Here is a 72,089-nt window from a genome sequence, read left to right as displayed (position 1 = left end):
AAATAGCATGCAGTGAGATTTTCATGAATTTTAGAAATTATATACTACCAATTTCGGATTTTACAATTTCCAGACCAGATTATAAATTAACACTACATCCCATATTAAAACAGATCCAAATCACACGAAAATTTTACAGTAACAAGTAATATGGAAGATAAGACTACTGTAAAAATTTTATGAATTTTAATGATGATCTGATGTTAGTAAAAAGTCTCCTAAAATCTGATAAGTTTCAAAGAAAATATTAAATAATATACCAAATAAACTCCAAAAATCTTTACAAATTCATGGTAAAATGAATCAGTAACATATTATTTTCCCACGAAATTTCATTAATTTTAGAATCTGTTTGGTATATAATTTAATTTTTCTTCGTCAAAAGATGTTTTTTGAAGAGTTTTCCATTTTTAAAACACAATTTGCGGAAAAAATCAGAAAAATTCGGAAAAATACAGAAATATTTTGAGAACAATGCACCTACCTGTGGTGAAGATCTCCGCCCAATCCAAAAAAATATAAAAAATCCTGCCGCCGCCGATCCGCTCCGCCGTCTTTCGCTTTCTCTGGAGTGTTTAGAGGGAGTGATTGAGGGAGTGAAGAGATAATGGAAGAAGAATATTAGGGAGAGGGATGGAAGAATATATTGAGGAAATGGATTAGAAGAGATAATGGAAGAGAAAGAGATAATGGAAGATCAATTTCTTTTTTTTTTTCCTCCTCTTATGGATGGGAAGGGAGATATATATAGGGAGAGAAAGAGAGAGAGAGAGATATGTTGGTGGAGAGCTCATCATGTTGTCCCTCTTAGTGGAGAATCCATCATTATTGTTCTTAGTGGAGGGCCCATCATGTTTCTTAGTGGAGAGTCCATCATTATTGCTCTTAGTGGAGGGCCCATCATGTTTCTTAGTGGAGAGTCCATCATTATTGCTCTTAGTGGAGGGCCCATCATGTTTCTTAGTGGAGAGTCCATCATTATTGCTCTTAGTGGAGGGCCCATCATGTTGTCTTAGTGGAGAGCTACCATCATTGCTCTTCATAAGAGGCCTCACAAGAGGCCCCACTGAGGCCCCACAACGCGGGCCCCACAATGTGGGCCCTCGGTTGATTCGATTTTAAACAAATGTTCAATGCGGGCCCACCAAACGAGTCCAAATTTAATCAAAATGCATCATGCGGCCCCACCAAATGGGTCCAACTTTCTCGATCCAAATTTAATCGAAGCACCCAATGCGGGCCCACCAAACGGGTCCCAATTCTCTCTGGTTTAGATTTTTCTGAATAATCCTTCTCAACATTTAGCGGGAAAATACGAAACACGACGGAAACGACCAAAAATATTTAGAAATGTAACAAACGGATGCGGGAAAGAAAGACATTGGAAAACCGACGGAAAACAAACCCTAATTTCTTTATCGATTAAGGTAGAGCAAAATGGGGTGTCTACACATATCCCCTCCTTTATGCTTTTAACAAAGGCACCCATTAAAGCCATATAATTTCAATCTTACCTCACTCCTTTATGGTTTTTTAATAAAAAATTTATAGAGTGTAACCATCCGATTTAAGAGGAATTATGGAAACATCTATAGATTGGAGGGCTAGGATCAGCCTATGGAAATGATTTTTGGGGCACAACCTATTTATGTTGTGTTCCATCACATGGACGGTTTGGATCAACCTATGATGTGGTCCGTACAGTTCTTTGTCGGCCCGTGCATCGCACGGGTTTTTTACTAGTATATATATAACACAGCATCTTATCTTATTGGGTAATCTTTGCAAGATATCTTTGTGATTCTACTCGCTCTAGCTCGAGAGAAATTTTTATTCTCCTACCAAGGATCAAATATGGTGGATGCTATCGTTAATATACTGTTTGAGAATTTAATAAAGAAAGCCCCTATGATATTGAAAAAGAAAACACTTCAATGTCGTCAAAGGATCTTTCTTTAATGAGAAGTTTAATTGGTTTTAATTTCAACGCTTTAAACTCAGAGTAATGCCAGAGAAACCGAGAGTAGGACCTATAAGGGGACCGAACAAATTGATTGACACCACGTAATCACAAGTGACGGAGATTTCCCTTAAGTTTAGGAAAGCTGATTTAACCATAAACAATAATAAAATTGGGTAGCGGGTAGGACTTTTTGGACACCTTCAACTTCACGGTTGTCTCTTGTGCCGAAATAAGGCATATTATTATCATTTTATAAAACAAGTGGACATTTTTGAATTAAAAATAGTTTTCAAACGTAGGTTTAGGTATAAGTTTATGTCTTGTGATGTGACAAGAAGGTCTATTCATGTGACTATTCATCTATAAACAAATAAAATTATGGAAACAAAGAAAATTATAGATATGACATCCTTGAAATTTGAGAAAAGTACGGAATATGAATAATGATCGCAACATAGTACGAATGTAGGATAAATTTCATCTTATCTACGAAAACACATGATTTTTCAAAAAGTGGTCCACAAAAGACATTAATGCCCTTCCAATTAGTACTTGTCATGATTCTCTTTGTAGTTTCTCTCTTTTTTCGATTTTAGTATTGTCTTCGAGAGAAACTGATGCTGCATTTACTGTAATTTACCTCCCCTATTAATGCAGGGGGCGCTGGCGTGCTGCACAAAGCCACCTTGGCTATCATTCTTTGGTTCGTTTGAACATGTGTTTGCACAAAACAAAAAAAAAACATTGGGTTCATTTTAATCTTGGCCTTCAGCAATAAGCAGAGACTGGTGGATCCTTGACACGTGGATAAATTTTGATGGAACGGTGGCGTCTTTCTTTACCGCTGGCTTTGATTTTATTTTAACATGTATTTAAACTAGGGGTGGACATGGTTCGGTTCGGTTCGGTTTTGGGCTAATCCCAGAACCGAACCATATATAATCGGTTCCTTGAAATTGGAACCAGAACCGAACCATATATGTGTGGAACCGAACCGAACCCGAACCATATATAATCGGTTCGATATCCAACCTTCACCAATGGCTCTGTTTATATATGAATTACAAGCACTAACAGTAACAGGCACAAATTTGGGCAATGCAAAACTTATATGAAGTATGAAGAAGTACAAACAGGTGGGATAATCATGCACAAATTTTGGCAATGCATGAAGCCATGAACTACACATTTGGGAAATAAGCAGGCCCTAATATCCAAAGCAAACATGCCCTAATGTCCCAAGCAAAAATCACATTAAACCAATTCGGTTCTAGGTTCGGTTCTCAGTTCCAGGATCCCAAACCCAGAACCGAACCAAATTTGCACCAGTTCCCGGATTTCTGAATCGGAACCGGACCATATAGAATGGAACCAAACCGAACCGAACCGAATGTGCCGGTTCTGTTCGATTCCTTGGTTCGAACCGGAACCATGTCCACACCTAGTTTAAACCCAGAAAACCTTAGGTTCATTTAAATCTTGGCTATCACCCATAAGCAACGACCGTTTAATCCTTGACAAACGAACATATTTTGATGTACTCGAGATTCCGGCGATGTACTCGAGATTCTGGCAGCGTACTCGATATATTTGAACATGTGTTTGCACCTAAAAATTTCGATAGCATACTTGATATTCCGGCGGCATACCCGATGGCTTGACCCAAAGGAATTAATACACAAACCGAATACCGGTAACGTTCCAAACAATCTATAAAATTCGAGCGTACTTTACATGAGGGAAACAATGTTTACACGTGATGACAAAAGCGTTTATTTGAAAACATCAGAGATATCCCCTTTATTTGATGTGTATAGAGATAGCGGGGAGAGGAAGTGAGGATTACTTATGCAATTCCGTCAGCGTCCCATGCATTAACGGGGAATGAGAAATGCATTAAATGTAGCCCCATTTTCTCATTAAGAAATACTAAAATAATGAAAAGGGGGGCTGCAAATAGAATGATTGAGGTGTACCACCTTGCACCAAATACGAGGAGGCTAACTGGGCTCTGATTATGTCAGGAAGGGCATTGGGGTCTTTTCCACTCGTTTTTAAAGAATCGTGCGTGTTTCGTCCATAAGATGAAATGTGCCGTGTTCTGTACTATGTTGCAATAAATGCCCAGTTTACTTTTCTTTTGAAATTTTCTAAATAAAGAAAATTATAGATTTTTTTGAAAAAAAATATGGAAAATGAGTAACTTAGTGTAGACACCCCATTTTGACCGGACCCAAGCAAAATTGCGTCTAAATCCGTGGTTGTTTGCCTAACAAGCGAGTGTCGTAATGTATATATTGTGTGTGGAGCAAGGGAAGTGAATCATCTTAAAGGTGGCTGTCCAGGGAAGGAAAGGGAATAACAAATATGCTAGCAAAGGGGTTGTCCGTGGGAAAAAGAAGCAAATATATCATTTTGTTACAAAATGGGGGTTGAAATAGCCCGTTTTTGTCGCGGCCGGTTCGTGCGCTTAGCACATTTTGTGCGCCCATCAGTATGGTAGTGCCAATATTGGCGGCTTTGATTTTAATATAAAAGTAAAAAAAAATCAGAAAGAGACGGAGGAGAATCTCATTCTCGTTGAAACAAAAGCAGAGAGAACGGAGAAGAAGAAGGAAAATCTCATATCCAAATCTGAGATTTTGAGAGAAAATCTCATATCTGGATCTGAGATTTTCAGAAATTAAATAGGATTTTCCTTGATTTTTCGTGAAAAAAGGGCAGAGGGGAGAGGAAGAGAAAAACCATTTTTGCAGAGGGAGAAGGAAAACTGCAGAGAGGAAGGAAGAAGGGAGCCACGGCCACCTTCTTCCCCAACATCTTCCCACCACCGATTAGCACCCCCTCCTTTTTCTTCTTCTTCTTCTTCTTCTTTTCTTCCAACAGCCACCACCATCCCTACCACAAAACCCATTTCATTTCCCTCAAACCCATTCCGATTTTCTCCTTAAATCCAAATCGCAAACCCAATTCCATCTTCACAAGCATCATCTGCAACCTCCATTGATTCCAGCAATCTTGCCGGAATCCGACCAAAAACCATCTTCTCCAACCCTTCCGGCAAGCTCGCCGGAGCTCCGGCCATCTTTATTAACACCCTCTCTTCTCCACCATAACCTTCTCCCATCACCATTAGCCACCGTAACCATCACTTCTCTACCATTCTCAAAATCTCATTTTCCAACCTCCATCTTCATCTTCTTTGGCATTAAAACACACCCAAATCAATCCCCAAACCCATCTCCACGGCCATCTCCCTCTCCCATCATCCACCATTTTCTTTTTTCGACCACCTCTACGGCCAGCCACCCTTGCATCCACCCTCACCTCTACCCCTTTCTTCTTCTCCATCTTAATCTCCATCTCTGTCAAGCCCATTTTCATCTAGCTAAAAAACCCCTATTACCACCCCTTCGCTCCAATTCCAGTATCCAATTCCGGCGATCCTGTTAAATCCGACCCTATCTCCTCCTAGATCTAATTCCCCAACATCTGCTGGTTTGAAACCCATCTGCTTCTCATCATTTTCGCTCTGTGTGCACGATCCGAAGATGGAGAAAGGAGGTGCAACGAAGATTTAGCAATCACCGAAGCAAGAAGAAGGAAAGACGCACAATCTTCCCCATTTGGTCCATCTGTAAGTGCTTATTTCCTTTTTACTCTTATTCTAGAATTTTCGTCTGCCGGCTATGTTTGATTTTCATGATTCAATCTCTTGGGATCTGTATGTGTTGAGAATTACTTAATTGTAGGGTTATGAATCCTGATGGAAATAGAAATCAGAGTATATTTTGTTTCACAGTTTTTGGGTATATGTTCACTAAGGATCGCAGATTTTTCTTCATGATTTGCCATGTTTTATTAAAAGTATCCCTTAGTTTGTTTAGTCCCAGTGAATAGAATTTGGGCATCAGTTATCGAAATTTGAATGGAATTTGAAATGGGTTTTGAGTATGTTGATTTGTCTCGCAACGGGTACTGGCTCTTGGTGTTTCAATTTAAAAGGTGGCAGGAATTTTTCGGAGTTTTGACTGACATTTTCCATGGTAGAAATGAATAAAAATACACCATCTTGATGCGGTTATCATCTGGTTTCGGGTGTATTCCAAGGAGAAGATGAGCTTGAATTTGGTTTTGAAGTGTTTTTCATTTGATTCTGATTAAAAATTGGAAGGTCAGCAAGTGAGTGATTAACTCATTGAGTAATTCGGGTTAGCTATGTGCTGGTCATCCAATCATATGAGCTCCCCATCCTTTAATCATAGATCAATGTGAATCTACTTTGCTGGATCATCAGGTGATACGAGCCCATCTTTTGAGCACCAAATAGCATGGGTAGGCTTTATTAGAATTTCAAATTATGTGAGCCCATTTGGTTAATAATAGAATGACGTGTTCATATGTCATGAAAATTTTATGGGCTTGGATGTCACAGAGCTTGATATTGGTTCTTTGTATCACTTTGATTTGATTTTCATGAGGATTGGAATTACCTAATGTTGGGAAATGATAAACAGTTGCTTGCGTTTAGGGAATAAGTGCATGTTCATTTAGCTTGCTCTAACTCAAGATTGCGCGCTTATTTTATTTTCGTACCTTTGATGACTAGATAGAGCTGGTGTATTCTCAGTGGGCATTCTCGATAATATGTGCTATTCTTGATAATATGTGCTAAAATAAAATGTTTGGTCATTAACTTTGTTGGCGCCAAGGCAATGATGGCGATAGTCGGAGCCTCCCCTTTAGAGAGACAATTTGTGTCTCTATAGAGTAAGCCCAGCCTTAGGGGACTTACTTAGTCCAAGTAGTGTTCCCCTCTTTATTTAGTAGACTTCTCTAGTCTTTTAGAAACCATTAGATGATAGTTTCTCTTCCTCATTTAGGAGACCATGTGGTCTTATTAGCGAGTTCCATTCTAGGAGACACGCTTTGTCTCGTTAATGTTGGATGTTTTCCCTGTAGGAGACATCATTTGTCTCATTAAGGCGATCCTCCCTTGGAGACGAGCCTTGTTGTTTAGAATATCCCCCTTTGGGATGTCACCTTAATTTGGTAGGGAGTTTTCTCGTGGGAGGCATGCCCTGCCTCATTTATAGAGTCTTTGTTTGGGGACGAGCCTTATCTCATTTAGAGAGTTCCCCCTTTAGGAGACTAGCTCAGTCTCGCACCCTCCCTATTTGTCCCCCTTTATAGAGTGTTAGAGAGTCTTTGACTCATTTATCCTTTTTAGTAGTTTTATTAGAGAGTCTTGGATTCATTTGTTCTTGTTAGAGAGTCTTTGACTCATTCTCTAGTATTTTAAGTAGGAGTTTCTCTTTAGTTTTGGTGTCTTTTCTCTTCTTTGAAGACTAGCACAGTCTCATTAGAGCTTTGCCTCTTGAGATCCTTTTATTTCCTTGTCTTGGGCATTAGTTTACTGGGTTTAGGGGTTTCCCCTATTCGCCTTAGGGTTGGGCCCTAGGGTGTTGATTTGTGTATTCCCTTAGGTCTTTGACCAAAAGGGTAAAAACTCTTTAAATTTTAAAAATATTTGGAAAGCTTTAAAACCCAAAAACATTGAATATTTTGAAACTCAAAAACATTAGAAATTTAAAACATCAAAAACATTTGAAAATTTTAAAAGGTCTTAAATGATTTGGAGTATTTTCTTTTAGTGGTAGTTAGAAGAGTTCGTTTCGAACTACGTTGGCTTGATCCTCTTCCACGAGGTACGTAGTGCAGCTTGGGATCCATATCCCAAGTCCAGTCAAACTTTTTGTAAATAGTATTTTAAATCTTTCTGAATAAGCAGCCTTTAAAACATTGTCTTCAAAAGATCTTCCTCTAGAGTTAGGAGTTTCTCCTAGATAGAGAGTTTCAGAGTTAGGAGTTTCTTTTGATAGGTTGTTTGTTTGTTTGTTGTGTGCTTGTTTTAGAGTTAGGGGTCTGTCCTAGAGTTATAGGAGTGCCTCCGTCCGGTCAGTCGGCGATCCACATCGCCGAGTGATGACTAGAGTAGGATACGCTAATCCACCCTTGGTTTTCTTTAGAAAATACAGCCTAGTTACACATAGGTTGTAGGAATCACCTGCATTAGCTTAGGGCTAATCTGCATTTAGCTAGGGCATATAGGGTGTCCTAAAATCCACCATTCATTGGAATTTAAATAATCGTACAAGAAACTTTAATAACTGGTCCGGTCTTTTAGATCGAGTCTAGGATAGAGGTCTAGGTGTCTTAGGCATCATAGCTTAGAATAGGCGCGAAGAACTACGTTGCCTTGATTCTCGTGGAGGCGGGGATACGTAGGCTTCTTTGGATGAATACCAGACCATCCGAAGACTCGGGCTAATCATTTAGAGTCTTAGGATTTGTTGTGTAGTTATTGTATTTTTTTATGTGTTTTCTTACTTTCTTGTACTGATCCTATACCTTTAGCTATAGCTTGCATGTATTTGCACATCAGAACTTAGACACCCATTAGGCATGTCACTCATAACCTAGCTATGCTTAGGTGACACATCTTTCACTTTATTTTATGTGTGCTTATTACTTTATCCTCAGGAAATGCATGCTTAGGTAGACGACTCCTGAGGATTGTTCCCATTTCACATTATTTTTACCCAAACTTCTTTGGAGTTAATAATAAATGGCATAAGAGACCAAGTGCTTGCACTCGGACGAATTGGGGGTGCTCTCAGACCTTCTTCATTCGTAATCAGGCACGAACTGTGGGACCCGATCCCGCGAGAGGGGTGGGGCGCAAGCCGCCACGCTCTCTCTTGGTCTCTCGTACCCACGCGATTGGCGTGTGCTCTTTTGTTATTGATTTTAATTCATCTTTTATGTGAACTTGGGATCACTAAGGCAATCTGAATTCCACACAAAAGAGAGTGACAGAGTCGCCACCTAGATGTGGGATCTAGGACCCGTAATTAACCAGAAATCTAGACTCGTTACCTGGTTACAAGAATGGAATGTATGGGGAGTTATCCACCACATGCACCATTCCTGCCTGATAATCGGTCTTCAATTCCAAAAGTTAACTCTTTTAAATTTATTTTAAATGGCTCATTTAACTCTATGTTAGCGTGCTAACTATGTGACATGTATCTTATGATCTAATTTCAATGTAGATCCTAAATGTGTATCTTGATTTCTTAATTTGTTTGAATTCAATCTAAATGAAAGTTCTCCTAAAATTCTAATTTCATGGAAAGTCCTAAGTGATTTAATTAAGAATTTACAAGAAAATTAATGTACAAACCCCACAATTTGTTGCAGAGCCGACTCGCGGTTAGTATGCCATCAGACATCCAAGCTGCCTACGTACCCAAGCCTCACTAGGATCAAAATCGACGTAATTCGGTGCACCTAAGCTAAGCTACATATGCCTAACTCAACTAAGACACCGACCTAGACGGATTTGACTGTTTCAACAGTTTTAAGAGGAGTTATTTAATTCAAGTTGAGGATTTTATTATCTTAGGATTTCATCTAAGATGCTATATGATCCTATCTAAATGCAAGTTGCTCCTTAGACTAATGCAGGTTAGCCTACATCCTAGTTTATTAGGCTTGTCCTAGGGAAAGATTGGGTGACTAGTGTAACTAGACCTAGAGCACGGTTGCTATCCGTAGCAAACGTACGTGATGAGGCTGGATTCCTAACTCTAGGACTCCCTAAAACCTAAGACTCCCTAAAACTTAGGACACGACACGACACCAGTGTTCCTAAATTGGGCTCTAATGGTTCTTATGACGGAAACCGTAACCCAACGGTTCCGAAAGACACAAGACAAATCGGTTTAAGTTCTCAAGGTTAATGAATTTCAGATTTCAAGGATTTTCGGTTTCTGGCCATTTCGGGAATACCAAAGGTTCTAGGGTTCACCAATTTTGGCCTAGAATAGCATCCAAGGAAGGGGATCGTGCGCTCTTTCCTTGTGCAATTTAATACTTAGGTTATAACACTTTATTGCCTGGCATATCTCAGGATTTCCGTGGACAGTGAACCTCGGAGCCAACAACATGTTATAGCTTAAATGTTCAAATTGTCAAAGATCGAGTGCAATTGGGATACGATTATGGATGCACTGACCATTTTTCCAGGGAAATCTAAAGATCCTAAAATTTCTGTTTCAATGGATTTAGGAATTAATATGTGACAAAAATTCAAGGTTCTTTAGAAACTTTATGATGATTTTTAATTAATTTCGAATTTTCAATGGATTTTATCAATTTTAAACCATGAGTGATTTTTACAAGTGAGATTATTGCAAATGAATTCGAAATGAATTGAAACTTCTACAGCAGCAAGACATGATGGGATGTAGCTTACTGGAAGATTCTTGCAGATTTTTACATTAAGTTCATATTTAATTTTGATTTAACAATAAAGAGACCAGATTGCAAAAATAACACAAAAACTACTAGAAATAGAAATCTAAATTCATTGAAATTTCTTCAGTAGTAAGATATAAATAAAAATAGCATGCTGTGAGATTTTCATGAATTTTAAAAGCTATTTACTACCAATTTCGGATTTTTCAATTTTCAGACCAGATTATGAATTAACACTACATCCCATAGGAAACAAGATCCAAATGAATTGAAATTTTACAGCAGCAAGAAATATGAAATATAAGACTACTGTAAAAATTTTGTGAATTTTAATAGTGATCTGATGTCAGTAACAATTCTCACAAAATCTGATAATTTTCAAAGAAAGCATAAAATAATATACCAAAAAAATCCAAAAATTCTCAAAAATTCAAGGTAGAATATATCAGCATCATATTATTTTTCCACGAAATTTCATTATTTTTGGGATCTGTTTAGTATATATTTTATTTTTCTTCGTCGAAAAGATATTTTTGAAGAGTTTTCTATTTTAAAACACGATTTTCGAGAAAATTACGACTCCGGAAAATATCCTTTAATCTTGTTCTGATATGATGAACACAAGAAAAATTTTAAATTTCAAAAAATAGATCATCCTGAGATGGCTATTTTTTCGAATTTCGTAATTTCTCAGCCATTATTTTAAATAAAATTCCACTCTTCACTCAAATTCTAAAAAACCTTTGATCCAATGTCCGATCCGATCCGATAGTTATTTTAGTCTATTTAAGTAGACCATTCTATTAAATTTCGGGACGAATCGGAATTGAAACACTCATGCAGATCATGATTTTTAGCTCACACATATAATATTGAATTAAATTCAATTAAATGCTTAAAAATCATGTAAAATACATAAAAAATAGCAAACAATCCTGGAAAAATCTGAGAATCGTGTACCTACCTATAGTCGAGATCCTCGCCGAATTCGAGAGCCGAAAAATCCAAAAATCCCGCCGATGTGCGATCCGATCCGATTTTCTTCTTCTTTTCTTTTCTTTGTTTTTCCTCACTGTGGATGAGGAGAGGGAGGTAGGGAGGGATCGAGAGAGAATGAGAGCGAGCGAGAGTGATAGAGAGAGATTGACAGAGAGAGTTCGAGAGTTAAGAGACAAATAGAGAGTGAAAGAGGGTGTGAGTAAGATAGAGAAGGAGTTGAGAGATGGAGAATTAAGAGAGAGTGAGAAACAGAGGGAGTTGAGAGATGGAGAGTTAAGAGAGAGTGAGAAACAGAGGGAGTTGAGAGATGGAGATGACAGAGAGAGAGAGAGAGAGAGAGAGAGTACGACAGAGATAGAGAGAGTACGACAGAGATAGAGAGAGTAAAAAAAATAGAGAAACAACGATGCTCTGTTTTTTGTTGTTCTTTTCTTTTTTTCTTTTTTGTTTTATTTTACAGAGCTGCTATTGAGGGAGATAAAGATAGAATGAGAGATCGAGAATGATGGCTAGAGGGGGTGGGGAAGGATCCGAGAGAGAGAGGGAGAGAGAGTGCTCTGTTTGGAGAGATGATGAGATGTTTTAAGAGAAAATGGAGAGTGCTCTGTTTTCTTGAGCGTGGGAGAGGGTGTGATGAAAAAAATAGAGGGAGAGAGGGGAAGAGAAACAGAGGGTGGGGTAGGCCGCTGTGTGAGAGGTGAGGGAGATGAAACAGAGTATGGGGGAGGGGGTGTTGAGAGTGGGGTAGGCTGCTGTGTGAGAGGTGAGGGAGATGAAACAGAGTATGGGGGATGGGGTGTTGAGAGTGGGGTAGGCTGCTGTGTGAGAGGTGAGGTAGATGAAACAGAGTAAGGGAGATAGGGAAACAGAGTGAGAGAGGGATTTGACGGAGAGCGGGGGAGATGAAGGGAATGAGCGAGAGAAAAAACCGAGAGCTGTGGGAGGTGGAAGAAACCTTAGAAACAGATGGTTGTCCGGCAGAATCCGAGGCCGTGAGTCGTGAGAAAAGGAGATCAAAAACCAAAGTTCCCAAGGGGAGAGGGCAACAATCCAGTCCTCAAGGCCACGGATCGTCCCCTCACTTTATCACCGATCACCTCTCTTTTTCGTAGCCACTTTCTTTCTTCTTCTTTTTTTTCTCAAAATAGCCACATGCCATCTCTATTCATTACCAGCTTTCAACATTTTTTTTTTAAAAGGAGAAACAATCTCTCTCTCTCTCTCTCTCTCTCTCTTATAGCTGCCCATGCTTCCAATTTTGAAAGATACAAAAATCTTTACACGTTGGAAATAATTTTGGCCATCCTTCTAATATTTTTCTTCCTAAATGGTAATTCCCTACGTGAACAGACCTTCTAAATGGATTTATGCGCCCATAATTATTTAAAATTCAAGCCTTTTATTAGGGGTGGACCCACTATGCTTACTGCACTGCATTTCTATCCTTCAACACAAATCTCAAATGGGTCCCACTTGATGAATGATTTTAAAGAGTGTGGAGTCAGTGGGATTGAGATTTTGGGTGTGAGAAACGGATGGTTGAAATCGTTCTACATTGGCTTTTGATCACTATGGACACCCCTCGGCAAAAAGAGAACTAATGCACTATATATTGGAGGACCCCTTCTTTCAATCTTGACCGAACTCCACTTTTTAAAAAAAATTGTGCATCTTGGCATAATCCAAACCGTTCACTTTATTGGGCCACTATATAACTTGATTACGCCCCTCAAACTGTTTCCAAAGGATGATCTTAGCTGTCCCCCCTTGATGGGCATCTTTATGCTTTAGATCAAAGCAGGCTCAACAATCATTTTTCATTAAAACAATATGCGGGCCCCCGGTTGATCTGAATTTAAACAAATGTTCAATGCGGGCCCACCGAATGGGTCCAAATTCCTCCCTTGCTCGAATTCTCGTGAATGACTCCTCTCAACACTTAGCGAAAAAATGCGAAACATGGTGGAAATGATTGAAAAGATCGAGAAAGCATAAGGGACTGACATGGGAATGGAAAACACTGAAAAAGACCGATAACAACACATTAATTTCTTTGTTGATTAGAGCGGAGCAAAACGGGGGTGTCTACACGAACCCATATATATTTCTGGTTATCCATTGCACAGAGGATTTGATTTTAGGGTTCCATGGCATATCCATGGATGGCGACTCTGAGTTTATTTTAGGTATGTCTCGGTTTCGAGCCTTGGCTCTGGATCAAGACATATCTCTTTCTCTTTATATCGCCACTCGTGCTATGCTATGAGGGTGGCATCCGTTTTGAGAGTTCCTTGGCAGAGCTCTCCATTCACGTGGATGATCCCAGAGGTAGTGTTAGGGACTCGTTCCCTCACCTCATCTCGGATCGGGGTCCACACTAGGCTGTGGAAAACTATTCTCAATGTATGGCACATGGCGTGTGGGTCCCACTACCATAAACAATAAAGAACAATTACCAATTTGGGACAAAGAAATGCTGTAATATCAACAAGAACCATGCTTTTCTGAAATTATCAACTAGGGACAAAAGATGTCTTGTCAGTATGAGATGGATGAAAATACCCTTTGGCATTTACAACAAGTTTTCACCTTGTTGTTTTCCTTCTTCCCTTTTCTTTTACTTTTCTATTTTCACCTTTTTTTATTTTTATTTTTATCCTACTAGTCATCTTCGTCCTCAGTCAGCCACCAATATCACTGTTGCTGGCAAGTCTTGAAAACTTGAAAGTTAAGTTCTTACCTTCTATCTCTTTGTATCTAGGTTTTGTTTTCCTTTGTTTTTAGGGTTTTGCACTCTTTTTCATTCTCTTGTTTTTTATTTATCTTGTTTAGGGTTTAAGTGGTTTGTATTTTAGGGTGTGTTCTGGAGATAATGCATGGATGGCGTCACTCACTTTTCGGAAGACAATTGGTTGTATAAGAAAATTTTGATGTAATACATGAATGGATGGCTACACAATTTTTGGTGTACTTAATTTTTTTTGTAATACATTAATTGGGATGTACTATATGAAGCACATTTGATGAATACAACATCAATTTCTTTTGTTATTTCTATCATGAGCAAAATTGTAATGCCATTAGAAGATTTGTTATAGACAGGGGGTTTTGTAGCAGAAGGGGTTTATCAACTTTTTGGAAGGGGGTTAACAACTCTCAAAAGTAGGGTTACCAATTTCTAAATGGGCTTATCATGTCCCTGAAAATTGGCCGATGATACTAGAGTTTTGGAAGGGGGTTTTTAAGTTTCTGGGATTGGGGTTATCTAGTATAAAAAATGGGCTTACCAATTTCCGAATGGGCTTATCAAGTCTCTGAAAATTTGCCAAGGGTACTGGAGTTTTGGAAGGGGGTTTTCAAGTCTCTGGGATTGGGGTTATCTAGTATCGAAAATGGGGTTACAAATTTTCGAATGGGCTTTTCAAGTTCCTGAAAATTGGCCGATGGTACTAGAGTTTTGAAAGGGGCTTTTTAACTCTTTGGGATTGGGGTTTGTTAATATAAAAAATGGGGTTACCAATTTCCGACTGGGCTTATCAAGTCCCTGAAAATTGGCCGAGGGTACTAGAGTTTTGAAAGGGGGTTTTCAAGTCTCTGAGATTGGGATTATCTAGTATAAAAAATGGAGTTACCAATTTCCGAATGGGCTTATCAAGTCCCTTATGAACATGTTTTTACTTGCTATTTTTTTGACTCGTTCATTTTCACCGTTTTTTTCTTTCTACCCTACGATTCATCTTCCTCATCCGTCATTGGAAGGGAGAAGGAGAAATGCAAAACTCTAAAACAAATGAAAAACAAAACTTAGATACAGAGAGATGGATGGGAATGAAGTCACGTTCAAGTTTTCGAAACTTCCAGCGACAATGGTGGCTGAACGATGAGGGAGATGAGAAAATGAAAAAGTAAAAAAAAAAAGAGGGAAAGAAGAGAGAAGAGGGAAAAATGGGAAAGTAAACTTGTTGCTTAAGAAAAGGGCATTTTCGTCCATCTTTTACTGACAAGACTTCTTTTGTCCCTCCTTGATAATTTTAGAAAAGCATGGGACCTGTTGATAATTACGTCTTATTTGTATCTCCCATTGGTAATTTTTCCAAACAATAATAAAAGACACGCCCAAGGGTCAGTAGGGCATCGGACTTTGTCGCTTGCGCCAGATAATGTATAACCCATATGAAAGTCTTTTTCAACCCATATAAAAGTCTTTTCCCACGTTGTCCACCATTTTCATTTTTCAATGTATGGCGGACCTACTACCATGAACAATAATAAAAGATGTGCTCATGGTTTGGTAGGGCGTTGGACTTCGTGGACCTATTATTTGTCGCTTACGCCAGATAATGTATAACCCATATGAAAGTCTTTTTCAACCCATATAAAAAGAGAAAATGACCAAAAAAAGGGCTTTGATATGACAATGACCTGTCAAGAGGAGAGACTTGGAAATGACTAATGTAAAGTCTTTTGGACGAGAATGCCCCTCACTGTACGTTTTTCTCTTTCCCTCTCCCTCTCTCTCTCCCCCTATCAAATCAAATTACAGGTGATGATTACCTTTCACTTTTTTATTTTCAAAACCCCAAACCACTTCTCTCTCTCTCTCTCTCTCTCTCTCTCTTCTCACCTGTTTTATTTTCAAAACCCCAAACCACTTCTCTCTCTCTCTCTCTCTCCGGCGTTCTTTCTCCGGCACTCTCTCTCCCCGTCACCGGCACAAAAGAGGGCGCTCCTCACACGGCGGCTCGCTTCTCAGTTTGGTACCCCTCTCACTGTCACTTTCTCCTTCAATTTTTTCAGTTATTGTTCCCATAAATTCTGGAAAACCCCTAATTTTTTTCAGTTATTGTTCTCCTTAAGTTATTGGGAACACATTATCGAAAAATGTATGGTTTAAACTAATAATTTCTCAGACATTATTGGTTTAAACACCTAAATTTTGGAATATCAATGGTTTAAACCAACAATCTGTGAACAATCATTGGTTTACACAACATATTTTTAGAAAATCAGTTGGAAAATATCTAATTTTTGAAACATTCATGGTTTAAACCTACAGTTTGTCAGAAATTATTTATTTAAACCATTAAGTTTTGAACTATTAACGGTTTAAATCAATACTTTGGGAGAAATATCTGGTTTAAACCCCAAAATCAGTTGAGAAAACCCCTAATTTTTTTTAAAAATAATCGTTTAGACAAACAATTAATAACAAATTATTGGTTTAAACCCTAAGTATTTTGTAAATCAGTTGATAAAGACCTAAATTTCACAAATGGTTTAAACTTATAAGTTCACATACATTATTGGTTGAAACACTTAAATATTGAGAAATCATTGGTTTAAACCTCTAATATTTCTGAAACCACTTGAGAAAACCCCTAATTTTTAAAAAATCAATGGTTTAAAACTTATAGTTTTTAACCCATTATTGGTTTAAACCCCTAAAGTTTGAGAAATAAATGGTTTGAAGCAATAATTTTTGAGAATTCATTGGGTTAAACCCGTAATATATAACAAATTAGTTCAGAAAAGTCCTAATCTTTTAAAGATCAATGGTTTATACAAATAATTTCTGACACATTATTGGTTTCAACCCCTAAATTTTAAAAAATCAATGGTTTAAACCACTCATTTGTGAGATATCATATGTTTAAACCGCTAATATTTTCAAAATTAGTTGAGAAAACCCTTAATGTCTTAAAACTTCATGGTCTAAACCTACAGTTTGTCAGAAATTATTGATTTAAACCACTAAGTTTTGAACTATTAATATTTTAAACCAATACTTTGGGAGAAATATCTGGTTTAAACCCCAACATCAGTTGAGAAAACCCCTAATTTTTAAAAAAATTAATGGTTTAGACAAACAATTGATAACAAATTATTGGTTTAAACCCTAAGTATTTTGTAAATCAGTTGATAAAGACCTAAATATTCACAAATCAATGGTTTAAACTTATAAGTTCACATACATTATTGGTTGAAACACTTAAATTGTGAGAAATCATTAGTTTAAACTCCTAATATTTCTGAAACCACTTAAGGAAACCCCTAATTTTTAAAAAATCAATGGTTTAAAACCTATAGTTTCTAACCCATTATTTGGTTAAATCCCTAAAGTTTGAGAAATAAATGGTTTAAAGCCATTAATTGTCTCTGTTGCCGTCATGTTGTTGAATTCATATTGTCTTATTTTGTTCCCTTTCTCTTTTTATTGATCATTTTGTTCCATATGATAAGTGGTTGCTTTATTTTTGGCACTCTTAACAGGTATTTGCACTAGGGTCAATTAGGGCCGGGCCGGCCCGGCCGACCCAATCAGGGCGGGCCAGGGCCAGCACAATACCCTGTAGGGCGGGTAATGGGTTGAGGTTTTCTGGCCCTGACGCAGGGTCAGGACGGGTCAGGCCGAGATAATGGGATCCAGGGTTGGGCTAGGGTTTTGAAAAACCCGACCCAACCCGACCCTGTTGCAGCCCTAGTTTCTATATTGTGCCTTCCGTTTTAATAGCGTCGGGAGTGCCATTATCATAATAAGTGGTTTGGCATTATTTGCAATGGGGGACCAAAACCGAAGAAACAAAATCTATATTTTAATAATTGCGTGCCCATAAAACCTTCTTTGGTTCCCATGGGACCCACAATTTTTGGCTGATCTAAACCACTCATTTGTTGGACCCCAACGTAGATAGGGCGTGCCAATAAAATATTCTCCTTAGGATGATCCTAACCCACTGATCCGTAGAGGTTTCTATATTGTGCAGTTCGTTTTATACCTCCACGGGCCAGTGGTTAGGATAATCCTATGGAGAAGATTTATGGTCATGCCCTATCTACGTTGAGGCCCAACAAATGAATGGCTTAGATCACACAAACGATGTGGGCCCAACAAATGAATGGTCTATATTGTGCACGCCCAATCTAGGAAGGGACTAATCCTACGGAAAAAATGATACTGGAAAATGATATTAACACAACCGCCCAGAACAAATGTATGGCACATCGGTTGTGGGTCCTACCACATTACCAACATAGTGCATAGTGTGTAAGTTTTTGGACCCTTTAACAATTATTGATGGGGAGCTGATATATCCACCCCTATTATTCTATTAATTTTGGGGACGCACCTTCTAAGACCTTCACACCTACTAAAGTACATAGTCACCCATCTCACCTACTAAAGTACATAGTCACCTTCTAAGACCTTCACACCTACTAAAGTACATAGTCACCCTTATTTTCAGCCTTTTCTAGCCCTCTTATCACTCGATCTCTCCCGGTTCACTCCCATTCCCTCCCTAATAAAAATTGATTTCAGCGCAATCAAATTCATGGTCGTCGCTCGTGCCAAATTTAGGTATTATAAAAAAATTAGGGTTTTGCTTGGCACTCCTTAAGCATCATTTAAGTGTTGGTAACATGATTTTACACATACTTATACACATGTTTTTGTGATTTTCCCCTAAACGTATGTATAAATCCATGATCCCTAGAGCAATTATATGATGTTTACGAGTGACCTTATTTGGGTAAGAGCACTCGTTAGCAAAATCCTTATTTTGTAGAAGAGATTTGCCATTTGATACATGTGAGGTGGCTGCTCTCAGGCAATATCAGGTCCGCAAAATGCCATTTGCAATGGAGCCTAGCAAATCCCATTATAAAAAGAAGTGGGCATCTTTTGTGTTGGACATGTCATCTTTATGTCTTGTGATAGAGACATAAAGATAAGGTCTATGTATTCCTTGTACCCACTCCATTTATGTCTTCTCAGTGAGGGGGATGTTATATGGGTGTTTGGTAAGATTAAAGGGGTAAGTTTGTTATATAGTGCATAAGATCATTGATTTAAGAAACATAATATCATTTTCCTTAAACTTATACCTGCACTTCGGGTCACTCATTTTTCTTACTGGTACCAGAATTTAATTTTATTCTACAAGTCATCTCTCTCTCTCTCTCTCTCTCTCTCATTTTTCTTACTGGTCCAGAATTTTATTTTATTCTACAAGTCATCTCTCACTCTCTCTCTCTCTCTCTCTCGCTCTAGTCTGTCAACAACTAAGTTGAATTATTTAATGTTCAGAGTTATTGCCGACTCTGTGCACATACGCAGGAGGAGCCACGTCAGCAAAGGGTGGTGCGGCCGTGTGCGGACACGGCGTAGTGTGTGGCGTGGTGCGGGCCCACATGAGATATTTGAATCCTAGTTAAACTAGGAATTCTATTCGGTTAAGAATTTATTTTTAAACTAGAAGTTAGAACAGGAGGATTCATTTGTTAGAGAAGAGTCCTATGGTTGGTTGGAGAGGTTGTTAGAGTCAGAGAAGAGAACCGTGCCTTTTCTTTGCGTGGTTAGTTGTGAGAGGATTGTGGTTAGTTATTGTTAGAATTAAAGTATAACTGAGGGAGGTGAATAGTACAAGAAAACGTTAAATAGAAAAGATGCGCTGATGGGTGAGTAGGGCGTTGAATATAATAATTTTTAGAAAACTCTCTCTATCTCTCCTTACTCTGTCTCTTGTGGTGTTACAGCTTTCAGTGTATGGCACATGGGGTGTGGGTCCTACTACTACCATAAACAATAACAAAAGATGCGCTGATGGGTGAGTAGGGCGTTGACATCTTGTTCTTAGAATGGACCCCCTAGTTGTCGCTTGCTCCAGATAATGTATAACCCATATGAAAGCCTTTTTAAACCCATATTAAATTAAGTCTTCTCCCACGCTGCTTCGAGGCTGCTTCCTGATATATTCGCCCCTTTTATTACTTGGAACACCCTCCTCTAGTGTATTTATGACCACTATTTTTACACTAGAGGGGGTTGTCCCATGTAAAGAAAACAGCCAATATATCATTTCCCTAGTTGGAGAGAAGATTCATGAAAAATGAAAATAAAAAAGGAATACTAAAAAGAAGAGTTGTCTATATAACTAACCATCTTACAGGAAGAAGCTTGCAAGGTATCTGTGTGATTCTACTCGCTCTAGTTGGAGAGAATTTATTTATCCTATTACCAAGAAAATATGGCGGATACTATCATTAGTATACTGCTTAGGCAACTGACCTCTCTAATCCAAGATGAGTTTCAGTTACTGGCGGGTGTTAAGGATGATGTGGAAGAGCTTCAGAGAATCTTACAAATGGTTCTTGATATACTCCCAAAAGCAGAGGCAATGGCAGTCAAGAACGCGCAGTTGAAGCACTGGCTTACAAATCTTACAGATGCGGCCTATGATGCTGACGACATCTTGACAGACTGGGCTTTGGAAGCTCAGAAATTACTAGCTCAATTGGTCTACAATGACGAGAATGTGAAGGGCCATTTTGAGCTAAGAATGTGGGCTTATGTGTCTCAAAATTTTGATGTTACTAGAATTGTAAACGCAATTTTAGAATCTGCAACTGGAAGTCCAACTGCTGTTACACAATTAGAAGCGATGCAAAATCGCCTCCAAGAAATAATATGTGAGAAGAGATTTTTGCTTGTACTTGATGACGTATGGAACGAAAATACAAAAAAATGGGATGATCTAAAAAACATCTTAACTTCTAAAGGAAAAGGAAGCAAAATCGTTGTAACTACTCGTAAACTAACGGTTGCATCGATAATGGGTGTACTTCACGAATCCCCACACTTGGTATGTTTATCTGGTTTATCATACAGTGATTGTTGGTCTCTGTTTGAGAAAAAAGCATTTGAACCAGGGGAAAGTAAAGAGCATCCAAACTTGGTTAAAATTGGTGAAGAGATCGTCGAGAAATGTGGGGGTGTTCCTTTAGCAGCTAAGGCATTAGGAAGCCTACTACGTCTCAGAAGGGACGAACCTTCATGGTCGTCTGTAAGAGACAGTCGAATATGGGAATTAGAAGATGATGAAATTTTGCCTGCTCTAAGATTGAGCTACACCAATTTGCCATCTCATCTAAGGCAGTGCTTTTCATTTTGCTCTGTATTCCCTAAAGGCTATGAAATTGTGAAAGAAGAACTTATTCTTATGTGGATAGCTAATGGCTTTGTTACCCCTAAGCGAGGAATGGAGTTGGAAGACATTGGAAATGAGATTTTCAATGATTTATTATGGAGGTCTTTCTTCCAAGACATAGAAAAGGACGATCTCAGAAATATAACAAGGTGCAAGATGCATGACTTGGTGCACGATCTTGCACGGTCTGTTATTGGGAACAAGTGTTATATCGTGGATTCGGAAAAAACTGATAATATCCCTCCGTCGTCTCGATATGTCTCTTCATTATTAGAATGTCCGAACTTATATAAGGCCAAAGCCATACGGACGTTGCTATTGCCCTATGGATATAGAAAAATATGGATCCTTAGAGACATCGAGAAATTTAGATACTTGCGATGCCTACATATATGTGGACAAGATGTTGACCCACATTCAATATGCAACTTGAAACAGCTAAGGTACCTCACCCTCTCCTATACTTCCATCGAAACTTTACCTGAATCGATTATCTACCTACAAAATTTGCAAACATTGAAACTAAAATTGTGTCGGAGGCTCCGTAGTCTCCCACCACTAGGGCAGCTTCCCTCACTCGAGAATCTTGAGATACAAGGAATGGATGCAGTGAAGCAAATCAACCAAGAGTTTTACGGTAACAACACATTGAACGGATTTTCATTTCCATCTTTGAAAAGACTATCGCTATCGGATATGTGGAATTTAGAGACATGGGCATCAGTGGAGAAAGGAGGAGCTTTTCCTTGCCTTAATGAATTGAAGATTGAACACTGCCCAAAGTTGATCACCCTGCCGTGTTTTGTGCATCTTACATCCGTTCTTATCTCTCATCTTTATGAGATGTCATCCTTTCCAGAAAGCTTTCTACAACATGGTAATGCACTCCAACATTTAGAAATTAGGGATTTCAACCAGTTGAGGAGTCTTCCTAGGGAGCTGGACAATTTCGTTGCTCTCACGTCATTGATCATTTCGAATTGTAAGGAACTGGTGTCTTTGCCGGAGGGATTGCGAAACCTCACATCTCTCGAAATGTTGGAGATTAGAGGGTGTGAGAGTCTAATATCATTGGCCGAGGAAGGGGTACTACGGGGGTTGAAATCTCTTCAGTCATTGCTTATTACGGGCTGTGATAAGCTCGTTTCTTTGCCGGATGACTTGCGGTGTCTCACTGCCCTCCAAAATCTTCAAATCAGTTATTGTGTTGAGTTGTCATCATTGCCAGATGGGATGCTACGGCATTTGAAATCTCTTCAATCATTGGTTATCACTAAAGGTGATAAGCTCGTTTCTTTGTTGGATGACTCGCGGTACCTCATTGCCCTCCAAAATCTGGAAATCAGTAATTGTGTTGAGTTGTCATCATTGCCAGATGGGCTACAACATGTCACCACACTGCAACACTTATCCATTGAATACTGTTGGAGGATGCAGAATTTGCCACAGTGGGTCGAAAAGCTCACATCGCTTCGATCTTTGACCATCAACGGTTGTTCTACTATGACTTCATTGCCAGATGGGCTACAACATGTCACCACACTGCAACACCTATCCATTGTCTACTGTGGGAGGATGCAGAATTTGCCAGAGTGGGTCGAAAAGCTCACATCCCTTCGATCCTTGACCATCAAGGTTTGTCCTAATATGACTTCACTGCCCTCCGGACTACAACGCCTCACCTCACTCCAAAGACTGTATATTAGGGATTGTCCAGATTTGGGGAGACGATGCGAAAGGGAGGGAGGAGAGGATTGGCACAAGATAGCCCATGTACCGGATGTCACCATTTTAGCGAGGATTGGGTATGATGCCATTGCCAGGTTCGTTATTTTCTCATCCGCTCTTTTATCTTTTAATAACCGGTGTCTTTGCACTCTCTTTCTTTCCTTAATCTAACTTATCTACACCAAATAAATAATGTTAATATACAGCCAACACCTCCTTCCTTTACATTTTGCTTTCTCAACTTATGTGGAAATGCATATGTTTTATTCCATCATTTAGTCTTACAAATTGTCCAATGTATCATTTTTTTACTAATTAATGTGTTTATCCATTAATTATTTATATCTAAATTATATTCAACTTACTTAGAAAGAATCATGCCTTAGATATTTCGTTAAATTAGGCCAGGAATGAATTATTTTTTTTTTAAATGAAAATTAAAAGATGCCCATCGTGGGTAATTTTACATGCACATCTTTTTTTTGAAATGGTGAAAAATATCATAAAAAGAACAGGGGGGACCGAGATGGACCACACCCGAGAATACAGGAAACAAGAAAAAGAAAGAAAAATTACAAAATAATACTCACGGAGGGAGAAAATCAAACCATTCCAATTCCGAACGACTAACTCCACCCCTAGCCAAACCATCCGCCTCTCCATTAGCGGACCTCCGCACATGATTAAACACAATACTCGAACCCGAGATTAAATCCTCTATTTCATCAAAAATAGAATAGAATCTCCATGGAGGCAACACCGCCCTACTTAACCACCGAATCACATTGAGTGAATCACCCTCCACAATAGTTTTGTCCATGATCTCTCTATCAATTCTTTTGATACCTTGATAAGCCGCCTTTATTTCGGCCTCCGAAGCATCACATATTCCAAGAGGGCCAGAATAAGCCCACACAACTCCACCACAATCATTGCGAAACACACCTCCAACCCCGGCCGGACCCGGGTTTCCAAGACTCGAACCATCAAAATTCATTTTAAGCATTCCACAAGGAGGAGTCTCCCACCGTTGAGCAATCCGAGGCCTATTATCCGAACTAAAACAAACTTCCTTCCACCCCTCCCAAAGTTCATAAGCCGATACAAAACGGAAAGCCGAAAGACATCTCGCCCAAGATATTGATAGTGCAATGATTTTTATGTAAAGCCAATACGGAGATTTGGCTATCCCTTAAAAAACTCGAGAGTTTCTCTCTTTCCAAATCACCCACCACGTCGCAAGCAAACAAATATTCCATAATATTTTTCCTTTCTTCCTCCAAGGCACAAAACCCCATTGATCTACCAAATTCGGAATAGATGATGGAAAGACCCAAGCAATACCAAACCTCGAAAGTATGAGACTCCATAGCTGACGAGTGAAGGAACAATGCATGAAAAGATGACCCACAGATTCCCCATCATTCAAGCATAGAGGGCAATGGTCAATGAGCAACATACCAAAGCCTACTTATGGGACCCTCCTTCCTTTGTTGTCTGCATTGGTTATGCTCCTTGTTTGGCTACAATTGGGAGGATTTTCAGTTCAGGATTTGCTCTGCTCTTGTGGAAGAGGTCTATGCTGGTTTCTGTAAGTTCATTCAGGTTATGGTCTGCTCTTGGGGCAGAGGATTGCTGCTTAGTGTTTGCTTCTATTTTCAGTTTAGTACTAAAGGCTCTGTTGTGGAGGTTTTAAGAAATTGTTTCCTTGTAATTTGTGCAACAGCTGTTCTCTGAATGTTGTGTTCTTGTATTGTGTTATCCCATGTTATGTCAGAGGCAAGGCCTCTTGTCCTCCTCTTGGATTTTTCAATAGATTTCAGATGTGGATTCTAGTGTGGAGAATGTGGTTTGTAAGGGCTTTATTAATTTCTTCATCAAAATTTAGTGAAATGTATATCTCATAAACACTAACAGTATCTCCGTTTGTATTTTTCTAGAGGCTTATTACTACCACTAAATTCTGTCCCTTCGATTCTTGATGCTTACTGCTATCACTAAATTTTTTATACTCTCATCTCTCTATTTACGCCTTGTTTGGATTGCAAGAAAAGCATTTAGAATCAGATCCAAAGGATCCATTAAACTATATGGGTCCGGTGACAATCCTAGTGTCAATGAGAAGGATCCAATAACGATCCAATTGAATCCCAATTAGAATATTCCTCGGATCCTATGTTTGGTGTTCAAATTCACGCTGTTCGTCAGATCATCCAACATCCAACAACAAGAAAAACCCAAGATGAAAAAAAATCATAACGGGCCCACTATTAAATAATAGGGGCTGCACTGCTGCAGTGTGATTAACATCTGATAATAACCTTGGTAAAGAAATGAAATGATCTATGTATAGTGAGGAATGCTAGAATGAGATGAAAGGGCTCTCCAATTGGCTGCATCACCAAAGTGACTTTTACATTTTAGAGTGACGTTCAGCCAATGGGGGGAGCCCTTTATATTTTGGGTAACTAAAAAGCATACAGGCTACAACAAGCAACATCCGAATTTGTCATAAACTACCAAATTAAAGTCATTGAGGGCATGTTTGGCGACCGTGACAATTTTTTCCACGGAATATTAGTGGGTTCCTGCCCATCTCTCACAACTGGCCATACTACAACCATTCTCTTGATTCTATTCTAGATTCAAGAATCAGAATGCATTTTTTAAATGCTCCTGGCAACAGAATCGCGTTCAGCAAACTCACTTCAAAGAATGATTTATTTTATTTTTTTTGTTTCTTTAAGCAGAATTTCATTTTTTATAGGATATACTTGCATCGAATCAATCAAATAGCTCATTAATATTTCAACCATGCCTCATAGTCTCTTAAATTTTAACTATAACATGAATGTTATTACAAGTTCATAAATTCCCAAGACAATGGATTGTTTTCCCGCCATGTTGATTGTATTTAAGAAAATCCGTATGATATTAACAAAGAAAACACTTGAACATAGTCAAAAGTTCTAAAATGTCTAAACTCATCTAAATATAACAGGCATACTTGTAGCATCTAAAGATTCCCGAAACAAAGGGAAAAGGTAATTATGATGAGTTTAAGAACCTAGTGGATTATGAATACACATGCTCAGATCTTATTCCCAATAAAAAACATAACAAGATATTCAATCCCAAAATCAAAATCTTGATTTGTCTGCAATCTCCTAACATATCTAAAAACATTTTTAAAAAAAGGAATTAAACATAGTCAAAAGTATGATCCAAAGGCATACAAGTATAACAAGCATGTTTTAAGTAGCTTTAAAGTCTCTTCTATATTCAAAAACTTTGACTCAAAAACCCTAGATAACCAGGAGAAAAGTACGGAATGTGGACACGGATAGTGGACCCTACCCATGCTATTCTTGGGTATAGAATATGGGCCCCATCCCACCCATCAAAAGATTAAAACATGATGTAGGGGAAAATACTTTCCAGGAAAAGCTTTTTCTGGAAAAGATGAATGACATTTGGAAAGTTACGTGCTTAGTATATATTATGGATGGATGGATGGATGGATATTTTTGGTTTAGTGCTTTATCTTTGTGCAATTGGGTTGTATTTTTTTACATGCTTCATCTTAGATTGCAAACAACTACACTATGAGCATAATTTTGGACTTTAGTTCTAAATAGTAAACACGCACCAATCTAAGAAAAGTAGAACTACAAAGACCCTTTTGCCTTTCCTGACACCATGACAGAGCCCAGCCTCAACCAGTCTCTCAACCATGAGGCTGTGCTCTGATGTAATACAATGACTACGCTCATAATGGCATATAGTGAGTCTCCTCACCTTTGAATGACCTAAAAGATTCATTTGAAAGGCACACTTTGGGTTAAGGAAATTAAAAAAACAATAGAAAATGGCCAAAACGAATACAAATACTACCTACATGTCTAAGAAAATGATATAAACAATCCCTTATTTTAATGATTTCACTCTTTGTTTTCACCATTATAGATATTTTCTATCAGTAGAAACATCATATTCTTTGTTCAGTTGCGATAATTGATTGCAGATTTGACATGTATCTTTGCAGATTTGACATTGCGATAAGAAGGTAGCCTTCAATATAAGTTGATATCCCTCTAAATAAGTGTTTTTTTAGAATCGATTTTGAGTCCAAAACAGATTACTGGACACAAATTTGTCTTTAATTTTGAGTCCAATAATCAGTTATGGACTCAAAAATCGATTCTCAAATCCAAAATGAATATATCAGTCATTTTGGAATAGAAATAAGATCCAGAATTGTGGAGCCAAAAAATTGCAAAAATAAAAAGGCAGGCCCCATTTGTTGAGGACCGATTGTGAGCCCAAAGATGATTATTGGACTCACCATCAGTTCTCTCAAACAGACAGGGCGTCAGTACTTCATTCCTCTTGTATAAAAAAAAACAAAAAGGAAATTGTGAACAAAAGACCTGGAAGAACCCCATTCTTGTGGAGTGTAATCTCTGCAATTCGTTGCAATCTCTCCAATAAGCAAAATCTGCATGCTCGACAATCAGCGAAAAAACAACCCCCTTGCCGACAATAAGCGAACGAACAACCCCCTGCCGATTTACAAAGGCAGAGTAAATTAGAAAAAGAATTATTCAAAATCTCAAAAAGAAAAGAAAAAACGCCACATAGATTCAAGAGGAGAAGGGGAGGGAGAGATATTATAGGAGATTCAATTGCGTTAGAAAGAAAGAGATATAATAGGAGCTTTAATAGCTTTTAATAGGAGATTTAATAGCTTTCTTCCCTATAATAGAAGATTTGCCAAATAAAGAGGGCTTTTTAAAATTGTGGAATAGAGGAGGGGCTGACACGTGGCAGCACCACGGCGTACAGGATTCCACTTTACTTATATATATATATATATATATATATATATGATTTCTCAATGCCAAGTTGGAAATTATATGGCAAGTAGATTAAGGGAGGAAGGGGAGGGCTGCCACATCAGTGGTGAACAGTAAACCTCCCTTCATCTTTATTATATATAGATTTGGTTTCTCGAAGTTAGAATAGGAGGATTCATTTGTTAGAGAAGAGTCCTCTGGTTGGTTGGAGAGGTTGTTAGAGTGAGAGAAGAGAACCGTGCCTTTTCTTTGCGTGGTTAGTTGTGAGAGGATTGTGGTTAGAGTTATTGTTAGAATAGGATACTATTTGTTAGAATTAAAATACAAAGTATGTTGTTTTTATTTGTGCTAGGTGAGAAGAATTAAAAGACCAAAATCTTAACGAACGATTGTTTGCCTTAGCTAGGCTTAGGTATTTAGATTCTACAAGGGTCATTTTGTCCTTTTATCAAGTTATGTGGAACTATTTTTTTTCTTTTTTTAAAATACCGTATACAAACTCTTACTAAACATGTTTCTTTCTCTCCTTTGTCATTTGTTTTCCTTCTAAGAAAATTTTTCATTGGAATATTTTTTCCATAGAAAAATTTAACTGGAACATTTTCTTAGGTTAACTATTGTGTAACATGACTTTTTGGACACCTTCAACTCTTTTTTTTTTACGGGCTGACACCTTCAACTTCACGGTTGTCCCTTGTGCCGAAATAAGGTATATTATTATCATTTTATAAAACTAAGTGGACATTTTTGAATAAGTTTATGTCTTGTGATGTGACGAGAAGGTCTATTCATGTCATCATTCATCCATAAACAAAGAAAATTATAGATATGACATCCTTGAAATTTGAGAAAAGTACGGAATGTAAATAATGATCTTATCTACGAAAACGCATGATTTGGCATCATTTGCAATGGGGGACCAAAACCGAAGAAACAAAATCTATATTTTAATAATTGCGTGCCCATAAAACCTTCTTTGGTTCCCATGGGGCCCACAATTTTTGGCTGATCTAAACCACTCAATTGTTGGACCCCAACGTATATACAGCGTGCCCATAAAATATTCTCCTTAGGATGATCCCAACCCACTGATCCGTAGGGCTCTGTTGGTTGCTTTAGGGTGTTGGGGTTTGGGTGGAATTAAAAGTCAAACTGGATTTGGGTGGGATGTCAGTCAAAAAGGAGAAAGCTGGCATCTTTGAAAAGTGGTGTTTGGTTGTAAAGGCAAAAGGTGGAAGTTTGCTGGAAATGACAGACATTCCTGCATTTGGTTGCAAGAATATGTTGAGGAGAGGTGTGGGAAAGTTCAAAAAGTGGCATTTGGTTGACGGAATTTGTAGAGGAGCTTTGAGGAGAAGTTGTAAAAGTTGCATTTGGTTGGTTGAATATAGGTGGGAGACTATTCAATGCTATGTTTATTTTCAATGCTTGGGCTTGGTTATATGAAAAAAATATCGGCCACACTAGAGGATGATCCAGGCCGTCCAGTTGATGGGCCACACCATAAATAGGTTGTATGTTATGCCCAATAATTCATTTGTATAGGACAATGTAAAGAAACCTGTGATAATTACTTGATTTGTTTTGGAATAATGATCACATCTGATTCTTTAATGAGACTGCACTTTCCACAAGGTCCTGTTCGACTTGTAGAAATTTTCTGGAGAAGTTCGGAAAAGAAAAACTTTTCTAAAATTATTTTTCTTTTTCATTTATTTTTCCTACAAGGACCTTCAATTTATAATCATCTCTCTAAATAGGCTGTAACCATATCATTTCCCTCAAAATCGTGGTAACAAAAAACTTTCCTAGGAAAATCTTTTCCAGAAGAAATGTTTTTCTTGCAATCCAAACATGGATGAATTGAAATGATACCAAAATTGCTCATATTTTCTTACCCAACAGACATAAGAATAAGCACATGTTTTGCTATCTGGCAAGATCAGTTGGAATTCAATGAACAAAACTGTCAGTAAGGCATGGAGTAACTGGTAAAATTTTCACATAATGGCCATGTTTGGCTGCCAAGAATTTTTGTCCATGGAATTTTAGTTTTAGTTTATCAACTGGTAAGAGATGAGTAGGGAGGGTGGGAGAAGGATAGACTAGAAAGGACATGAGGAGAGGGTGAGAGAAGGCTGAAGACAAGGAAAAGAAAAACTCTAATCAAAATACAATTTATTTTTCCCTGCTTTTTAACCCCTTCTCCTCTGTCATGCAATCTCTACTCTCTCCTTCTCCCACCCTCCCTGGCCCTCTCACATCACTTAATAAACAAATATTCGATGGAAAAAAAAAATCATGGCATCCAAACATTACCTGAAGGTAATTTTTCATCATAAAAGATGATAAAGATACTAAAGCCAAACAATCAAATTGTGTGACCAAAACATGTATACTTCAAAGACATTCATCAAACTTCCTTTGTTGAACCCCAAAAAAAAAAAAAACCCCCTGCATCGTTCAGTAGGGCTAAAGAGCAATCACCTATTGGAAATTCTGGAGAAGGTCACTAATAAATGCACTGTTAATGGTTTCTGTTGGTACCATAGAATTACAAACACTAGATCTCAAGCTTCAAATATTATAAATAGAAGGCTCTACTGGGCCTTGTCATAAGCAGCTATATTTTGGGGTTCACATTGAGGACTAAAAAGGCGGACAAGCAGAGCTGTCGTCGAGCTCATGGATACCGCTCCACAAGCAGCCCACTGAAGACTCCGTGGAACTGTTATTCTGGGACCTGCATAAGTATGTAAACCATATGCTTGATGAGGTCTATAAGCATTGAAAAAAAAAGGGCTAAAAAGGATAGTACATATCAAACTGTATGATATAAGCATTTAAAGATAAGCATTGCCATCCCTACTATATAATTGGTTCACATTCTCATTGATCCTAACCATCCAATTGAAGGGTCACCTAAGAATAAGCACATGTTTTGCTATCTGGCAAGATCAGTTGGAATTCAATGAACAAAACTGTCAGTAAGGCATGGAGTAACTGGTAAAATTTTCAGAAACAAAGAAAAAAGGAAACCCTTTTCCTATTTCATAATCCATTGTCAATCTCTGCATACAACACATCTTGAATACATCTTTCTCCAATATTACCCACTGTCATCCACTTAACAAAGGCTTATGAATTCTGTTGCCATAAAGGGTGGAGGCTGTGGAGCTAGCCATTCTATTAATCTGCTCCCTCCCAAGTGTGCTGAAATTTGTTCCCTTCCATTGCACGATGTCCAATCTGATAATTTTGTGCATTTTTATCTGTTCACACGAAGCCTAAGCATATTTTTCGTATGAAGTATAGCTGAATCATGTGTTCTGAACTTTCTAAGTATTTTCCAAGTGAACTCGAAAATATGGCACTGCATATGGCTTGTGATAACTGTCCGTTCACTTAATACGTTGTGTGTGTTAGCATCTTAGATCTGATTGAATGCTGCAATTTTTTAAAAAACTATACCATAAAATACTATATGCATAGGAAAGTACATGAAAGGGCTTGAAATATTTAAAACAGCTGTACTGAATTAGTTTCCACTAGAACAACTTTGTTGATACTTGAGTACTGTTAGTTCAGCAAAGACAATGGTTTCCTTATTCATTGATGCAAATATGGTCTCTTTGATGCAAACAACTCAAATGCTTCCTTCGATACACCATCTCTAATCATAACAGCCATTGAAAAAAAAAATTCTAATCATAACACCAACAGTGGGAATATCCTAACTTACGAAGTACATAGGAGTAACAGTAACTTCATTACATATGATATAGAAATTGGAGATTTGAGGCAAAACAATATAGAATTAACATTCAAGTGTATTTAACATTCGAAGTAAATGATTTCCAGTAAATTCAAGTGCAAATGATTTCCATACAAACCCAAGTATATTTAACATTCGAAGATTAAAATAAAACAACTACTAAAGCTAAAAGCCACGATGCAAGATCAAAGCTGTCCTTCAAAGGTGATATTCTTCCACTGTAACTGATCCTTCTGTAAGAAACAACACAGTGCAACCTAAGTGTAAGAGGAACTGGGCACAACAGAACTTGTTGAAGCTTGGGAATCCGCATGAATGTTCGTATCTTCTTTTATATCTTTGGTACTCCTATAGGAACGAAAGCACGCTCCACTAAACCCGTTAACTTGAACATGACAGTGTTGCCAACTGTCATAAACGCCTACCTGCCTTCCCTTAAAAACGACATAGAACTTGTTTTTCGCCATTAACCTGCAGAAATGCACATAGAACATTGAAGTACTGCTACATTAGTTGAAGTGTTCTTTTATACCCATTCCTGACTGTGCAACCATCCCCGTCCTTGGTTATTGCTTCTGGTAACTATGGAATTAGTAAGTTGGTTTTTTTCCCACAAGATTAGAAGATTAAAATCTAATCATAACAGCCATTAAAAAAAAATTCTAATCATAACAGCAACAATGGGAATATCCCAACTTGAGTTACAGTGACAATATCCAAAACAACAATGCCAATTGATTTATCTAGTATAGAATTTCAATAACTAGAAAGAGTGAAAGAGGGTTTCATCATTTCTGTCATCAACTTTTAGAGCCAACAGTGGGAATATCCCAACTTCCTGAATGATAGGAGCAACATTTTCAGTGTAAAAATACAAAGCAGTTTTCAGTGTAAAATTTCAAAGTCCATCAAGCAACAGTACCATGGTCATTTCAGTTTCTTACCAATACCCAATTGGACCAATTTGATGGTTATGGTCGTCTGATTGATACAACTATTCGATCAATGGACTAAATAATTTTTACTTTTGCATTTCAGAACATCAAATATAACCAAAAAAAATAAGTGCAAATAAAGAAAATGCAGAAAAACTAGCAGAAACACAAGCCAGAAAAGAATCAAAGATACTAGCAGAAACCCAAACATCCGTATCTCTCAAATGCAAACAAACAAAGCATAGTACCTACGAGTGCAAATCCACATAATACATAAACATGTTCCATGGCATATCCAAACAAACAAAGCATAGTACCTACGAGTGCAAATCCACATAGTACCTACGAGTGCAAATCCACATAATACATAAACATGTTCCATGGCATATCCAAACAGACAAAGCATGGTAAACAACATCTACTGATAATAGCAGCATCAAAGACCATAGGCGGAGGAATGGCGGACAATAGAGCGACGATGAAGGAACTTGTTGACAAACAATACACGCATGTCCTTCGGGCGGTTCAGAAACCCACGACCCTCTTTTCCGTTTACAACCAAGTAGTCGTAAATGTCACAAATGTCACCACGTTCAAGGCCCTCTATCTCCTGTAATGCTTCCATCACCTTTTGGCATTGGATATCACCCCTCTCATTCCTAGCATGAAGGGCGGAAGCCATGTCCTTCACGCTTTGAGTGAAATCCAGTACACACTCCTTCATGTCAGACACACCTCTCTTCTTCCTCTTAGAAGAAGCAACAGATTGACTTCCACCTGCAGCAGCACTTGTTTCCATTGGAGTACGTGTCGGAGTGCGCTGCGACCGCTGCCCGACCTCAGGTGGTGAAGTCCTACGAGGGGAAGGTACCTGAGGTATTTCTTCGGTCGGAATATAACTCGGCATGTCATCGTACTGAGACCCAGTACCAATAAAATCAAATTGAGACAAAGTGTGTTCAGTGTATTCACTCTCCTCATTGGCCACGTTGACGACGTAGGCCTCGTCCTCAGAAGGCCGCATAACATTCTTATTTGTTTTTTTGTAGGTTCCATGTGCATATTCATCTCCAAATATTTCAGCCATCTCCTCATAAAAATCATGACTCTGACTGAAGTACCTCTTCCTGTTAGGATAAGACTAGGAATAAAACAAAAGCAGATCAGTTGAAAGCTAGCGGTTTGCATTATATAACTAAAAACACCATGGATATGCTTATACTTAATACCTTCAAGTATTCCATGGCAACGTCCCTTGTAACTACGATTTTCTTTTTCTCTTCATCCCATCCAAAGCCACTTGTGGCAAGCATCTCAGCCACAATTCTGTAGTTGCCTTTCATTGTCTTAACATGGTTTTTCACTTGTTCAAACGTCAAATCGGTACCGCATGCCTTATTAACTTCAAGTAGTGCATACTTATACGCACTCTTCTTGAAGCCGTTGGGAATTTTGCCCCCCTCTATGGCCTCATGCCTAAGGGCCTGTAATAACACCAAGTCCATCTCAGATATCCACGACGCATTTTTTCCCTTACCTTCATCAACCGCATATTTTCCCTTCCCATCATCAGCCGATCTTTCCATTCCCTGCCTCATGTAACAATATCATATCATAATCCATAACAACATTCATATTACCTCAAAGAAACACATTAAACCTTCCACTGGAACAATAAAAACAAACATGCATGAAATCCCATTACAGTACCATAAGTAATAAGATAAAACTTAGAGAACCACAACAGTTTACAGTAGCATAAGTAATAAGATAAAACTTAGAGAACCACAACAATTTACAGTACCATAATTTTCATAAGATAAAACTTAGACAATCACCACAGTTTAGTGTTTGCAGGACCATAACAATACTTCACTTAAGAGTATCAAATTAACTACACAATCCAAATTTCAAAACAAAATAAACAGTTCGACATCAGTCGGCCGTGCCGTAATCATTCCACATGTCACTACATATCTGCTCCCGAATCCGATTTCCTTCCCTAGCATCGGCTGTTCAGCCCAATCGTGGTGCACTTTCACGTTCTTCTGCCTCTGAATCATCTTCATCGGGAGCTTCTCGGCGGCGGCGGCTGGCACGTCTACCTTCTACTTCAGCTACTTCCCTATCAACCTCAACAATATACGCATCATTCGGCATCACCCCTCGTAGGAAGTTGTACACAGCACAACATGCCATAACAATGTCAACTTGCTTTCCATATGCGTACATTTGTTCGCATGTTAGGATGGGGAAACGCTTTTTCAGAACACCAAAAGCACGCTCAATAACATTTCGGGGTGAGGAATGCCTGTAATTGAAAAGCTCTTTCTTTGTCCGGGGTGCGCGACCTCTCTGTTCACTTAGATGGTACCTTGTAACGCGGTAAGGAGTGATAAAATTGCTTAGTAACGGGAAGCCTGCGTCTGCAAGGTAGAACTTCCCAGGGTGGCAGGTAATTCCAAAGTCGTCAGCGATGGCGTCCCCTAAGATCCTAAAGTCCGACGCAGACCCTTCCCATCCCGCGAGAACAAATGTGAATTTCATGTCAAAGTCGCACACGACGAGTACATTCTGCGTTGGGTGGCCCTTACGACCAATAAATCGCTTCTTCATTTCTGTCGGTACTTTTGCAGGGATGTGTCCCATCTATCGCACCAATGCAGTCCTAAACAATTACAAGTGACGGTGTTACTGTTATGTGTTACACTAGAAATTACATATAATTTTAACGGAAGGAGGTTACCTTAAAATAAGGGTACCATCTTGGATTTTCCGCAATCTGCGTAGGTGTCTCAGAAGAAGGTGGTATTATAAATTGGTCTACGATAGACAGAATGGCACGGAGAACCTTATTAAAGTAACGACTTATGGTTTCTCCAGACCTTCGACAATAGACTTTCATGCAACGGTTCCTCAGGTTGTGTGTAACTGTGTGCAGGAAAATCGCAACCTGTTCGTCAACATTACAGTGGATAGTGTCCTTTAGGGTGCCGCTCTCCTTAAAAATATTCACGAATCGTCTAAAGCATTCGACGTTCATCCTAAGGAGATTATGACAATGCTCATCGCTCTCTACTACATAGTTCACGAAACCGCGATCAGTGAGATAGTGGTTCTGGTAAGGACCCCTTTCTATGAAAAGCTCTTGTTCGCCCATTACCGTCATTAAAAATAAACACGCACCAACACAAACAACTGAGGCCACTTCGTCAACCATATCATCTTCATCGTCACTGCCTCCACTTCCCTCGGTATAGACATCAACATCTATTTCCCAGTCATCGTCCTCCATCCTGATGTCTTATCGCAGTTGGATCAAGTCTAACATAAATAATTCCGTCAAAATTACTGCCGTGTTAGTAACCATTTCATGAGACAAAAATCGAACCCAACATAACCGTGTCGTGTAATAGTTGCAAAAAATCACAAACCCACAGCTTCCCGTGTGTTGGATCCATTGATTAAAAATATAAAAAAACATGTAAACAATGCAATTCATGTGCACATTCGCATCAGAACAGTCGTAATAGCACAAACCAAACTGATTTCCTTATTACGGTTGAGGAAATGCGAAAACATCTACTAAACAATACCATTAAAGCCCAAATTAAAATTTTCATTTCACCAGAAGCCAATCAGAGGGGAACAGGGGAAGAAATGATTACCCCAAAACTCCATTGAAATAGTACTGGAACAGGGAAGAAATGCGGCAAAATACACTAACAAATAGCAGAAAACCCCAAATAAATAAATGCATTTCGCCATTTTAGGGTTTAATATGCGGAAAAACCCGAGAAGAGCGGGCACGACTTCGCCATTTCGACCAGAAAACCCCACAAAGCAAACTGATTTTTGTCACTAGGGTTTCAGATGCATCGAACAATAAAACCCCCAAAAAAAATTAAACCAGTCGAATATCAGACATGCAAACCAAGTTATAGCAAAGGTTTCGTCATTTTTTTAATGGGTAGGGTTCCAAAGAACAACAAAAAAACCCCAAATAGAGAACCCAACACTTCCCAATGCAAGAAAGCCCTCAAATAGATCTATCATCACAAACCTTTGATTCAAAGGGGGGAAATTTTTTGAAAAACACGAACTTACCGGACTGGCCTTCCGCTTTTTTCTCCTCGACTTCAGTGGAGAGGGGAACGAAGAGGAGCTTGAGGAAGAGAGAATGGTGGTTGTGGCCATGAATGGTCGTCTCCTTTGTTTAATTTTTTTTTCTGCCCTTACGTCCTCTCGGCTCTGTTCGGAAATGCCTCGGCCAGAAAGAACGAATCTTTTCGTCATTCCAAATCCCTTCTAAATCCCATTCTCTTCCCATTCTATACAAAAAAACCCCATTTGTGGGTTTGCCATTCGGCATGGTGGAGAACGCCACGTGGGCCGACAAGCATCCAACAAGCCCAGTGGTCAAACAGAGAAAACACATCCAAACGGTGCTCTCGAACTTCATTCGGAAATGAAATCCCACCCCAATCCCACATTTCATAGCAACCAAACAGAGCCTAGAGGTTTCTATATTGTGCGGTCCGTTTTATACCTCCACAGACCAGTGGTTAGGATAATCCTATGGAGAAGATTTATGGTCATGCCCTATCTATGTTAAGGCCCAACAAATGAATGGCTTAGATCACACAAACGATGTGGGCCCAACAAATGAATGGTCTATATTGTGCACGCCCAATCTAGGAAGGGACTAATCCTACGGAAAAAATGATACTGGAAAATGATATTAACACAACCGCCCAGAACAAATGTATGGCACATGGGTTGTGGGTCCTACCACAGTACCAACATAGTGCATAGTGTGTAAGTTTTTTGGACCCTTTAACAATTATTGATGGGGAGCTGATATATCCACCCCTATTATTCTATTAATTTTGGGGACACCCCTTCTAAGACCTTCACACCTACTAAAGTACATAGTCACCCATCTCACCTACTAAAGTACATAGTCACCCTTATTTTCAGCCTTTCTAGCCCTCTTATCACTCGATCTCTCCCGGTTCACTCCCATTCCCTCCCTAAGCTAATATTTCATGGGGGAAAAAATTATGATAGCAAAAAATGGCCTAAACGTATGTATAAATCCATGATCCCTAGAGCAATTATATGATGTTTACGAGTGACCTTATTTGGGTAAGGGCACTCGTTAGCAAAATCCTTATTTTATAGAAGGGATTTGCCATTTGATACATGTGAGGTGGCTGCTCTTAGGCAACATCAGGTCCGCAAAATGCCATTTGCAAAGGACCCTAGCAAATCCCATTATAAAAAGAAGTGGGCATCTTCTGTGTTGGACATGTCATCTTTATGTCTTGTGACAGAGACATAAAGATAGGGTCTATGTATTCCTCGTACCCAGTCCATTTATGTCTTCTCAGTGAGAGGGATGTTATATGGGTGTTTGGTAAGATTAAAGGGGTAAGTTTGTTATATAGTGCATAAGATCATTGATTTAAGAAACATATTAACGGGAGATTAAGAGCATAAATAGTATTATAATTTATAACGGGCAATGATATTTTCACTCCCCTTAACAGCAAAAGAAACAAAGAAAAACAAGACAGAGTAAGTGGGGACATAATAAAGCAAAGGTACACTGCACAAAAGAAATAAAAGAGCAAAATCTCATCAAATGAAGCAAATATGTCTTTAAAGTTGAGAAGAGGGTAAAGCAAACTTAAAAGAAAAAAGTAATAGCTCTGTGTGATTCTACTCGCTCTAGCTCGAGAGAAATTTTGTCACCACACTGCAACACCTATCCATTGAATACTGTCGGAGGATACAGAATTTGCCAGAGTGGGTCGAAAATCTCACATCGCTTCGATCTTTGACCATCAACGGTTGTTTTAATATGACTTCATTGCCCTCCGGACTACAACGCCTCACCGCACTCCAAAGACTGTCTATTATGGATTGTCCAAAATTGAGGAGACGATGCGAAAGGGAGAGAGGAGAGGATTGGCACAAGATAGTAGCCCATGTACCGGATATCTTCATTATATGATGTCATTGCCAGGTTCGTTATTTCATCATCCCATCTTTTATCTTTTAATCTACACCAAATAAATAATGTTAATATACAGCCAACACCTCCTTCCTTTACATTTTGCTTTCTCAACTTATGTGGAAATGCATATGTTTTATTCCATCATTTATTCTTACAAATTGTCCAATGTATCATTCTTTTTTACTAATTAATGTGTTTATCCATTAATTATTTATATCTAAATTATATTCAACTTACTTAGAAAGAATCATGCCTTAGATATTTCGTTAAATTAGGCCAGGAATGAATTTCCTTTTTTTAAATGAAAATTCAAAGATGCCCGTCGTGGGTAATTTTACATGCACATCTTTTTTGCAGTCTCAAACCAAAGCCTACTTCTGGGACCCTCCTTCCTTTGTTGTTTGCATTGGTTATGCTCCCTGTTTGGCTACAATTGGGAGGATTTTCAGTTCAGGATTTGCTCTGATCTTGTGCAGGAGGTCTATGCTGGTTTCTGTAAGTTCATTCAGGTTATGGTCTGCTCTTGGGCCAGAGGATTGCTGCTTAGTGTTTGCTTCTATTTTCAGTTTAGTACTAAAGGCTCTGTTGTGGAGGTTTTAAGGGTTGTTTCCTTGTAATTTGTGCAAGAGCTGTTCTCTGATTGTTGTGTTCTTGTATTGCTTCTGCTTAGTGTTTGTTTCTGTTTTCAGATGTGGATTCTAGTGTGGAGAATGTGGTTTGTAAGTGCTTTCTTAATTTCTTCATCAAAATCTAGTGAAATGTATTTCCGTTTGTATTTTTCTGGAGGCTTATTAGTACCACTAAATTCTGTACCTTCTTTTCTTGATGCTTACTAGTATCACTAAATTTTCTACACTTTGTCTCTCTATTTACGCCCTGTTTGGATTGCAAGAAAAGCATTTATGAAGGAGAATTTTTCTTTGGAAATTTTTTTCCTTCCCGCAGTTAGGGAAATGATATAATTATAGTAAATTAATAGGATATTATGATAACTTCAAGTTATCTTTTAGGAAATTATAGAATAATTTTCCTTTCCAAACTTCTCCAGAAAATTCCTTCAATTCAAACAGGGCCATACTGTGTTTTCGATTGGACCCTGCTATTACCGAATTAAAATGTTTTATAATAACACAGTGTTGAATGAATATGAAGGAGAGCTTCCACCGGCCACTAGCAAATGGGCTTAGGGTGATTAGACCTCATTCGTTTGATTTGATTCATTGAAATTGAGATTTTTCTAGTTTTGTTGTAATAGATGTTATATATTGAAAACATCCCCCATGTTTAGCCTTAGTGTTTTTATACTACAAATTATATTCAGATATTGGAATGTAAAACGGCTTTTTCAAAACCATTTTAATTTGTCAGACGGGCATGCCGACACATCTCTAGCAAGAAAATTTCTAAACCTATGAGATTTCTTGGAACCCTAACTTGAACTTGAACTTAATTGTTGCATGTCTGCCATTAAATATTCCACCTTGAATAAATTTAGTTTCTAATAGCCGGTTTGGGGAGAAATTGTAACATCAAGCTTTATCAAAAATCAAATTTAAAAGTCATATTTTGAATCACTAGTTTTACAAAGCTTTATAAAAAATCACCTGCCAGTGTGATATTTTGAATTTGCAGAAGCTTTACTAGAAACTGAAGTGTTCTTTTGCAGAACTAAAATTTAAAGAGAGCATGGTTTTATGTTCAAGTCACCCGAACTCTACAAAGGCTGAGTCTTCCAAATAAATGTGCAAAAGAAAACATGTGCAACTTAGAAACATGAGGCTTCAGGAGAATAACAGACTTTGGAAACCTCACATCCCAACATGTCCTTACAGTATATATGGTGATATTGATAGATATATGATGAAAGTTAGGGCTGCAACTCGAGCCGGGTTTTACCCGACTCGCATCGACCCGACCCGAAAATAGCTTGGGTTGAGTTCAGGTTTCATGGGTTTCAGGTCGAGCCGGGTTCAGCATTCAAAAGCCCGCATGAATCTCGGGTTGAGCCGGGTTTGAAGGGGCCCGACCCGACCCGACCCGAGTTACATAAGTTATAGTATGTACATTTTTTTCTATTGTTAGTTAAAAGTTAAAGGGATAATTACATTTACACCCCCTCTAGTTTCTGACACATCCACTTCCACCCCTATAGTTTAAAACGTGACAAATACACCCTTGTAGTTTCAATTTGTTTAAGGTAGGCCCCCTCAGTTGAAGGTTCGTCCATAGATTAAAGGGTTAGGATGATCCGATGGAGCTGATTTTTTGGGCACACCCTATCTATGTCAGGACCCATCAAATGAACGCTTTGGATCATCCAAACAATGTGGGCCCACATTATTTGGATGATTTTTTGGTAGTGTTTGGATTCGGGTAGGGGCCCACATTATTTGGATGATCCAAAGCGTTCATTTGATGGGTCCTGACATCGATATGGTGTGCCCAAAAAATCAGCTCCATCGGATCATCCTAACCCTTCAATCTATGGACGAACCTTCAGCTGAGGGGGCAAACCTTAAACAAATTGAAACTACAGGGGTGTATTTGTCACGTTTTAAACTATAGGGGTAGAAGTGGATGTGTCAGAAACTAGAGGGGGTGTAAATGTAATTATCCCAAAGTTAAAAGTGAAAACCCACTGTTACTGTATGTGAGTGTAATTTCTGCTTCTATGAGTTGAGTTGATTCAAGTGTTTGATTCAGCATTGTTTGATTGTAATTACAACATTGTTTGATTACAGCATTGTTTGATTCAAGTTTGATGTGAGTGTAATTACATCATTGTTTGATTCAAGTGTAATGTGAGTGTAATTTCTGCCTATATAAGTTGAGTTGCCTTGCCAAACAAGAATTTTCTTTAAAAATTTGCGTCAACGTGAAAAAACCCGACGCGACCCGAACCGACCCGAGATTTATCATGGGTAGGGCCGGGTTTGGGAATCGTGGGTTTTCCGGAAAAAAACCCGACCCGACCCGACCTGAGATATTTCTCGGGTAGGGTTGGGTTCTCCAAAACCAGACCCGCCCGACCCGAGTTGCAGCCCTAATGAAAGTATATGATAGATAGAAATGTGAGTTTTTATATGGTGCACTTGCAGCTTGAAAGTACATCGGGCCCACTAGTATGGATGATCTAAACCATTCAGGTTTTCATCCCTGCCATAGACATGCTGTGCTCTAAAATTGGGCCCCGAAGGAAAATCATAATCTTTCGATTTGTGGAGGTTTCTATATATATATATATATATATTAAATTTCGGTCGAAATTTCGGTTTTTCTGAAATTTAACCCAAAAAACTATTTTTTTATATTAATTTAATATTTTACCGAAATTTCGACCGAAATTTAATATTGGTTTCGAGTTATGTACCAGATTTTGACCGAAATTTCGAAATTCCAGGGTCCGAAACGGTACCGAAACCGAAATTTTAAACCTTGCTAGTAACTTGGAAACACATCATTGGCGCATGGATTGTTAATTTATTCTGTTATTTTATCTTAACAATTTCTTCGAGAATGAAATACTTTTATCAGAAAAAGGGCAGCTGGTCTGTGCAAAGTGCTACCTATGATTTCTTATGTGACTTATAAACTCCCAAGGATCAGAAACCTCTATTTTTTTAGAGAAACTACAAAGTGATACCTTTAGACACTTTAGAAACTTCCTGTGTCAACCATCTCTACTCGCCTGAGTCTACTCTGTTTTACTGTGGCCGAGTTCTCACCCAATTCTGAAGTTTGTCTTACCAAGTCCATCAACTCATTTATCTAGGCTGAGTTCTCGTTTGAGTTCTTAAAAAGTGGTTTTGACTATGATAATAAGTTTGAAGTTTCAAAAGAGTGAAATATTTCACGAATAGGAATATCCAATGTGGCCTGCCCATTGGATTGCTTATGGCCCAAACTCTGCTATGATTGGATAATTCTAACAATCTGATCAAGAGTTGCTAATCAGTGGCCAGGATTATGGGCAATAGTTAACATTTATTAGCCAAGATTGCTTTGGTTGGATGGTTGGATTGTGTCTGACTGGAGTAGTTTGGGCCATGGCCAATCCAACGAGGTTCTTACTACTAATAAGTGACGAATTCTCAAAGATTTGGTAGAGTAGATGATACGACCACAAATCAACTGCCAACTTCCACAAGGAACCGGCAACCACCCAAGCATCTCAGTGATTACACATATTAGCAGTTATGAGAAGTTATATTACTTGTGGTCATAATTCCAATGGAAGTTATTTTCAGTTATCTTATTTTCTGTTTAAAGGGATGATGTATTCACATTTGAAGGAGTAGAATAATTATCATAATTCTCAATTTCATCTTCTCCCACTTCCATTTTCTGGAGGACCTGTCCTCGAAAACAGGGATCTATCATTGGTGCTTTCATTGATTCTTCTCCCATCATGGCAGAAGGAACTTGCCTCGGCAAACTCGACGAAACCGTCACCAACCACACCAATCAACTCGCCACCATAACGGAGCAATTAGCCGCACTGGTCACCACCGTCACATCCTTCGATGGAAAGTTGGAGCAACTCCGTCTAAACCACCCTGCCCCACGCACGCCCGACACTCAATCAACCCACACAACCCATTACCGATTCCTAAAGCTCGATTTTCCGCGATTTGACGGAATTGACCTGCTTGGCTGGATCTTCAAAGCCGAACAATTATTTGGCTACCACAATACGCCCAGTGATCAACGACTCACAATCTCCTCATTCCACATGGATGGAGCAGCCCTTGCATGGTTTCAATGGTGCCACCGAAACCATCAATTTCAAACATGGGACGGATTCACTCGAGCACTCGAAACAAGGATTAGCCCATCTCAATATGTCGACCACCAAGGCGCATTGTCGAAATTAACGCAAACTACAACTGTTCTTGCGTATATTACAGACTTTGAAACCTTAGCAAACCGTACTGATGGCCTACCACCATCTTTCATGCTTAGTTGCTTCATCTCTGGCCTCAAACCAGAAATTCGCCGCAAAGTCCAAGTATCACAACCAACACACCTTGCACAGGCTATTGGCCTCGCCAAACTTCAAGCCGAAAAACTAAACGACATACATCGTTCGTCGTTCCGACCCGTACCTTCCACCCCATCCCCACAACCGCCACCACCAAATACATCAACATCAACCCGCTTTCCTATCCGCCGCCTTACACCCGGAGAAATGCAAACTCGACGGGAAAAAGGATTATGTTTCAACTGTGACGAAAAATTCTCCCGCAACCACCGTTGTAAGCCACAATTTCATCTCATGCTCGCCGATGAAACGATTGACATGGCAGACCCAAACATTGAACGAAAGAGTGGTACCTGACGACACCCTTCTACTGGGCACACCGGCAGAAATTTCTCCTAATGCATTCCAGGGGCAACCGTCTCCACGTACCCTCCGCTTCACCGGAAATCTACACGGAACACGTCCAAATTCTTGTCGATGGAGGAAGCACCCATAATTTCATCTAAGAATGCGTCGCTGCCCATCTAAAACTTCCATCCCACTCACACCCACCATTCTCTGTCACCGTTGGTAGTGGTGAAACCCTCACGTGCAAGGGACTGTGCAAAGATGTTCCACTCAAAATTGGAACAACTACTTTCCAAACAGACCTTTTCATCCTACCATTACATGGCACATATGTTGTCCTCAGAGTTCAATGGTTAATACCATTGGGACCTGTTACCTTCGATTACCACCACCTTTCCATGTCCTTTAAGTGGAACTCAACCAACATCACTCTCTTTGGTGAACAACTACCAACAGTACATTCCATTCAGCCATCACAACTCCAACGCTACTTTCGCACTTCCGCCGTAGCCTCTTTGTATAACATATGGCCAGTACCACCACAAATGAAAGATCAAACAACACATCCAGACTTACACCCAATACTAACTGCATACATCTCTCTTTTCTCACCACCCCATGGCCTTCCTCCCATTCGCCAATGTGACCACCGCATCCACCTAACCCCTGGATCAGCCCCTGTAAACGTCCGACCCTACAAATATCCATATTACCAAAAACGCAAAGTCGAGCTATTGGTTACAGAAATGCTAAAGGACGGCATCATACAACCAAGCACCAGCCCATTTAGTTCACCCGTCCTTCTTGTCAAAAAGAAAGATGGTACATGGCGATTTTGCGTCGACTACGGCGCACTCAATACCGTAACCGTGAAGGACTGTTTCCCTATTCCGACAGTTGAGGAATTATTTGATGAATTACATGGTTCTCAATATTACTCAAAACTGGATCTCCGCTCCGGTTTCCACCAAATCCGTGTCCACCCTGAAAGCATACCAGCGACCGCATTTCGTACACACGACGATCACTATGAATTTTTGGTCATGCCATTTGGCCTAACCAATGCACCCTCTACCTTCCAAGCTGCCATGAACACCACATTCTCCCCATTCCTTCGTAAGTTTGTCCTCGTCTTCTTTGATGACATCTTGATTTATAGCCCAACTTGGGAAGCCCACCTTGACCACCTCCGTCAAGTCCTCCAACTGCTCTCTGTCAACCACTTCCACCTCAAACTCTCCAAATGTTGTTTCGACGAACAGAAAATCAAATATCTTGGCCACATTATCTCATGTCACGGTGTTGCCGTCGACCCTACAGAAATCCAAGCCATTACCCAATGGCCACGTCCGACAACCATCAAACAACTCCGTGGCTTCCTCAGTCTAGCCAGCTACTATCGCCGTTTTGTCAAAAATTATGCCTCAATTGCAACCCCTCTGACTGACCTCCTACGAAAGGATTCATTTAATTGGTGTCCAGCCGCTATCTCCGCATTCGAGTCTCTAAAATCTGCCCTCACTACAACACCCATCCTATGACTCCCAGATTTCACCGAGACATTCATCGTCGACACTGTAGACACCCCATTTTGACCGTGCCCTACACCTCCTTGTTTTGTGCATAACTTTTTCAAATCAGTGTGTATGGACCCCAAATTGCACCCTGGGCTAGCTTAGGGTCCCACCAAGGTCCCTGTGAAATTTCGTCAAGATCCGAGCACGTTTGCCTGGCGAACGAGCCAGGGCAGTGTCGTGGTGCAAGTTCAGAAGAGGGAGGGGTGAGATACGTCTTTTTCCATGTAAAAAGGGCATTCTTGGGAATTTATGTTGCTTCTCTCGCAGGTAATCTTTTATGGCCATTAGATCAAATCAAAGGGTTTAGATTAAGAGAGAGAAGAGAAGTTTCTTGCCCCCATTTTCTACTTGGCCCTCCCTGTTAGTATAAAAAAATAGCGAGAAATGCCTTGGAGGGGGCTGTCCGGGGGAGAAAAGGGGGTCGAATATTTTTTTTTTATATAAACCAGCGAGTTAGGGTTTTCACGAGAGGAGGCGCCTCATTTTTTTTAGAAAGGGAGAGGGAGAAAGAGATCGCAGAGAGAGAGGGAGGAGGAGCAAGAGGACCGGCCGATTCCTCATCTTCTCCAAACCCTATCTTCATCACCACCTCTAGCCACCACCATCCCCTTCTTCTTCTACATTTTTCTCCTCCTCTAAAACCCAAGACCCAGACCCATTTTTCTTAACCCCACCACAACCTCCACCTCCTTCCACCTCCGCCGCCAGCCACCACCCTCTGCTATCTTCTCCGGCCGGCCATCGTTTTTTTTTTGTCCACTACCCACCGGATTCCTCAAATCCCCCATTTCCAGCCACCTCCACCACCACACCATCATCCGACCACCGCCACTACCCCTCTATTTTGACCATCCATTTTCACTATCAATCCCTCCATTTTCAACCACTTTTCATTTCCACCTCTTTGAAACCCAAACCCATTTCGAAACTCATCAAACCCTCTTCTATTTTATTTCACTTTTTCATGCAAAATCAGAGAGAGAGAGAGGGAGAGAGTGATTTTCTCCGGCAGCTCCAATCATCGTCGGCCATCGCCACCATCTCCACGCTCAACCGTCTTCATCTGGAACCCCATCTGGTTTCAGCAGGGAGGAGAGAGTAATAAAGAGAGAGAAACTGATAGAGAAAGAGGCCTCAGCGATTTTTCTTCTCCGGCATCAACTCCGGCCGGACCCATATTCCCACAACCGAACCCACCTCCACCCTCTTCTTCTCATCTTCCATCTCCACCTCCAAGCCATCCACCTCTGGAATTTCGCTCGAGCCCTCCTCCATACAAACCCATTTCATTTTCTTGACCAAAATCCATTTTCAAATCACCACCACTCCTTCGTCTTCTCCGGCCATTAACCCCTTTCCTCCATTTTCGCCCACTGCCACTCTCCAAAACCCATTCCCAATATTTCCGACCCCCATTTGCAAGCGCCGCAGATTTTGGGCGAAATTTCGTGGCGTTTTCGCAGATCTCGGGACGTGCAAAAGCGACCCCCGCTCGGCTCTTGATCCCTACAATCTGGTAACATATCTCACTCCCATTTCTTCTCTACAATTGTTAGTTGTCTTGTTCGGTTGTGAATTTTTCATTTAATGAATTGATCCTCTGTTCTTCCTGTTTGTGTTTCATGTATACCAACGTTTTTGCTAGTACGGCATTTTCCCCCAACATAATCCCTGTTTTATCGAAATTTTTATAATGTTCATTCAGTCTGTCGAATGTTGAGACTAGGCATAGTTGTTCTGAGCATGTGAAACGATTGTATCCCGTTTATATAAGATTCGGACCTGTGTATACCATTCCCCTTGGTTCTGTGAGCCTGAGGATGGGCTGATGAAATATTGAAGCATGGTTATAGGCACTGTCACTTCCCTTGCACATACTAAAAGTGTCTCTCATTAAGTCGGGGCTTGAATTTTAACTTGGGTTGTTTTAATGAAAATGTTGAGCATTATGGTGAAAGACATGGGTCAGGTCAGGCTTATGTCTTTAGAACAGTAGTGCTCACATCATTATTTTTTGTTCTTTTGTCTTTGGTTTCAATCCGGCAAGGATAAAATGACAACATAAAGCTAACCTTTCGGTTTGATCTTAATCGCTTTCGTCTAAGGATTGCTAGATTTTTCCACTGCTGTGAAAGTCATGCGATAGCCCGTATAGTGTCCGGGACAAGATTGCTACAAGTCCCTCCTCCCGATACTTGATTCGTCTGCAGAATGTCTTCATAATGTACGTAGTTGGCAATTCCTGGGAAAATCAATACCAGCCGCAAGTTCCAAGTTATCCTTTAAGGAATGATTCTCTGCCTTGATTTTGTCCTCCTCCGTAGTTCTTGATTTGTGCATCCAAGCAACACAAAGGCGGAGCTTGGGTTCTTTTCGATTCAACATTAATCAAATGTCGGCTTACAATTTGATTTCCTAGGAGGGAGTTGCGGGCTATGATGAGGCTACTCGGAGCCCTTCCTTTTTCTTTTTATCTTTACCCTTGTGGGTTTTGGTATCAATATTCGGGTTTATTTGGTATTTCTTGAGCAAACCCTTGTCCTCTTGATTTTCCATTAGAGCTTAAGTTTTTCGCAAGTGTTTGGCATTTCCATGGATTTTTGGAATTTTCCTCTTGGGTTCAGGCGATGAAGGCGCTAGCCCAAGCCCATCTTTAGGGGACTCGCTCAATCCAAGTAGCGCTCCCCTCTTTTGTTTAGTAGGCCTACCCAACCTTTTTGGATTTCTTTTAACCTTTTTTTTTTTTTTTAAAAAAAGAACCCTTCTCTGGGCAATGATTAGGTTACTTGGAGCTCGTCTTTATGTTTTGTGGCTCACTGCTTCGCACTTGGATCTGCACAAGTTGATGTCCCCTGTATGCACTGAAATTTTTACTAATTGGAATTATCATAATCTTTTGATATTTCTAATACTCTTCTTATCTTAAGCATTGAGTTAGGTTCTGAAGACAATAATGAATGGACTGTTCAGGTGAGATTATTTTGAAGCTTATCATATTTGTTTAAATTTTATTTAAATAAATTATTTTAGAAAAAGAAGGAGATCAGATGACTACTCTATTCGATAATATCGACATGAGTACTGTCTGATTTCAAGGCGGGATTAGAAATATTATTTTGTGTATTATGATATCAGATGATTACTTTAGCATCATCTGATTTCATCCCCATATTGGGGTGGTGTTTGTGTTTGGGCATAGAAGTGTTTGATATTGTTTTTTTTTTGCTTTCTTAGGCTATCCAGCGGCTGGTCTTGACTAATTAATGTTGTTTATCTTTTTATGATTGTTATAGATTGTGTATTTTTTTTTATTGAAAATTCTTCTTTGCTTAGCACTTGTTTTATTTTTTATAAGAATAGAATGGGTTTGCGATTATCTGGTAGCCTTTTCTTCTCTCTTTGATAGACTAACACAGTCTTATAGATTTCTGTTAAATTTCTTTAGATACTAGAATCCTCTCTCATTGCGAGGGCGATGAAGGCGCTAGCCCAAGCCCATCCTTAGGGGACTTGCTCAGTCCGAGTAGCATACCCCTTTGTATATAGGAGACTTGCCCAGTCTCATTCTCTTACTAAACCTCCTCTTTGTGCGCCGTTTGGTTTTGGGAGAACACCCTACTCGGCTTGGCTTCATACCCCTACCCTTATGGGTATTGGATTGCACATTTGTTGCACCCTAGGGCTAGGTAGCTGTCCGGCCCGGCTGGGTGTTTTACCTTTGCCAAATATGCACAAGGTCTCTTTTTCCTTTTGCTTGTAAGCTTCTCCTTATTCGATAGTCCATTCGCATAGGAGTCGGCCTTGATTAGAGAGTCTTTGACTCATTCGCCTTTTAGGTGATGTTATAGGAGAGTCTTTGACTCATTCGCCTTTTAGGTGATGTTTTAGGAGAGTCTTTGACTCATTTGCCTTTTCGGTGGTGTTGTAGGAGAGTCTTTGACTCATTTGTTTGTGTGATGTTGTTATCAGTGGAGTCTTTGACTCATGTTTCCATCTCTTTTGAAGAGTCTTTGACTCTTGTATCTCTCGTTTGCTCTTTTTGAAGAGTCTTTGACTCTTGTATCCCTCAGTTGCTCTCTTTGAAGAGTCTTTGACTCTTGTATCTCTCGTTTGCTCTTTTGAAGAGTCTTTGACTCTTGTATCTCTCATTTGCTCTTTTTGAAGAGTCTTTGACTCTTGTATCCCTCAGTTGCTCTCTTTGAAGAGTCTTTGACTCTTGTATCCCTCAGTTGCTCTTTTTTGGAGAGTCTTTAACTTTTTTATCCTTCAGTTGCTTTTATTAGAGAGTCTTTGACTCATTTATTCGTCAGTTACTGCTATTAGAGAGTCTTGGACTCATTTGCTCTTATAATGGTATTATTAGAGCCTAGTTTCTCCTTTTAACTCTATGGTTCATCCCTAGGATGTTGTTTTGTATATTCCCTCCGGTCTTTGACCAAAAGGGTGAAAACATCAGAAATTTTAAAATCCATAAACATTGAAATCATTAAAAATCTAAAAAACATTAGAAACTTAAAACATAAAAAATAGTTGATTTGCTGTAAGTGTTTGATAGGTAGAGAGTTCGTTTCGAACTACGTTGGCTTGATCATCTTCCACGAGGTACGTAGTGCAGCTTGGGATACATATCCCAAGTCCAGCCAAACTTTGTAAATAAATGCTTTAACCTTTTTTCTTCAAAACCTTGTTTTCAACAAAATCTTCCTCTAGAGTTAGGAGTTTGTCCTAGATAGAGAGTTTTAGAGTTAGGAGTTCGTTTTCGATGTGTTGTGTGCTTGTTTGTATTTGTTTTAGAGTTAGGGGTTTGTCCTAGAGTTATAGGAGCGCCTCCGTCCGGTCAGTTGGCGATTCAGATCGCCGACTGATGACTAGGTCTAAGATGCGTTAGTGATCCCATTGTTTTCCTTAGGAAATACAGCCTAGTTACACATAGGTTGTAGGAACCACCTGCATTAGCTTAGGGCTAACCTGCATTTAGTTAGGGCATACAGGGTGTCCTAAAATCTACAATTCACTGAAATTTAAATAATCGTACAAGAAGCTTTAAGAACTAGTCCGGTCTTTTAGATCGAGTCTAAGATAGAGGTCTAGGTGTCTTAGGCATCATAGTTTCGAATAGGTGCGAAGAACTACGTTGCCTTGATTCTCGTGGAGGCGGGGATACGTAGGCTTCTTTGGATGAATACCAGACCATCCGAGGACTCAGGCTAATAATTTAGAGTCTTAGGATTTGTTGTGTAGTTATTGTATGATTTGATATGTTTTCTCATTTTTTTGTACTGATCTCATACCTTTAGCTATAGCTTGCATGTGTTTGCACATCAGAACTTAGACACCCATTAGGCTTGTCACTCATAACCTAGCTATGCTTAGGTGGCACATCTTTCATTTTATTTTATATGTGTTTATTATTTTTATCCTCAGGAAATGCATGCTTAGGTAGACGAGTCCTGAGGATTGTTCCCATTTCACATGATTTTTATTCAAACTTCTTTGGAGTTGCTAAAAATGGCATAAGAGACCAAGTGCTTGCACTCGGACGAATTGGGGGTGCTCTCAGACCTTCCCCATTCGTAACCAGGCACGAACCCATATATATTTCTGGTTATCCATTGCACAGAGGATTTGATTTTAGGGTTCCATGGCATATCCATGGATGGCGACTCTGAGTTTATTTCAGGTATGTCTTGGTTTCGAGCCTTGGCTCCGGATCGAGACATATCTCTTTCTTTTTATATCGCCACTCGTGCTATGCTATGAGGGTGGCATCCGTTTCGAGAGTTCCTTGGCAGAGCTCCCATTCACGTGGATGATCCAGAGGATGGTGTGGGGACTAGTTTCCCTCACCTCACTCGTCCTCGGATCGGGGTCCATAGACACAGATGCTTCTGGTAAAGCTATTGGTGTTGTTCTGTCCCAACAAGGCCATCCCATAGCATTTTTCAGTAAGACACTCTCACCCCGCTTAGAAGCGTCATCAACATATGCACGGGAAATGTTTGCCATAACTGAATCAGTCCTTCGCTGGCGACACTACCTCCTTGGCCGCGATTTCATCATCCGCACGGACCACCGACCTCTCCAATATCTCATGACCCAGGCACTACAAACTCCAGAGCAACAATATTGGCTCCAAAAATTGGTGGGCTACAACTACAAAATAATTTACAAACCCGGCAGCGAAAATGTTGTGGCTGATGCCCTTTCTCGTTGCACCGATTCAGAACTGTTCGCGTTCACCATGCGATACACAGATATCATCCACAACATCCGAAAGGAAATCATGAATGACCCTCCGACCCAAAAACTCCTCGCCGAACTACAAGCGATCCCGGCCACCAACCCACATTACACTCTCAAGAACGAAATCCTCTACTACAAAAACCGTGTCTACCTAACCCCAACATCATCTTTGAAAACTGTTGTTTTCAAGGAACTCCACTCTACACCATCAGGTGGTCATTCCGAATACACAAGAACATTGGCGTGGATTCGACAAAGTTTTTATTGGCCAAGGATGCGGAAGGATATCCAATTCTGGGTCGGCGAATGCCTCATTTGTCAACAAAGCAAATACTCAACCCGCTCACCACAAGGTTTGTTACAACCGCTACCAGTCCCTACACGTGTATGGGAGGACATAGCGATGGATTTCATCACCAACCTACCAACTTCAAATGGGAAAACAACCATGTTCGTAGTGGTGGACCGTCTAACCAAATATGCCCACTTCATGGAATTAGCCCCAAACTATACTGCAGCCAAAGTTGCAGACACATTCATATCCAATGTGGCCAAATTACACGGGATACCTCGTAGCATCGTCAACGACTGTGACCCACTGTTTCTCAGCTCTTTCTGGAAAGAGTTGTTCCACAAACAAGGCACGACACTTCGCATGAGCAGTGCCTACCATCCTCAGACAGACGGCCAAACAAAAGTCCTGAACCGTTGCCTGGAACAGTACCTACGAAGCTTCTGCATGGATCATCCACGACAATGGACAAATTACCTCACTTGGGCGGAGTATTGGTACAACACCACACAACATTCTGCAATTGGTATGACACCATTTGAGGCGGTATACGGCCGAGCACCACCAGCCATTCCAGACTACATGCCATCAATTTCCGGGGAAAATGCAGTTGACTACGAATTACGCACAAGGGACGACATCCTCCGTCAACTCAAGCATAACTTGGAACGTACCCAACATCGCATGAAGCAACAATCCGATCAACGAAGAACCGACAAACAATTCTCCATCGGAAACTGGGTTCCTGTCAAATTGCAACAATATCGCCAAATGTCTGTAGCAGGCCAGCGCTACAGCAAACTGTCAAAAAGGTTCTATGGTCCGTACAAGATAGACGCCATAATTGGACTCGTAGCATACCGACTTCAACTACCAGAAGGATCCCGCATACACCCAGTATTCCACGTGTCATTGCTCAAAGAATTCCATGGCAATTGTGCGACTGCAGCGTCACTACCATACCAAACACGGGACTTACCACCGAACCTTGTGGACAAGGTTCCTTTAGATGGCGGGAGGGATGATACGACCACAAATCAACGGCCAACTTCCACAAGGAACCGGCAACCACCCAAGCATCTCAGTGATTACACATATTAGCAGTTATGGGAAGTTATATTACTTGTGGTCATAATTCCAATGGAAGTTATTTTCAGTTATCTTATTTTCTGTTTAAAGGGATGATGTATTCACATTTGAAGGAGTAGAATAATTATCATAATTCTCAATTTCATCTTCTCCCACTTCCATTTTCTGTAGGACCTGTCCTCGAAAACAGGGATCTATCAGTAGATTTTAGAAGTAATGAAGATTGCAATTATTTTTTGAAAAAAGATGACAGTTATATCAAGTCTTCCTCTCTACTACCAATCATCCATCCATTCCTTTGTAACATTTCTTAATTTCGGTGAACACAGCCCTCCCACCTTTATAGAATCATTTCGTCTAATGGGTCCTGAATATGACGTGAAAATGTTCCCATTTTATTTCGAAATACTCTTGTCTTGCTAAAGGAGCAACCATCGAAGTTCAGCTTTGATTTGTTTTTTCTTGGGGCTACTTCCTATAATTGCTTTGTTCCACTTTCTAAGTATCTTCTCAATTTTATAATCTCTGTGTTCCCGCACATTGCAGCCAACTTGCCATTTGTACCTTAATTTTTCATGCATTTAGCCCATGAATGCAACACTTCAAATGTTTGTGTGTTAAATTCAGTCCATCTACTCCACACAAAAGTGAACGGAGCTATAAGCCTCAGTACCTTTACCACAGCAACTCCAACCTTCCATCAGCTCTAATGTTACTTAGCAATACCTTTGATTTTGAACCATTGAACTACCTATGTCCATATGAATGTTACACCTTTACAATTTAAGGATTTAAGCTAGAGAAAGATAATTGGATTATAAAATTCTCAACCCAAATGAATAGTAAACCATTATTCGAGCAAAAACCGAAATAAAAAAGGTAATTAAGATCTGAATTAGAACTTTATGGAAAATGAAGTAGAATACTAAGAAATGGAACGTTCAAAGTGGGCATTGTGGCCTCGCCCCTCACTCATCTTCTGCTCCGACTCCAAATTGTAGTGATACAAGGAGAAACCTTGCAATTTCAGTGTAATTTTTCACCTTTCTTCAAAGATAAGAAAAACTAGAAATCTCTTGTATCTTTTTCTTTCGTTCTTTATTTATTTTTTGATATGTGCTGATCTGAACCCATAGAAGTCTTAAAAAAAAGTCTTAAATTTTCAGAAAAAAATTGATTCTGAGTCGCTGTGGAACTAACTATTCAAAAGCTAAAAGATTTGAATGAGTTTTGGCACAATTCTATCTAATTTTCGAATGTTTACAGTTTATGATGATTTATGGTCGCAATTTGTCTAGAGCTTACAAGGTTGCAAGATTGGACGTGGTAGCAAATACTTGTGTTTCTCTTTTCTTTATTTTAAGTGTGGTGTCTTTGTAGCATTTCTTCGATTTTCCCCCTATTTTACTTCTATGGTAGGGCCGACATCTCTACCCAAACACCATTGCATCAACATGGTTTGATGAGGTACGGCCCATTTCTTTACACCGGTGGACACACCATCTCATGTTTAAATGAATAAGACAATCCATACTATGTGAGCCAATGTGGGTTGTTCTTTCCACCGATGGTGAGCAGGGAAATGTCTCTCCGCAAAATTGTCGAGCAAATCCTTAAAAATCTTTGAAACTTTCCATATAAACGAAGCAAATTATAGCTTTTTTGGGAAAAAAAAAGAGAGATTTGGCATTTGGCAGATGGTCTGTGGCATCTGACAGCAGCCACAGAGGCACACTTTTCCGCATATCACAGACCATCCGCAAAATGCCTTTTGGGATGGACGCTAGCAAGTCCCAAAAAAGAAAGAATATGAAAAATGAGTTTAACCTAGCAGTGGAAAACTGATTTAACCATAAACAATAATAAAGATACAAGGGAGCCCTCGCATAAAGAGCCCCAGAAGGGCTCTTCATTGGATCCACGTCATTTTCAGTTACATTTTAAAATTGGTTGAAAAAGTAAAATCAGTTACATTCGATGACGTGGATCCAATCAAGAGCCCTTTTTTTTGGCTCTTTATGCGAGGGCTCCCTTGTATCTATCATTCCTCTAATAAAATTGGGTAGCGGGTAGGACTTTTTGGACACCTTCAACTTAACGGTTGTCCCTTGTGCCAGAATAAGGTATATTATTATCATTTTATAAAACAAGTGGACATTTTTGAATAAAAAATGGTTTTCAAACTTAGCAGGTTTAGGTATAACTTTATGTCTTGTGACGTGACAAGAAGGTCTATTCATGTCATCATTCACCTAGAAACAAAGAAAATTATAGATATGGCATCCTTGAAATTTGAGAAAAGTACGGAATGTGGATAATGATCGAAACATAGTAAGAATAGAGGATACATTTCATCTTGTCTACAAAAACACACGATTTTTAAAAAAGTGGTCTAAAAAAGACATTAATGCCCTTCCAATTAGTACTTGTCATGATTATCTTTGTAGTCATTTTTTTTTCGATTTTAGTATTGTCTTCGAGAGAAACTGATTCTGCATTTAATGTAATTCACCACCCCTATTAATTCAGGGGGCGCTGGCATGCTGCACAAGGCCACCTTGGCTATCATTCTTTGGTTCGTTTGAACATGCGTTTGCACAAAAAAAAAATCTCGAGTTCGTTTTAATCTTGGCCTATCAGCAATAAGCAGAGACGGGAGGATCCTTGACACGTGGATAAATTTTGATGGAACGGTGGCGTCTTTCTTTACCGCTGGCTTTGGTTATGTTTTAACATGTGTTTAAACCCAGAAGACCTTAGGTTCATTTAAATCTCGGGTTCGTTTTAATCTTGGCCTATCAGCAATAAGCACAGATGGGAGGATCCTTGACACGTGGATAAATTTTGATGGAACGGTGGCGTCTTTCTTTACCACTGGCTTTGGTTATGTTTTAACATGTGTTTAAACTCAGAAAACCTTAGGTTCATTTAAATCTTGGTTGTCACCCATAAGCAACGACCGTTGCATCCTTGACAAAGGGACATATTTTGATGTACTCGAGATTCCGACAAAGTACTCGAGATTCTGGCAGCGTACTCAATATATTTGAACATGTGTTTGCACCCAAAAATTCCGACAGCGTACTTGATATTCCGGCGGCATACCCGATTGCTTGACCCGAAGGAATTAATACACAAACCGAATATCGGTAATGTCCAAACAATCTATAAAATTCGAGCGCTCTTTACATGAGAGAAACAATGTTTACACGTGATAACAAAAGCGTTTATTTGAAAACATCAGCGATATCTCCTTTATTTGATGTGTATAGAGATAAGTGGGGAGAGGAAGCGAGGATTACTTATGCAATTCCGTCAGCGTCCCATGCATTAACGGGGAATGAGAAATGCATTAAATGCAGCCCCATTTTCTCATTAAGAAATACTAAAATAATGAAAAGGGGGGCTGCAAATAGAATGATTGAGGTGTACTGTCTTGCACAAAATACGAGGAGGCTAACTGAGCTCTGATTATGTCAGGAAGGGCATTGGGGTCTTTTTCCACCCGTTTTTAAAGAATCGTGCGTGTTTCGTCCATAAGATGAAATGTGCCGTGTTCTGTACTATGTTGCAATAATAAATGCCCAGTTTACTTTTCTTCTGTAATTTTCTAAACAAAGAAAATTATAGATTTTTTGAAAAAAATATATGGAAAATGAGTAACTTAGCTGTGGAAAACTATTCTCAATATACAGCACATGGCGTGTGGGTCCCACTACCATAAACAATAAAGAACAACTACCAATTAGGGACAAAAAAATGCCGTAATTATCAAGAGGAACCATGCTTTTCTGAAATTATCAACTAGGGACAAAAGATGTCTTGTCTGTATGAGCTGGACGAAAATGCCCTTTGGCATTTACAACAAGTTTTCACCTTGTTTTTTTCCTTCTTCCCTTTTCTTTTACTTTTCTATTTTCACCTTGTTTTATTTTTATTTTTATCCTACTAGTCATCTTCCTCCTCAGTCAGCCACCAATACCACTGTTGCTAGCAAGTCTTGAAAACTTGAAAGTTGAGTTCTTACCATGTATCTCTTTGTATCTAGGTTTTGCTTTTCTTTGTTTTTAGGGTTTTGCACTATTTTTCATTCCCCTGTTTTTTATTTATCTTGTTTAGGGTTTTAGTGGTTTGTATTTAGGGTGTGTTCTGGAGATAATGCATGGATGGCTTCACTCACTTTTTGGAAGACAATTGGTTGTATAAGAAAATTTTGATGTAATACATGAATGGATGGTTACACAATTTTTGGTGTACTTAATTTTTTTTGTAATACATTAATTGGGATGTACTATATGAAGCACATTTGATGAATACAACATCCATTTCTTTTGTTATTCCTATCATGAGCAGAATTGTAATGCCATTAGAAGAGTTGTTATAGACAGGGGGTTTTGTAGCAGAAGGGGTTTATCAACTTTTTGGAAGGGGGTTAACAACTTTCAAAAGTAGGGTTACCAATTTCTAAATGGGCTTATCATGTCCTTGAAAATTGGCCGATGGTACTGGAGTTTTGGAAGAGGGTTTCTAAGTTTCTGGGATTGGGGTTATCTAGTATAAAAAATGGGCTTACCAATTTCCAAATGGGCTTATCAAGTCCCTGAAAATTTGCTGAGGGTACTGGAGTTTTGGAAGGGGGTTTTCAAGTCTCTGGGATTGGGGTTATCTAGTATCGAAAATGGGGTTACCAATTTTAGAATGGGCTTTTCAAGTCTCTGAAAATTGGCCAATGGTACTAGAGTTTTGAAAGAGGGTTTTCAAATCTTTGGGATTGGGGTTATCTAGTATAAAAAATGGGGTTACCAATTTCCAAATGGGCTTATCAAGTCCCTGAAAATTGGCCGAGGGTACTGGAGTTTTGGAAGGGGGTTTTCAAGTCTCTGAGATTGGGATTATCTAGTATCAAAAATGGACTTACCAATTTCCGAATGGGCTTATCAAGTCCCTTGTGAACATGTTTTTTGACTCATTCATTTTCACCCTTTTTTTCTTTCTACCCTACGATTCATCTTCCTCATCCGCCATTGGAAAGGAGAAGGAGAAATGCAAAACCTTAAAACAAATGATAAACAAAACCTAGATACAGAGAGAAAGATGGGAATGAAGTCACGTTCAAGTTTTCGAGACTTCCAGCGACAATGGTGGCTGAACAATGAGGGAGATGATCGGTAGGGAAAAAAAATAAAGTTGAAAATGGAAAAGTAAGAAAAAAAGAGAGAGAATAGAGAAGAGGGAAAAATGGAAAAGTAAACTTGTTGCTTAAGAAAAGGGCATTTTCATCTATCTTTTACTGACAAGACTTCTTTTGTCCCTCGTTGATAATTTTAGCAAAGCATGGGACCTATTGATAATTACGTCTTATTTTTGTCCCCCATTGGTAATTTTTCCAAACAATAATAAAAGATGCACCCATGGGTAGACCTGGCAAACCCGACCCGTGCCCGCGGGTCGACCCAACCCACCCTCAAATTTGCGGGCACGGGTTGGGGTTTTAGTGACCCGCCAAAACCGATCCGCGGGTGACCCAACCCGAAAAAACACGGGTCGGGTCGGGTCAACCCACGGGTGCCCGCGGGTTGACCCAAATTATAATATGCTGAAAGTCTGAAAATAGATCTAAATTCCACTCTTCAACTTCCAGATTCAATTGTTATATATGCTGAAAGTATGAAAATAGGTTGTGCTTTGGATGATCCAAATTATGCTTTGGATGATCCAAATTCCAAACCGTGATCCCAATGTTAATAGGTTGTGCTTTGAACAGAAAGTTTGAAACTCTGACCCCAATGTTATATATGCTTTGGATGATCCAAATTCCAAACCGTGCATTTGATGGGCCATAATGTAAATAGGTTGTGCCTAAAAAATCATTAGCATAGGATGGTTCTAACCCTCCGATCTAAAGAGGGACTCACAATATGGAAACTTCTATAGATCGAACGGTTGAGATCATCCTATGGCAATGATTTTTGGGGCACGATCTATCTACGTTGTGGCCCATCAAATGGACGGTTTGGATCATCCTACGGTGTAGGTTGTACCGTAGTGTAAAAAGAGTTGCCCTTGTAGTGTAAAAAGAGTTGTCTAGAAGGGGCGAGTATATCACTTCACCTTATTATTTATACACTACCATTTGCCAAGTGATCCAATTACCCATTAATGACTAGAGCTACTTAAACAACTTCATTTAAGGCTCCATCTTGTTGTTTTCATATCATGGATGCGCTCAGGGTTAGGGAGGGCGTTGGACTTCGCGCCATTATTTGTCGCATGCGCATATAAAAGTCTTTTCCCACGCTGCTTCGTGATATATTCACCCCTTTCATTTACTTGGAACACCCTCCTCTAGTGTATTTATGACCACTATTTTTACACTAGAGGGGGTTGTCCCATGTAAAGAAAACAGCGAATATATCATTTCCCTAGTTGGAGAGAAGATCCATGAAAAAGAAGATCCTTGAAAAATGAAAATAAAAAAGGAATACTAAGAAGAAGAGTTGTCTATATAACAAACCAGGAAGAAGCTTGCAAGATATCTGTGTGATTCTACTCGCTCTAGTTGGAGAGAATTTTTTTTCCTATTACCAAGAAAATATGGCGGATGCTATCATTAGTATACTGCTTAGGCACCTGACCTCTCTAATCCAAGATGAGCTTCAGTTACTGGGGGATGTTAAGGATGATGTGGAAGAGCTTCAGAGAATCTTACCAATGGTTCTTGATATACTCCCAAATGTAGAGGCAATGGCAGTCAAGAACTCGCAGCTGAAGCACTGGCTTACAAATCTTACAGATGTGGCCTATGATGCGGACGACATCTTGACAGACTGGGCTTTGGAAGCTCAGCGATTACGCTCAATTGGGTGTGGCATCATCCAGGTAAGCAATACCTTCTTACCTTGTATTCATCTCCAACGCCATAAGATAGGAACCAGGACAAAAAAGATCCTAAAGAGATTACAAAAAATTGCAGAAGATAGGAAAACGTACAAACTAGATGCAACAACCCCGAGTCCTGAGAGCGAACAGATTACACCTACATTCTCCTTAGTAAATGAAAAAGAAATTTATGGGAGAGATGAGGATAAAAAAATGATTGTCAAACTATTGCTAGCCGATGTGAGTAATGAAAATGATGTCCCTGTTATTGCCATTGTTGGCATGGGAGGCTTGAGAAAAACCACACTAGCTGAAACGGTGAGATCCATCAGGAAGCAGCTTGCAAGATATCCTTCCCTGTTATTGAACCCCCAGATCCAGGGATTCAAACAGGCCTGAAATCCCCATACCAGAAAGATCCAGATGGATGGCAGATCCAGTATCATCCAGCACCTGGATTCTTCAATCATATTGAAGAACTCAAAAACAATAAACCCTCCATTCAAAACCCTCCTCAAGTACCCCATCAGTTCGAAAATCCCCCCTTGATAGGAAAAGAGTGCTCGCTCTCTTCTGTCAGCATCTCCGGGTCCCAAGCTCTTGAAACCCTGAATCTTTACTGGCCTAATGAAAAACATAAATCAGAAATCCCCCCTAGGACCCACACCTCCCTTCTTCTGGAACTCTCCTCCAAACTCAACCCTATGGATAACCTAGATTTGGATCCTAGTACCCACTTCAAAAGAGGAAGCACCCATAAAATATTCGATAGACCTCAAAAGGCAGCCTCTTCATCTCCCAAATCAATCACCTCCAGGAGGAAACTTGATTCTCATCCATACATCAGACCCCTTACGATGCACTCTCTGGACCCTGAATCAGTAAAACATCTAAACCCCCCACCACTAGCAAACCTCTCCTCCTTCTTCAACACCCTACCATCAGAGCATGCGCAAACCCTGAACTCAGCTCTTCCAAAAACTCAAAAAGCTCTTTGTGACTCAGGTGCCATTGTCAAGTCAAACCCCCCCACCAGAGTGAACTCACTAAATCAACTCAGTTTTGAATCCCCTGTCTCCTCTGGCCCAACACCAAACCAGAATCTTGTGCAAGCGGGAAAATTCGAAATTTTGACGGGCTTACACAATGGGCGCCAAAGCCTATTTGAAAACATAAATGGAGTCTTCTCAAAAATCAAAACCCCTCCCTTCCCGCCAACTAAAATCAATGGAGATTCCCTGGATAGAAACCCCTCCGCCCAAAATATTAGCCCATCAAAAAGCTCTGCCCTCAACCAAGAACCCCCCCCCCCCCCCCCAGGACCAAATTTGGCCAGCCTTATTGCCCCCTTCCAACAACAAACCTAAAACCCATGCTGCTCAAACCCCCTTGCCTACTCTCCCTCTTACCTCTGTACCTTCACCACGCCCTTGGAAGGCTCTGTTCTCCTCCTCAAAACCGAGAGTAGTCGACACCAAAATAGAGTATCATGCCCCTATTGAACCTGACCAAGGACCCATAAGAGCCCAATTTGGTGAAGCAGACTTTCAAAAAGCTGAATCAATGTGGAGCCACTGCCTTCTAGGATACTTCCTAGGGAGGAGACCGTACTACCTCTCTCTAAAGGAGCAACTCCTTCGGAAATGGAAGATCAAAGGAGATTTCAACCTCATGCCTTTACCAAACAGTTTCTTCCTCTTCCGTTTTAGCAATGAAGAAGATTGCACAAAGGTGCTGGAAACACCTACAACCTGTGGAGGCAGAAACCTGATCATCCAAAGATGGACCCCAAACTGCGCCTTGGAGAAGAAGAAGCTCACTTCTATACCCCTATGGATCAAATTCCCTGGCCTTCACCTGAAGTATTGGACCCAGACAGGATTGGGAAAATTGGCAAGTCTAGTAGGGAAGCCCCTCTACATGGACACCCAGACAGCTGAGGGTACCCGTCTCACCTTCGCTAGAGTTTGTGTTGAAGTTTCTGCAGAGGACCTCCTTCCTGAAACCATCCATATCCAAACCCCCACTGGCCTAGAAACTCAAGATGTGGAGTATGACTGGAGGCCCCGGGCATGTCAATTGTGCAAAGATTTCAGTCACCCCCAAGAAAGATGTGCCCAAAATCAACCCCGAGGTATCCCAACCCAAACACAAAAATGGATTGCAAAAGAACCAGCAGAAGAAACCGAGGATCAAAGACCTCAATTGGAGCCTGAAGCCTGCACCCCCTCTGAGATACTGTCCATCTCAAATCCTTTTGACATTCTAGATAAAATTGGAGAGGAATCAGGACTTGAAGAAATCCTCCCCCCCCCCCCTCCTCCCTCTCAACTCCCAAGCCCAAAGGAACAGGAAAATCCTGCCAAAGAAAAATCACCTGAGCAAAAAACAAATTCCTCTCTCAAAAAAGAAAAGAAAAAGAATCCCAAAAAACCCGCAAATCTCTCAAATCCTCCTCCACCCATAGAAAAGGAAGGAGTAACCATGGACTTAACTTCCCCCTCTGCAATTCCAAATCTGCCCCTCGCCATTCCCCCTCTTATAGCCTCTAGTTCAACCCATCCCAACATCTCTACTTCTTTCCCCAATCGTCCGGAAGGCCACCCCTTTCCCCTGCAATCAGAAAGCTTAGAAAACCATCCTGAACTAATGAAGTTCGACTCTCCTAGAGCCCAAACCCCCAAACCTCTCAACCATCAATGAAAATCTTAAATGCATGGAATATAAGGGGCCTTTGCACACAAAAAAAGAGGGCGGAAATCAAAGAATTCATGAGAAAATCAAATGCTCCCATTTGTTGTTTAATAGAAACAAAAGCAAAAACTCACAAGCTGGCTGAATACTCCTCTCATATATGTGAAGGCTGGCAAGCTCATGGAAACTACTCTTCAGTCATTAAGGGAAGAATCTGGATTTTGTGGAACTCCCTTATGGTGGATATCACCATCCTCGAAGAATCTTCTCAGCATGTCCATACAGAGGTAAGAATCTTGCACTCAAACAAATGCTTCAACCTCACTGCTATCTATGCTCATAACTATTATGTCTCTCGAAGAGCCCTCTGGTCAAACCTGGAGAATTTAGAGCCAAGCATAACCCTCCCCTGGATCCTGGTGGGGGACTTCAATATGGTTAGATATGCAAATGAGAGAATTGGGAACACAAACCACCATCAAAGTGAAATGGAAGAGTTTAATGAATGTATCTCCAACTGCTCTCTCTCGGATCTTAGATCAAATGGGCAAATCTGGACATGGCACAACAGATCAAAAGTTAACAGAAAGCTGGCAAAGCTCGATAGAACCTTGGTCAATTCCCTCTGGCTCCAACTTTTCCCTGCTTCCCTTGCAGTTTTCCTTACACCTGGAATATCAGACCATTGCCCAATCTCAATCTCCCTAGATACTCTCACCAATCGTGGTCCAAATCCTTTCAAATTCATGAACATGTGGGTTGAAGATCTATCAATTTTCCCCATTGTTGAAAAGGCATGGAGTATAAATGTTGATGGAAACCCAATGTACCAACTCTGTAAAAAGCTCAGAGAGGTAAAGACTTATCTGAAAGTGTGGAATAATGAAGTTTTTGGACGTATTGACACCCCCATAATTCGAAGTAAGCTTGAAGAAACCCAGAAATTGCTTCAAGGAAATCCCCTTGATCCCCCCCTCATTGCCCTGGAGGATGATCTGAGAACTGAATTCCTCAAAGTTTCTGCCCTTGAAGAATCTATGCTGAAGCAAAAATTTAGAATCCAATGGCTGCAACTGGGGGAGTCAAACTCATAGTTCTTTCACTCAGCTCTTAAATCCAGAGAACACAACAACCACATCTTGGCAATCAACAGAGAGGATGGCACCCAATCTACTGACCCATTGGAGATTTAGGATTCACACATGCAGTACTTCAAAAAAATTCTAAATAATGGAAAAGCACAAACCTCAGAAACTCCCACTCCCCACAGAATTCTAAATGAAGAAGAAGCTGCTCTGTTATCTAGACCTGTTACAAAGGAAGAGATTAAAAGAGTGGTCCTCAGAGCAAATGGGGAAAAAACCCCTGGCCCAGATGGTTTTAATGCCTTCTTCTTTCAAACTTTCTGGTACCTGGTGGAAGATGATTTCACCAAAGCAGTGCTGAATTTCTTTGAAAAAGGTACTCTCCTCTCTGAAATCAACTCCACCTTCCTTGCTCTCATCCCCAAATGTCTTGATGCTTCATCTCCAGACAAATTTAATCCTATCTCACTTTGCAATTTTGTTTATAAAACTATCACTAAAATCCTTGCTGATAGGCTCAAAAATGTCATGGACTCCCTCATCCACCCAGCTCAATCGGCCTTCATAAGAGGAAGACAAATTCAAGATAATATCCTCCTAACCCATGACCTCCTCCATAACTTCCACTCCCCCCGGTCCCCAAATGCAATGTGCTTAAAACTTGACTTGGCAAAAACATTTGACAATGTAAACAGGAAAGCCCTCCTGGAATTCATGAAGCTGCAAGGCTTTGATGACAAATGGATCTGCTGGATTTCTGAATGCATTAACAAGCCCAGATTCTCGATCCTTATAAATGGCACCCCTCATGGATACTTTACCTCCTCCAATGGGCTAAGACAAGGGGATCCTCTGTCCTTACTGCTTTTTTGCATTACAATGGAGATGCTGTCCACTATATTTGAAAAAGCCTCCTCCCAAAACAGACTTAAATCGCCCTTCCACAGAGGAAATGTTGAAATCAATCACCTCCTTTTTGCAGACGACCTAATGGTCTTTGCAAAAGGATCCACCTCTTGTGCTAATGAAATTTTAGAATGTCTGAGCTATTTTACGCAGGTAACAGGCTTGGAGGCAAACAAAGGAAAAAGTGAAATTTTCTTTGCTAGCACTGGCCCTAGAACCAGAAGAGAAATCTGTGACTCCTTGAACATAACTGAAGGAAAGCTGCTCATCCGTTATTTGGGTCTGTCCTTAATCTCTTCCAGGCTCTCCGCAAATGATTGCACTCCTCTGGTCTCCAAAGTCAAGAAAAAAATTCATCAATGGAGCAGCAAATATCTCACCCAATCTAGCATAATCGAGCTTGTTAAATAAGTTCTGAGCACTTTTCATATCTACTGGGCTGCCTCCTTTGCCCTCCTAAAAGGCATCCTCACTCTGTTGGAATTTTTTTTCAGAGACTTCATTTGGTGAGGATCTGAAGGCTCTAAAAGATTTCACTCAGTAAGCTGGGCTAACATGTGCAAAACCAAACCTGAAGGGGGAGTTGGAATCAGAAAGCTAGATGAATTAAGCAAGACTCTTCAAGTTAAGCAACTATGGCATCTGCTCCAGGAAAAGAATACTCTGTGGACAAAGTGGATATACTCCAAACATGTCAAAGATAAGAACATTTGGACTATGCCTATGCCATCTAGGCCATCATGGGGCCTTAGGATGATCCTTAGAACTCGAGAATATGCTAAACCTTTTACTTGCTATGAAATTGGATTGGAGGATGAAATTGACCTATGGGACCAACCTTGGCACCCTTCTAGCCTCTTATTCCGAGAAGCCGGACTGACTACTCCCTCAGCTCCCTGAATCTCCTCTCTGAAATCTTCAAAGATGGAACCTGGAACCCCTTGTTAGACAATCCATCTCTCCGTGAAGAAAAAACTCTGATAATGGAAGCCGTGCTCAATTCGGATGCGAAAAACACTCCTATTTGGAAGCCGGCCACTGATGGAGTTTTCACAACAAAGAGTGGGTGGGAAACTCTCAGAATGAAAACTGGTAAGCCCCCTTGGATATCCTCTGTTTGGTTTGCTGGCAATAACCCCACCCATGCCCTTACTACGTGGAAGGCTCTAAAACAGAAGCTCAGTACAAAAGACAGAATTATAATGCCTTTGATATCACTTTGAGCTTGAATGATTTGCCATTTGTCATGCACTCTTGAGGATGCTACGCTATGAACACCATAACTTTAATGGGTGCTGTTATTGATCCCACCTGGCCCCTCTGCAAATCGGAAGACTTTTTCAAATGCAGCTATTCAGCCTGGCTTTGGAAATCAATCCTATGGCGGAATGGTCACCGTAGAACTAAAAATCAATCCCTTCTGGCTGAAGAAGATTGGCTCAGACATCACTCAAAGGGACAGGGCAAGCCACAGTGGCCTTCAAGCTATGCTTCTGCTCTCTGATTCATAATATCTGGATGGAAAGAAACGGAAGAATTTTTGAATCCTCTGAGAAGCACAAGAGGTTTGTTCTTAATCAAATCCTCACAGAGATCAGCATCAAGATGAATGGGCTGAAAATCAAAGACAAGAACTCTCCAAGAAACATATCCACGGCCACAAATCTAAAATACAGACACATTCCTGACGATCCTTCTAGCAGATACTGCTCTTGGTCTCCACCAAAAGAAGATGAACTGAAGCTGAATTCGGACGCATCTTTGGATTCAAATGGAGAAGGTCTGGGGAGCCTTATCAGAGATAATCGAGGTATGATTAAAAATCTCTTCTCAATCAATGTAGACAAAAGGGAAATCTATGAGCTAGAATTACAGGCTATTGAAAGAGGCATCGACCTTGCCCTGTCCATGAACTGTCTGAACTTATGGATCGAATCGGATTCAAAATTCGCGGTGGATATCATCCTTGGAAATGTACATGTCCCTTGAAACAAAAACAAACCCTTAGACAAATTAGAAGCTATCTGGAACATCTGAATTGGCGAATATCCCATTCTTGGAGAGAAGGAAACTGCCCTGCGGATCAACTGTCAAAAAGGAATTACCCACATAAAGGTTTTCCTTCCATTGTTTTTTTGGCTACTCAAAGCCTCCTCTCAGCTGTAATTGAAGACATGAATGGATCATTGTATCTTAGATTGTAAGGGCTGAAGTCTGGCCTGTCGGTCCTTTTGTTCTGGCCTCTTGACCCCCCTTGTTATGCTTCTATCTTTTTAATGATATCTGGTAGGGGTCTTGCCTAACCCCAGCTTACCTATCAAAAAAAAAAAACCACACTAGCTCAATTTGCCTACAATGACGAGAATGTAAAGGGCCATTTTGAGTTAAGAATGTGGGTTTACGTGTCTCAAGATTTTGTTGTTACTAGAATTGTAAAAGCAATTTTAGAATCTGCAACTGGAAGACCAACTGCTCTTACACAGTTGGATGAGATGCAAAAAAGCCTCCGCAAAATAATATGTGAGAAGAGATTTTTGCTTGTACATGATGACGTATGGAATGAAAATACAAAAAAATGGGATGATCTAAAGAAGATCTTAACATGTAAAGGAAAAGGAAGCAAAATCGTTGTAACTACTCGTAAAGAAACGGTTGCATCGATGATGGGTGCGTTTCATGAATCCCCACACTTGACTGGTTTATCAGAGAGTGATTGTTGGTCTCTGTTTGAGAATCAAGCATTTGAATCAGGGAGAAGTGAAGAGCATCCAAACTTGGTTACAATTGGCAAAGAGATCGTCAAGAAATGTGGGGGTGTTCCTTTAGCAGCTAAGGCATTAGGAAGCCTCCTACGTCTCAAAAGGGAGGAGCCTTCATGGTCGTCTGTAAGAGATAGCCAAATATGGGAATTACAAGATGATGAAATTTGGCCTGCTCTAAGATTGAGCTACACCAATTTGCCATCTCATCTAAGGCAGTGCTTTTCGTTTTGCTCTGTATTCCCTAAAGGCTATAGAATTGTGAAAGAAGAACTGATTCTTATGTGGATAGCTAATGGCTTTGTTACCCCTAAAGGAAGAATGGAGTTGGAAGACATTGGAAATGAGATTTTCAGTGATTTATTATGGAGGTCTTTCTTCCAACACATAGAAAAAGACGATGCTGGGACTATAACAACTTGCAAGATGCATGACTTGGTACACGATCTTACACAGTCTGTTATTGGGAACAAGTGTTATATGGTGGATTCGGAAAAAACTAATAATATCCCTCCATCGACTCGATATGTCTATTCATTATTAGAATGTCCGAGCTTGTTTAAGGCCAAAGCCATACGGACGATGCTATTGCCCTTTGAACCTGAAGGCTGGTTCCCTGGAGCCATCGAGAAAAAATGGATCCTTAGAGACATCGAGAAATTTAGATACTTACGATGCCTACATCTAAGGAGACATGATGTTAACCCACACGCAATTTGCAACTTGAAACAGCTAAGATACCTAAAGCTCTCCTATACTAACATCGAAACTCTACCTGAATCGATTATTTGCTTACAAAATTTGCAAACATTGAAACTAAAAGGCTTTTCCAGGCTCCATAATCTCCCACCACTAGGGCAGCTTCCCTCATTCGAGAATCTTGAGATAGGAGGAATGCCTGCAGTGAAGCAAATCAACGAAGAGTTTTATGGTAACAGCACATTGAATGGATTTTCATTTCCATCTTTGAAAAGACTATTGCTATGTGATATGGATAATTTAGAGATGTGGGCATCAGTGGAGAAAGGAGGAGCTTTTCCTTGCCTTGATGAATTGAAGATTGAAGACTGCCTAAAGTTGATCACGCTGCCATATTTTCTGCATCTTACCTCCCTTGTGATTCTTTATCTTAGTGAGATGTCATCCTTTCTAGAAAGCTTTCTACGACACAGTGATGCACTCCGACATTTAGAAATTAGGTTTTGCAGGAAGTTGAGGAGTCTTCCTAGGGAGCTGGACAATTTCGTTGCTCTCAAGTCATTGATCATTTCGGATTGTAAGGAGCTGGTGTCTTTGCCGGAGGGATTGCGAAACCTCACAGCTCTCGAAAAGTTGGAGATTGGATGGTGTGGGAGTCTAATATCATTGGCCGAGGAAGGGGTACTACGAGGATTGAAATCTCTTCAGTCATTGGAGATTAAAAGTGCACAGGACCCATCAGATTAAACATGAGTTTTGTCAATGTCCCACATGATAGACCCCAACCAAACTGCACCAGATATCTATGTACCAATCAGTTAGAATCATATCGAAAGGATCCATTAAACTATCTAGGTCCGGTGACAATCCTAGTGTCAAGGCGAAGGATCCAATAACGATCCGATTGAATCCCAATTATTCCTCGGACCCTATGTTTGGTGTGCAAATTTACATCCGTTCAAACTCATGCTGTCCATCGGATCATCCAAGATCCAACAACAAGAAAAACCCAAGATGAACAAAAATCATAACAGGCCCACTATAAAATAATAGGGCTGCAGTGTGGTTAACATCTGATAATAACCTTGGTAAAGAAATAAAATGATCTATTTACAGTGAGGAATGCTAGAATAAAGGGAGCCCTTGCAAAATAAGAAGAAAGGGCTCCCACATTGGCTGCACGTCACTCTGGTGATGTGCAGCCAATGGGAGAGCCCTTTATATTAGCAAAGGAACTATAACTACAAGGCTACAACAAGCAACATCTGAATTTGTCATAAAATACCAAATTAAAGTCATCGAGGGAATGTTTGGCGACCGTGAATTTTTTTTTCTATGGAATATTAGTGGGCTCCTAGTAATATTCCATGAAATATTTTTTTTTTGGTTGCCAAACATGCCCTAGATTTTTTTCAAGGCTACTTTCAGTCAACAAGGTCAAGGTTTGATCAATTGGTTGGTTTGTCTTAATAAGGGTATTTATAGTCAAAATTGCTTGTCTTAGGGTATTTATACTCAAAAAGGTTTTAAGAACTAGGGTTTCTAAGGGACACCAACAGAAACCACGTTTGACAACCGTTCTCTTGATTCTATTCTAGATTCAAGAATTATAATGCATTTTTTCAATGCTCCTAGTAACAGAATCGCATTCAGCAAACTCACTTCCAAGAATGAATTATTTTTAGTTCTTCGAGTAGAATGATGTCAAAAAGAATGCATCAAATCAATGTTAACAAAACAGTAATAACATTTTCTTGGGAATTTATGAACTAGTAATAACATTCATGTTATAGTTAAAAATTTAAGAGACGATGATTGAAATATTTTATTAATTAATCTGCTTCATTATTGTATACTAATCTAAACATATAGGAAAGGTACTTAACAGATCCATAACATACTAGGCAAACCAAATAAGTGAAGTTCAGTTCAGTTTTCTTCTGCAACTTGAGATAATAGCTAAGGAGAAAGCAGTCTATAGGACCTTATGTTCTTATGCAAGGCGCAGTTCGTGACAGCCGTAGCCATTATCATGAAGATTTGGCTGGCACGGTTGCACATGAAGGCAAATATGTGGGACCCACCATTCGCCATTCCAATAGCCGATTCATAATCAGGTCCTCCGATTTCGCCTAACATGTTGTCCTCATTCTCATCTCTCCCATCCTGTAATTTCACAAGAGAATTACATTGCTAAGGTGAGAAGAAAGATCTATTTGCACTTTTGAAGATGAAACATACAAACCCACAAGATTAAAAACAAGTTCTTACCAATTCACGTAATAAATTTGCGTGTGCTTCGTGCAGGCTTCTTAACTGCATCGAACATGTTAGAGAGAGAAACGAGAGAGAAATAACTAAAAAATTAAAATTAGAAATGGCACACCCATGAGAATTACTAACCTTTTTCTTCTAAGTTTCTGTCTGAGTGTTGATCACGTGATACTGTTTGCAATAATGAAGAAGTGTTTCAATATACTATGTTACGACCTTTAGAAGCAACTGGAAGAAGATTTGAAGGGGATTTGTCTATCGAAACAAGGGGATGCCCATATCAATTTCCCAAATTCAAAAACAAATTCAAGGATATTAAAGCTAAGGTTGCAACTCGGGTCTGATTTTACTTGACCCGCATCGACCCGACATGGAAATGCCCCGAGTCGGATTCAGAAATCATGGGTCTTGGGTTGGGTCAGCTTTCAGGGTGAAAATCCTGATCCAATCTCGGTTGGGTCGAGTTTCAAGAATAAAAAACCCAAAACTTAAAATCCGACCCGACTGTTAAGGTTATAGACAGGGGCGATGCCAGAAATTTTGCACAAGGGGGGCAAAAATTATAGTAATTTTTTTGGTCGAGGGTACCGGACGGGGAATCCATGGGACCACACACAAAATTAAGCCTCTGCAATCATCTACAATAAAGACCGACTCCCTTTCATTTCAATTACTTCCATGGTGTCGTTCCCTTGAACTTTCTTAGGTGTCTTGGTTCTATGTGAAAAGGATATCTCATCCGTAAGACACGGCTTACAAAAATTCAGTGGTTTAACTTTTCTTGGATTAAAGATAATTGACGATTAATGGATCTAGGGGCCAGGATCATCCAATCAATGTGGGTGCAACGGGAATGGGCCATACTCGTGAGCCGATCAGATCAATGGATCCAATCCCATACTACACATGGTGAGGGGCCAGAAGCTATATGTTAGTTTGGATGTTGGTGGGTCCCGTAAAGATAATCCCAATCTTCTCTCTCAGTCGAAGATGTAGTTAAAGCTTATCCCAATCAATCTCTCATTGCATTGCAACTAAAAAATTGCCTTAACAGGGTTAAAGCTAACTTATTAAAGAGGAAAACCATCTAATTATGGATTCTTTATTGGAACGAAAAAATAGCATATAGATAACTGATAAAAGTGGGAAAGCGACAAATTAGGGATTTTTCTTTAACTCTAGTTAAAGAGACGGATTTTATTGCAAGAAAAATGATAGCTTGGCGAATTTGTAACCAATCATATCCAGAGTACATTCAAGCGGCTAATAAGCCACTTGATGCTAGCATTCCTCTAAAAAATAAAGGTTATTTTTTTCCCCAAAAATTAAGGGGGGCAATTGCCCCCCTTCCCTTTCATGTGCCATCGCCCTTGGTTATAGATGTACTTTGAATTTCTGAAGTACCACTTGAATAGCATGACAAATTATTTTGTAATTAACCATTTAAAAATATTATTTTATAGTAAATTGATATAATTGCTTTCACCACTGCCCCTTTGCTTGGAAGATGGGGAATTTGTGAGTAATCTCTTCATGCATTGCTCATTTTCTCGTCAGATGTGGAGCTATATTCTTATGAGGTTTGGCATATCTTGGGTTTTTCAATCATCTATTCCAGAATTGATGCATCAATGGGAGTTTGTGCCATGGTGAAAGAAAGGAAAATTGTTGTGGAGA

The 72,089-nt window shown here is 39.7% G+C and overlaps 3 protein-coding genes and 1 long non-coding RNA gene across 4 annotated transcripts; 3 read left to right on the top strand and 1 right to left on the bottom strand.

The window, feature by feature from the left end:
• The first annotated feature begins 19,996 nt into the window (after positions 1–19,996).
• On the top strand, positions 19,997–24,937 carry LOC143859340 (disease resistance protein RGA2-like). Its single transcript, XM_077370061.1, has 2 exons — positions 19,997–23,093; positions 24,283–24,937. Exons 1-2 carry the CDS (start codon positions 20,311–20,313, stop codon positions 24,320–24,322), a joined length of 2,823 nt encoding a protein of 940 aa, XP_077226176.1. The 5' UTR covers positions 19,997–20,310; the 3' UTR covers positions 24,323–24,937.
• Positions 24,938–33,000: 8,063 nt separating this feature from the next.
• Positions 33,001–34,162, bottom strand: LOC143859011 (uncharacterized). Its single transcript, XM_077369689.1, has 2 exons — positions 33,794–34,162; positions 33,001–33,705 (listed from the first exon to the last, which is right to left on the bottom strand). Exons 1-2 carry the CDS (start codon positions 34,160–34,162, stop codon positions 33,001–33,003), a joined length of 1,074 nt encoding a protein of 357 aa, XP_077225804.1.
• A 3,973-nt stretch (positions 34,163–38,135) lies between these two features.
• Positions 38,136–39,398, top strand: LOC143859273 (uncharacterized). Its single transcript, XR_013239219.1, has 2 exons — positions 38,136–38,595; positions 38,944–39,398. It is a non-coding gene; the product is annotated as an uncharacterized LOC143859273 (long non-coding RNA).
• Positions 39,399–59,710: 20,312 nt separating this feature from the next.
• On the top strand, positions 59,711–68,885 carry LOC143859009 (disease resistance protein RGA2-like). The gene is made up of 2 exons (XM_077369688.1): positions 59,711–60,315; positions 67,031–68,885. The coding sequence occupies exons 1-2, from the start codon at positions 59,711–59,713 to the stop codon at positions 68,883–68,885; spliced, it is 2,460 nt and encodes an 819-aa protein (XP_077225803.1).
• The last annotated feature ends 3,204 nt before the right edge of the window (positions 68,886–72,089 follow it).

This window comes from Tasmannia lanceolata, unplaced genomic scaffold (genome assembly GCF_043159265.1).
Source record: "Tasmannia lanceolata isolate RefF3 unplaced genomic scaffold, GAP_Taslan_0.1 ptg000029l, whole genome shotgun sequence".
NCBI classification, from domain to species: Eukaryota; Viridiplantae; Streptophyta; class Magnoliopsida; order Canellales; family Winteraceae; genus Tasmannia; species Tasmannia lanceolata.
This window is presented reverse-complemented; position numbering and strand designations above follow the sequence as displayed.

Coding starts and splice junctions, on each gene's coding strand:
- LOC143859009 (XM_077369688.1), top strand. CDS start 59,711: ATGGCGGATGCTATCATTAGTATACTGCTTAGGCACCTGACCTCTCTA. Junction 60,316..67,030: donor ACCACACTAGCTGAAACGGT/GAGATCCATCAG, acceptor AGCTCAATTTGC/CTACAATGACGAGAATGTAA.
- LOC143859340 (XM_077370061.1), top strand. CDS start 20,311: ATGGCGGATACTATCATTAGTATACTGCTTAGGCAACTGACCTCTCTA. Junction 23,094..24,282: donor GGGTATGATGCCATTGCCAG/GTTCGTTATTTT, acceptor TCTTCCTCCAAG/GCACAAAACCCCATTGATCT.
- LOC143859011 (XM_077369689.1), bottom strand. CDS start 34,162: ATGAGGCAGGGAATGGAAAGATCGGCTGATGATGGGAAGGGAAAATAT. Junction 33,706..33,793: donor TTGCCATGGAATACTTGAAG/GTATTAAGTATA, acceptor TTTTATTCCTAG/TCTTATCCTAACAGGAAGAG.